This window comes from Lycium barbarum, chromosome 4 (genome assembly GCF_019175385.1).
Source record: "Lycium barbarum isolate Lr01 chromosome 4, ASM1917538v2, whole genome shotgun sequence".
NCBI lineage: Eukaryota > Viridiplantae > Streptophyta > Magnoliopsida > Solanales > Solanaceae > Lycium > Lycium barbarum.
Window position 1 is genome coordinate 108,687,040 of NC_083340.1, and position 72,089 is coordinate 108,759,128.

General features: G+C 38.1%; 3 protein-coding genes and 1 long non-coding RNA gene across 8 annotated transcripts in view; 2 read left to right on the top strand and 2 right to left on the bottom strand.

Annotated features, from left to right (window-relative positions):
- LOC132638502 (uncharacterized) overlaps window positions 1-4,478 on the top strand; it is a 13,495-nt gene extending 9,017 nt beyond the window's left edge. The window contains exons 3-4 of one of the 2 annotated variants that reach the window (XR_009581773.1): window positions 2,903-2,953; window positions 4,197-4,478. This is a non-coding gene — a long non-coding RNA (uncharacterized LOC132638502). The remainder of the gene's footprint in view (window positions 1-2,902; window positions 2,954-4,196) is intronic. The other variant, XR_009581774.1, reaches the window with a different exon arrangement.
- An 8,087-nt stretch (window positions 4,479-12,565) lies between these two features.
- On the bottom strand, window positions 12,566-16,781 carry LOC132636212 (phospholipase D alpha 1-like). Its single transcript, XM_060352945.1, has 5 exons — window positions 16,728-16,781; window positions 16,522-16,618; window positions 15,310-15,381; window positions 13,322-15,188; window positions 12,566-13,229 (listed from the first exon to the last, which is right to left on the bottom strand). Exons 2-5 carry the CDS (start codon window positions 16,609-16,611, stop codon window positions 12,796-12,798), a joined length of 2,463 nt encoding a protein of 820 aa, XP_060208928.1. The 5' UTR covers window positions 16,612-16,618; window positions 16,728-16,781; the 3' UTR covers window positions 12,566-12,795.
- A 20,987-nt stretch (window positions 16,782-37,768) lies between these two features.
- LOC132636214 (ethylene-responsive transcription factor SHINE 3-like) lies at window positions 37,769-39,291 on the top strand. Its single transcript, XM_060352950.1, has 2 exons — window positions 37,769-38,202; window positions 38,485-39,291. The coding sequence occupies exons 1-2, from the start codon at window positions 38,123-38,125 to the stop codon at window positions 39,020-39,022; spliced, it is 618 nt and encodes a 205-aa protein (XP_060208933.1). The 5' UTR covers window positions 37,769-38,122; the 3' UTR covers window positions 39,023-39,291.
- Window positions 39,292-40,286: 995 nt separating this feature from the next.
- Window positions 40,287-46,669, bottom strand: LOC132636213 (RNA-dependent RNA polymerase 6-like). 4 transcript variants are annotated; one of them, XM_060352948.1, is made up of 4 exons: window positions 46,486-46,669; window positions 46,274-46,323; window positions 42,540-45,323; window positions 40,287-41,511 (listed from the first exon to the last, which is right to left on the bottom strand). In XM_060352948.1, exons 3-4 carry the CDS (start codon window positions 45,258-45,260, stop codon window positions 40,636-40,638), a joined length of 3,597 nt encoding a protein of 1,198 aa, XP_060208931.1. In that variant the 5' UTR covers window positions 45,261-45,323; window positions 46,274-46,323; window positions 46,486-46,669; the 3' UTR covers window positions 40,287-40,635. The 4 variants fall into 4 exon arrangements, with proteins under 4 accessions (XP_060208931.1, XP_060208929.1, XP_060208930.1 ...); XM_060352946.1 differs by having other exon boundaries at window positions 46,274-46,339; XM_060352947.1 differs by lacking the exon at window positions 46,274-46,323.
- Between the last annotated feature and the right edge of the window lie 25,420 nt (window positions 46,670-72,089).

The window sequence follows — 72,089 nt, forward strand, 5'->3', positions numbered from 1 at the left end:
TTAAGGAGCATAATCTCATCAACATCAACAACATTAGATATTGTCCATATACATGAAAATTATCTCAACAACACAACCACAACATGCTCAAAACAGTCCATGAACTCAACAACTACAACACAACCCTTTATGGCCTTTTCTCCGTAACTATTTTCAATTTTAAGACTTGCTAAACCTTCAAATCAACTCAACAGAAGAGACAAGATGAAGGACATACCTTATACTTGAAGAACTTCAACTCACACAACTTGTTTCAAGACCAAGTTCATCACACCTCCAAGTATAAGCAAGAACAGTCACCTTTTATAAACTAGTTGTGGATTTGAAGCTTGATCTTCTCTTGTGATGGCTTGGAATGATTTGGAGTGTTTGAGAGAGCCTATAGGGTCTAGAAAGATCTAATTTTGGTGATCAATGAACCGAAGGTCGTGCCCCTTTTATTTATAATCAAGAAACAAGTCTCCACTGCCTTAATTCGACGGTTCGTCGTTGTACAACAACGGTTCTGTCATTTTTCAACGACTCATAACTTACACCGTACTTCTCCACATTGCAATCTGCCAGTTGCACTGGAAAGAAGATTCATTGAACTTTAATTTACATAGGTTATGCATTCCATAACTCCTCGTATTTTGAGAGATATACCTCTCTCAAGTTGACCTAAAATTTCCTGTCCAAAATTTTGCCAAAGTTTTTCCAAAATTTCAATAAACTTAATTTCTTCAATTCGCTTTATCTCGGAACCTTGATACACTTGCTTGGCACTTGTTAAAAGTATTACTTAACATTATAAGGGTTCCATGACCTCTCCAAGATTACGTTAGTTTACTTACGACGCTAGCAACACGAAAATTTTTGAGGTGTAACAAGAGAGAAGGAGCAATCAACATAAATTGGTAAATCGTGACAGCTCTAAGATGCAAGACTGAGGTCAAAAGGTCTCTTTTCAAAACCCTTATAGCAGGATGTGCGTCATATATAGATAAGTTTTTTTCCCCTCTCAAATAGTGCAGGAAAGGATCTCTCAATGGCTACAAAGAAGGTTAGGTACATCGCTGGCAAGTATTTTTTGGCTATATCTAACTCACTTTTGTACCATTAATGGTATACATACATGGGAGGATCAAGAGAACTTAAGAGCAAACAATTCTACACAGTTCGCAATGATTACTGATACATTCAAATTACCGTTCAGAGACCTGGTCTCTGTATCTCAGGTCAGTAATTCTTTCAGTACTCATAAATGTTTTTGGACTGCGAAAATTGCCAGATATGACATGTGTCTTTTCCTCTTCCAAGAAATCTCAAAAAAGCGTCCGTGCCAAATCGTCACTTGCTTCTTTGAACAAATCAGTTGATCCCTCTTACACCTAATGTAAAGTGCCACCTCTGCCTCCTTAAAAGACATTTCCCCTTATCTTTCTCTCTCTTCACTCTCCCAAAATCTTTGAAATTCAGGACTTCATTTATGTTACATCCGACATTTTCGCTTATTCGAAAAATTCAAGATAAATGGACTTGTGATGAATAAGGCCACAATTGGACATTTCTTGGTATGAATGTGTAGGTTATGAATACAATGGTGTGGAATTACGAAAGGAGGCCAAGGGAAAAATTGGAATTTTGGAAATTTGTCCCATGAATTTCAATAATTAGCCAACAATTTTGGGCTCAAAAATTAAGTGAAGTGAGGCCCAACTTTAAGGGGCCCAACCGGCCACAACTCACCCAAGCCCATGGATTAATTAAATTCCATGGGAAATTATTTTATATATGGATAAGTATAAAGAAGGTTCAAGATAAGTCAAGAAGACAAAACAAAAAGAAATCAAGAACAAAGAGAGAGAGAGAATTCGGGTGAAAGAAAGAAAAAGAAAGAAAAGAAGGAAAATATTATTGGAGCCAAATCTTGGTTCAAAAAATTCTTTTGTTGTGAGATTAGTACTAAGCTCAAAGCCCTCTACAAGTTGATATAAGTATTGTGGCAAGAAAGCAATTTTATCCTCCAAGTGAAGAACTTGAAGAAAGGTAAGGATTTCATGCTTTTGTTATGTTATAAAAGGTATATGTATGTTGTAGTATGTGTGAATGAATGAAAAATATGGAAATTTTGTGTGTTGGAACTAAGTAGGTGTTGGCCGTGGGTATGCATGTATATTGCATGGTTTGGTGACTTGAATTCATGTTAGAATCTAGTATGTTATGGTAAAAATTGTATTAGAAATGAAAGTGGGATGAATTAATGGAAGTTGGAGGATATTGCATGTTGGCCGTGTGGTGCTTATGTGAAAGTGGATGGGTTGAATTGATTTAATGCAATACTTGTGTTGTTATGACTTTGTGGAGTAGATGGAAGGATAATGGTTAAGCTAAAACGAAGAATTTGTTGGTTAAGTTGTTGTCGGAAAGTATGTCGCTTTAGCGTGATTTCTTGAAATTATGATTTATGATAATGAACTTGGAATATGAAAATGTGTTTATGAACTTGTATGTTGAAAGTTAGGAAAAGATTGGAAAAGTAGTGACTTAATGGAAAGTTTGAATGTTTGTGTATCTTATGAATATTATGTGAAAATGGTATGGATGCCTCCGGTGTATGTCGTAATGATTTTGATGGATAATGGATATGAAAATAATAAGTTTGGTTTGGAAATGCAAGTTTGAAACGAAAAATGTTTCGTTATGTCGAAAGATGGCTAATGATGCCTTAGTGTATGTTTAATGTCCATTGATGTTTTGATGTCATTCCTGGGTTGTTGTGTTGATGAATTGAGCCGAGCTAAGTCTCGGGGATGTCATATATACAGAGGAAATGCTGCCGAAATTTCGGTAGGCAAGTATGTGTTAAGTTGAATTATTGAAAAGTTTGAAACTAACAAATGGTAAACTTGACCATTTCTAGATTTTGGACGAAATTGAAGTTGACGCCAAGCGAGCGTAAGGCGCTATCGAGGTATGTGAAGCATTCCCCTATGTTCCTAGGCATGTTCTGGATGTGGTAGGCTCGGCCGGGAGCCTTAAGTACGACTGCGTTCCCCGGAATTCGAGACGGAAAACCGCTCCAATTCCTTCAATTCAATTGAAGCTATTTTCTTACAAATTGCCTTTAAAGTGAATTTTTGTACAAAACTTCCCCAAACGGAGTCGGAACACTTCCAAACGACTATGGATGACCTCATAAGGTCTATTAGCAATAATTTACCTATGTAGCCTCGAGTTGGTCCGAGGCGGGCCCACAAGGCCCGATATCTTCTGTAAAATTTTAAATATTTCCGTTTTGCCCGATTTTCTCTAAAAATCTTTGGACTACTATTTTGTGTATGATATAACCATTTTTGTGCGATTAATACGAAATGATTTTTGAACATCTGAGATTCTGATTTTGATAATAATCTGCCGTGCCTTCCCGACTAGGATGTAGGCTCGTACTATGCATACTATCTGGATACTATGATTTGACTCGCCATTTGGCACCCTTCAGGTTGATCGAGTCTGTATGTTGAGTCTGTATGTAAGTAGTTTCTCATTTATCGGTTCGTGTCTGTCTCAATGCATTCTTTCACTGCGACCCGGGCCAGGTTCTGTTATCGTGCATATTTCTCTGCATTGTTCACCGCGTCCCTCGGCGTACGGGCCGGGATCTGTATGTCTGTATGATATTATGATTTGTGTATGGGGATGGCGGCCAGGATGGCATATGATCTGATCTGATTCTGTCTGTCCACCGCGTCCCGTACTAAGAGGGCCGGGTTCTGTTACCGCGCCCCCAGACAGGGCCGGGATCTGTATGAATGTATGCGTGTGCTATCTATATTTATATAAGCACATGCCTCTGTATGATTCTGTATGACTCTGTACTACTCTGCATGCATACTTCTGTCCGACATACTTCTGTCTGTCCGTCTGAATTACGACTATGTCTGTATGTCCGTATGGATTCTGATTCTGCTCGTCTATCCGTATTGTGATTCCGTCTGTCTGTCCGAACCATAATTCGATTTATTTGTATGGAACACGATTCTGTATGTCTGTCTGGATCATGACTCTGTCCGTCAGTCTGATTTATGGTTCTGTCCGTTATATTTCTGTGACTCCGGTTCGGACTATTCTTATATCTGTTATGTTTCTGCTTTACATACTCGGTACATTTTTCGTACTGACCCCCGTTCTTCGGGGGCTGCGCTACATGCCCGCAGGTACAGAAGCACCAGGTGATACGCCGCCAGCGTAGGTTTCTGATTCAGCTGTTTTGAAGAGCTCCTTTGATCCGGAGCGTATATTTTTGGTATATATCTCCTGTCTTCTGTATACTCTGTATGTATGGATATTCTGGGTACGGCGGGGCCCTGTCCCGTCATATGACTCTGTATGTCTGTAGAGGCCTGTAGATAGATGTGTGGGTTACGGGTTTCGTCTGTATGTTAGCCTTATCGGCTTATCTGTATGTTTCTGTATGTTCAGATATATATATGTTTGCGCGCGTGCCGTAGTTGTATCGGCCTACTTTTGTAATTTCTGTTTCAAAAAAAAAAACGTATGATTCGGAATTCGGTCGGGTAGGTACGTATGGGTACCCAGTTAGGGTACCAGTCGCGGCCCACGGGGTTGGGTCGTGACAATTTATACATCTCTCTCATACAATATTCACCTAAACACTTCACATTTATGTCCTGTCACCAAGTGCTTATCAAACATCACCAATCCTCATCAAGCCTGAGCAAATGGAATCTGAATCATTACCCTCAAGGAACTCAACTTCCTCTGATCATGGCATAAATGAAACAACTTCAACCTTCCCTATACCCGTTCCTTCAAAACCTAGCAAGCGTAGAACGACTAGCAAATTTGCATCATTGTCGTCAATCTTTGGTCAAAAGGAAACATATGATCATACGAGTGGCAAAAATGGAAAATTAGTGAAAACAAAAGGGGGGAACTATGATGCAGGAAAGCAATGGGATGCGAAAAGGGAATTGAGGTCATTCGGTAGTGAGCTAACTGGATCCGATGACTCAAGCTATCGCCATACCGTAGAAATGCCGAGTGTTGAGGACTTTGAAGATAAAGAGGAGACACCCTTGACAAAGAAAATTCAAAAAAAGAAATGATGAGTAAAAATAAGCATTTGTTTGACCTAAAGTTGGAAGGTGATTTGAGTGCAAATGTGGGTCCTCAAAGCCAAGAAGAAAATAGAGGAGAGGAACCTAGTGCCCTATCATTACTCAAGAAAAGAAAGATGAGTAAAAGTGAGAGACCAAGTTCCTCCAAGAGGAGAAGTAGTGAAGTAGAAGGAAGAAAGAATAAAGAGAACCTACAAAAATAAAAGGTTCTCTTTGTAAGAATCTTTGATGTCAATCTGAAAGAGGAGCCTAGCATGAAAGATTTGATGGAAATCGTGGAGTTCCAGGAGTGGAGCCATCTCTTTACTCAACCAACACCATGTGTATATGAAGCAGAAGTGGTTGAATTCTATAAGAATTTGCTCTGTATAAGTGATAATGCTTTGGCCCTAGCAGTGAATCTGACAGAGTTTGTGCTCACTGAGTCGATACTTAGGAAAATCTTGGGAGTAAAGACAACAGAACAGAGAGCTGTACCAGATAAGAGATCCTCATAATTCAAGAAGGTGATTGTTAAAGTTGCAAGTTCAGCAACAAAAGCTAGTCTCTGTAAGAATGAGATTAAGCCTGAACGACAACTAACTTTTAAGTTTGTTAGCAAGTTACTTTTGCCAAGGATGGAGGGACGATCTACCGTCACGCTGGCAGACCTGGTTCTAATGGAAGCTCTTACATCTTTTGAACCAATCAACTTGCCGGCCATCATGATCGAGAGAATGAGTAAGGTGGCACGAATCGTGCAAGGAGGATCTGGTCTCCCGTATGGATTCTTCTTAACTAAGGTCCTTGCACACTTTAATGTAAGAAATGGTAGAGCCTCCTTGGGAACTAAGGACCATGTGTTCTCGCTGGCCACCTTGAAGGAGTGTGAGTTTGTGCCACAGGTTCCAGGTGCTGGAAGTCTATCCACCCTCTCAATTCTAATTGAAGCTCAAGAAGCGGCAAATGTAGAGATCAAACAACTCAAGGAGGAAAATGCCCTTCTAAAAGCCCAATTGGCTGAACGACTGAAAGAATCGGGTTCCGGTTGAGAAACAGAAGAAGAAATTGAGAAGCTACGGGTAGAGAGGGATCAGTTGAGAACTCAAGTTGATGCACTCAGAGATGAGATGATGAAGGCTCTCCAAGCCCATAGAAATTGACCTATACTTTCTCAGCCCCTTCAAGTCTCTACACTATCCAAAAAATCAATCCTATCCCCCACTCCTTTTGCATAAAATTGAAGTCACCTTTTCCTGAATTTTGGCAGATTTGCAGTTTAACTAACATTTGTGTATACTGAATTGATTACTATCTGCACTTGTGCTGATCTATCTATTGGCATGTTGTTGTGTTCCTGTGCATTATTGCTAGCTTGCCTCCTCTATCTTACTCATGATTATGTTGCCCATGTGGCTCTGAGTTAATATATATAAACTTCTTGTGAGGTCAAAACTGAAGAGTGGTCTCTTTTCACCCCACATGCTCTCACTATAAATACAACATGATGCAACATATTGAGTAGACTTGAAAACCTAATCAAAATCGAGCAAATCCTTACCTTCACAAGTTCTCTCAAGAACAAGTCACTTGCAAAGCTGAAGAACCCGATCTAGACACAGATTTATCTAAGTTCTTTATGTTGTTGTAAGTCTTTGTTCGTTTGTGCTTAAACTGTAAGCCTACTCTTCTTGTTTGAGAAGTTGATTGTCGGTGTTTCTGAAAATTCTCAAAGCGTACTTGTTGAAAGTGTGTTTTGGCAAGCTTTTGAGTGGTACACTTGGCTAGAGTTAGTCTAGATGCATTAGTGGTCCTTGGCTAGAGTTAGTTAAGTGGAGGTGCTTGCAATCGGAGTATTGCAAGTGTGAGGGACTACGAGGGTTAGTTCCTAGGTTGCAAAAACGTTATTGTAAGGGTGAGGGATTACGGAAGTTAATTCCTAGCTTACGATAGAGTTGTAACCTAAAGTTGCTCGGTGTCGCGGAGTTGAAATCCTACTGGGGTAGGTCGTGGTTTGTAATCCCTTGAGCAATGATTTTTTCACAGTAACATCCTGTGTCTTTTACATATTACATTGCAAGGGAACTGGTACACAACCAGGTCTCTCATTCATTATTTGGTGGACGCATAACCTGCAGCAAAACTTATAAGAACTAAACTCATATCATTAGGAACAAAATAGTAGTGACTCTACTTGGGAGAAATCCCGAGTGTGTCTCTGTTATAACCCATATTTCCATACATTGAGACGTTTTAAAATAAACGCGACAAGTTAAGACAAGATTATTTTAAGGCGCGAGGTAGAGACTTTTAATTCCCGATTTTGTTTCAATGCACAAGTTGCTTATAAATTTTATTGGTATAAAAATATTATTGGAGATTAGGGGTAAATTAACCATGATTAGATTATTAAGTGGGATTAAAAAAAAATTGATCACTTCATTAATTAAGCCTAAAGGGCCATGTGCGCCCCACCCGAATTTATAAAAAAAAAAAAAAAGGTACCAAAAATCTGAAAAGTAACAAAACATAGTGCAATGTGAGTCACAAAAGAAGGGTGTACGTGTAACACCCTTGGAAAGAATATATAGGGAATAGGGCATAGTGCAAATGACATCTTTTAAGTCATTTATTAAAAAAAAAAAAAAATCAGCTACCAAGAACTAGTAAACACATCCATGGCTGTGCACGGCCAGGTTGATGATTAAAAAAAAAAAAATCAGTTTGTTGCTAATAAAAATTCTAAGGAGAAGACAAGGAGAAGGAGGTGGAGAAGCAAGAATAAGCATAGGAATTTAAGACACAAATTGAAGCCAAGTATTCAAGGTAAGAATTGGTTATTTCTTTTACATTTAAAATGAGTTGGATGCATTGTGAATAGGTATAAAATGGTGCATGTTGGTATTGAATGTTGTTGTTGAAATTTAAAGTTAGCCGTGTGAAGGGCTTATGTGAAGTAATGTTTGAATTTCTTGTACATGTATTAAGGATGGTTTGAATGTTGTAGTGTGTTTGAAAGGAATGAAAATTTTGGAATTTTGTATATTTGGTATTGAAGCCGTGTAGGGGCTGATTTAGGAAAATTAGTGGACTGATTTAATTGATGCTTTAGTTGTTGATTGTTATGGACATTGTGGTGTATTGTTTGCATTGTAAACATGTGGGTTTGATGTGTAAAGGAAATGCTATGTGTGATGAAGGAAAGCAGTCCAATTCGTGGACTGTTTTGGATTTGAATGTGTAAATAAGTTTCATATGTTGATGTTGGAACTGTGGGCTGTTTTGGAAAAAAAAATATTGTGGATTGTTGGAAATATTATGTGAATTGTTTAGAATATTCGAATGTTGTTGGTATGGGTTTGGGTTAATAATCGAATGTACGAACGATATTGTGGTTTGAAAGTAAGCCATTGAGTTGAATAATTGGAAATTTGTCGAATGGTGTAAAAGAGAGCTACTAATGTTGTTTTGTCTTTCGGATTGATTATTAATGATACTAGGTTGGTTATTGTGGTTGTTGTTGTTGATTTTTGAGCGAGTTAAATTCTCGGGATGACCTATTTACAGGGGAAATGTTGCCGAATTTTCTGTAGAATTGAGAGTTAGTTTGGAATGAATAATTACTTAAGTGCCTATGGCTAACATTGGATATTCATGGGCATATTTGTAGACCTTGGGGAGCCCGAGTCGTAGATTTGGATTAGCGTTAGATTGGCTAGCTTGGAGTGCGTACAAGGTATGTAAAGCAACCTCCTTTCTTTTTGGCATGTCTTAGTTTTACAAAGGCTAGATTAGAGCCTTAAGGAAATTCCAAATCCGAAATCCGAGCATGTTATGATCCTTATATATTCCTTGGCACTCTTATGTATGATTTGATGAAATATGAACCATTATGCCTTTGAAATAATTGAATTCCAAACTTTGCATAAAAAGGTGTTTTAAAGAATTTCGAACTATAAACGTCATATCTTTCACGGCAAGGCTCGGATTACTTCCATATTTTTGTAGGAGCTTATATGGAATATGATGAGTATATTTTTCATAGGCGGGCCCGACTCGGGTCAATACCCGTCCGTGGGTCCCGCGACTTTCCTTTATGTCATTCGGACGACTTTTGAAAGAATTTGGTATGATTATCATTTCGAATTTCAAGTATGGTCATTTACTTATATTTGAGTCTATGATAATGATTTTATGCATATGGTTACTCATGACTCTGCTCGTGCGTTCTGTTATATCTTTCGCCGGCGGGCCGGTTCTGTTATCGTGCGCACTTTGATATACTCCGGAGTTATGCTGTGTTTATGGTTCACCGAGCTACTCGCAAAAGAGGGTCGGGTTCCACATATATTTGGTGTTATGCTGTGTATGGCGTTATGTTGTGATATGTGACGGGGATACGGAGATTTGAAACATTCTGGTGTTATGATGTGTTATGGCGCCATCGACGGGAGGGCGACCATATTCTTCTGTACCCTACGCATGACTTACATATTTTTTTTTAAAGTAAACAAATTTTGATATGTTGGATCTATACTTATGTTCTGTACTTCTACTTCGTTATGCCTCAGATTTGTTTTCTGTATTTTCTGCTTTGCATACTCAGTACATATTTCGTACTGACCCCCTTTCTTCGGGGGGCTGCGTTTCATGCCCGCAGGTACAGACGCGCAGTTTGGTGATCCACCTGTTTAGGACACCCCTTCTGCTATTTGGAGTGCTCCTCTCATTCCGGAGCTTATACTTTTGGTATATATTTGTTAGTACATTTGTATATATTCGTTCATGGGTACGGCAGGGCCCTGTCCCGTCATGTGATTCTGTTGGTCTGTTTAGAGGTCTGTGGACATGTTTGTGGGTTAGGGTCTTTCTGTATGGATGTATGTACATGTCGTTTGGGCGATCCCATACGCCGAGGCGGCCGGTCCGCATATGTTGTTTGGGCGATCCTATTCGCCGAGGCGGCCGGTCCGCATATGTTTATATATTGCTTGGTTAGCCCTGTGTGGATTTTGTTGGTATTTTCTGCGTGCAGGGTATATTGGATAGTCCGTAAACAAAGGAAACTCTGCCGAAATTTTTCTGGAAATTACCTAAATTTGAAATAAAGCCTTGTCGGCTTCTGCTATATACTTGAATGCGTTTGTTATAATTTGAGATAGCGTTTGATAGATGTGTTTGGGTGCCCAGATCGGGCACTAGTCACGGCCTACGGTGTTGGGTCGTGACAGTCTCGATCCGGAAATGAAGTGAATTGAACACTTATATGGATTTTTGAAATCAAAAACCCCCTTTCCTAAGGGGACATTTTGCCGAAATTTTGAATTTATGATAAGTGTGACATTTTGCGATAAAGTAAACATTTTAAGCAAATAATCACATTGATCACTCATTGAAGCTCGTAGGTCAACCGTATTCTACGGATCCTTAATACTAGGGTGCTTAAAACCTTTCCTAGGGGATCGCCAAAACCCTTACCTCGAACTCTGGTCTTAATTTTTTTTTTCTCTTGCTTAATAAACCCTTTTTACCCGATTTTCCTAATTTCCCTTTAATAAATTGGGTAGCGACTCTAGAAATACTAAAATTCATTTAGAGCACCAACAACCTCTTAGTAGCTTTTATGCACCCGCATAAAAGTGAACCGTAACAAGTTGCATATAGATCATAGTCCGTCCCTCAGGTTTGGGGCGTGACAAATGGTATCACGACTAGAGATATAAGATGGTCGTTGTCAAAAATAGTGATTCAAGTGAGCCAAGATTAATTTCTCTGGGAATTAGGGTGTAGGCGTTTAGCCATAAAAATCAAATATTTTTCATTTTGTTTGGAACTTTTGAAGTTGAAGTGGAAGATGGAGTTATGTTTGATTATACTATTTGCAAAGAATATTTGGTTGTTTGAATGTACTTTTCTTTAAAAAAAATGAATTTTCTTTTACCCTTAAATTTCTAAAAACTAGCAAAAGCACCCAACTTTATTAATTTACCTGAAATATCAAGTAAATCTTCTCTAAAAGAGCAATATCTCATAATGTATAATCACATAATTCATAAATTGGATCCCACATATTCTTTTTTAAGTGCAAAAAAATTGCTTCACTAATTCAAATGTCATGATCAATATATTTTTTACTCTTTTTTTTTAAATCTAATTAACAAATAAAAACTCAATTACAAAGACCCGACCCACAACTCCAACCGGTGTCACACTTGATCAAATTGAAATGAGTTGTTTTTATAAAAACAAAAACTTTAGGGTAAAATTTGAAAAAAGAAAAATTAAAAGTGAGATGGAAAAAAAAATGAAAACAGGTTTTGTGTAGGGGTGGCAATGGATAAAATTTACAGTTATCCGCCCGACCCACCCCATTTAAAACAGGTTGGATACCCAACTCATTTAAAGTGGGTCCAATATGAGTCGGCCCATTTTATCCACTTAAAATATGGGTAAACCTATGGGTTATCCACCAACTACGCTCCCCTCAAATTAATTGTATATTAGTACTTGGTACATCATAGAAAGTTCTGGGAATTTTTTAATTAGTTTTTTTTTAATAATTTTTTTTTGTATTTTCAGTTTTATTATTATTATTTTTTTTAATTTTCTACTTTTGAAAATTATTTGATTATTTACTTTTAAAACTTTAATTTTTATTTTTCTGAGAGTATAAGCTTATTTTGGCTTTTAGCTTGTGTTTTCACCTGACTATTCTTGAAACCATGGATAATATGGATAGCCATATTATCCGCCGGGTTACCCATTTTTTCATTCGTGTAAAATATGGGCGAGTCAGATAATTGATCCATTTTGGTTTAACCCATTTTCGACCGACCCCATATCCGACTCGACCAACCCTTTTGCCACCCCTAGTTTTGAGGTATTTCTCAAATTTCAAATACAACTTGAAGTTGTATTTGGAATTTTCATTGCCAAACACTGATTTTCAAATAAAGTGAAAAAAATTCCCAAAAAGAAAATGAATATTTTTCTTGGCCAAACGGCTCCTAAGAGTCTAAGACGAGGCAAAACAGTAGTGGAAGTGAAGGAAAATAATGGGTAGTACTTTGTTTGCTTGATTTGAGTGGAAATTGGAAAACAAGAAAGAAAAGCAAAATAATGTATTTCTTCTTGATCTAAATTCTTGGATTCTAGATAAAGATAATATCTCTGTTTTCTTAATTACGCATATCGAGCAAGAGAAAAAGCTTTATTTTTTCTACCTTTAGCTTCCAAGTGGAAATACGAAAAGGCTTGTTAAAGGGAATAATTGTCCTATTAATTTATCTTTCTCCACAAAAAAAAAAAAAAAAAAAAAAAAAAAAAATGAAGATGGTTTACCAGGACAATTATTCCATGCTTAAAAAATGAGTAAATTCTATTAATTCATTCCCCTTTGACCAATTGATGTTCTAAATGAGGTAAGAAGTTTAAAATTCACAAATCTCCAATATCAAATCATAAGATGTCAAATTCTTCATATGTATTATACTCCCCTTCTCCCCAATTCTAGTCCACACTGTCTTGGGACCAAACATGTGATTCTATTTTTCTAAAGTGTAATCTTGAGATAACATGAACCAAAGGTTTATACGTTGCTAAAATGCTAGCAACACATAAACCACCGTCATAACTTGAGTACTTGTAATTTTTGGTAAGTAGTTAATGTTGGTTGGTACCATGTTACAATTGTACATCATGTAGTGAGGATAGGTGGGAGATACTGTGATTTGGTGCCAAGAACAGCAGCCTTCGTGTCTGGGAAGAACTTGAATCCAGGAAGTGATGTAATCTGTCCAGTGTTTGAAATATTTACAGGGTAGCAAAGAAGGTGGCCTGGAAGATCAAGATCAAATGTATCACTAGAATAATGTTTCCAGCTTTCATCAGCCATGCCATTTACTTTCCTAACACATTCTAGACTCGAAGGATCGACGAAGGAGTCATCTGCATAGTTTAGATGCTCACACCATAAGGACATTCGAAAACCAGATATTTTCCCTCTAGCTGGTTGATTAGCTGCAAGGTGATATGGTTGGTACCCACCCATAGCAATCTCAGAATCTCTTGCACCATCCATTGACCTCTGATTGATGTTGGCAGATCCAATTATGATGTATTCATCATCAACTGTGCAAGAAAAAAAAGAAGCAAGCATTAGTTTGATCAAATTCCACTAATAGTAAATAGAGCTAAAACTGGTATATATATTATTCACTCACCAATCATCATTTTTGAATGAACGTAGATCATAAAGCGCCTGAACTCTTGAGCTCTTGCATAATCAGTATCAGGATCTGGTTTCTGTGGAGGTTTGTATTCTCCAGGCTTTTCGACTTCTCGGTTGCCAAGGCAGAAAAATGTCAAGTAATCTCTAGGATCGGCAGTAGTAATTCCCTTAGCCTTAAGGGCATTGCATATGTCTCTGTACATCATTTCCATTGTCCTTCTTTGCCAATCTAAAATTGCCTGAACCGAGTCACTTTCAGGTATACCTTCTGGCCACATTGGAAGAACAACATAGACCGTAAATCTCTCCCCTGCTTGAATCTTGCTCACAATCTTCAGTGAGAGCTCCTTTGGGATAAGATGCAAAGCTCCGATGTCCTCGAGCTTGATATCTTCTGCTGGCTTCCAACCATAGCAGCTTCCAACAAAGTATTGGTTTTCAATGTAAATGAAATCCTTAGCTCGACGAATGGCACTAATGTATGCGTCATGGATGCTTTGATCAATGACGTTATTCTTCCCAGTAACAAGGCCTACCTCAGCAGCTTCTTCTGGTTTTCCAGGGAAGTCAACTACAGCACCACCATCAATGGATCGAAATATTTGAACATTCCAGGTTTCTCTATCCCTCGATGCTGTAACTTCTGTTGGGTGAATAATGAATTTATCAAGCTCACTCATTGAATAGATAAATCTATTTCCAATCTGCTTCCTCCACCTTTGCTCAAAATTATACAGAACATCCCAGGCAACAGGCCCTTCTAGCCTGCAATGAATGTCATGCCAGGGCTCTCTTGGACCACCTTTCTCGATTGAAGCGCCTGGAAAGTTAGGCTGATGGAAATCTTGCTTATGGATAGTGTCCAATGTCCTGAATAACGAGTGTTCCCGAGTATCATATCGACCATCACAAAGATCAATACCACCAAGAAAGCTTACTATCATTCTTTTCTGTGACAGACCTCCTGGAATTTCAGTGTCTACCACAATAGTCTTTTGATGGTGAGTAAACATTGTACCAACCTGAAACCCCTGAATTACACTCTTTCCACTATCAGGGTTGCGTGGACACAAACAACAATGGACATCTGTGTTCTTAAAATAATCTGCAGTTTCTTGGTCGTGAGTTGACATTAGTCCTTCTCTTTTTAGCACCTCATCTGAAGTTCTATCATCCCAAACTAGCAAGAGAACATTAACTCCCTCACTTGCCTTCTTTTTCAGCAGCTCCCCAAGAGTAAGGTCTCCTCCTCTGTTTTGCCTCTTTGGGTTTCTTATCAAGGTAATTTTAGTACATACAGACCAGCCTGCTATATAAATTAAGTGATTTGCATTGGTGATGGCATCAAAAATGTCTTCCCAGCAACTCTGAGGTTCAAAAAGTCCTTGAGACTCGAGATAATTTGTGATATCATCATCTGAGATGTCTGCATCAGGGTAGAGTGTAACTTGACACCCTTGTCTCTCCTTGAAGAAGGTATAAGGGATTCCTCCAAATGCGGGGGAGCTAATTCCTCTAGACCAATTACTGTCTTGCTTTACACTAAAGAACTGCAACCTTACATGGATTTTTGAACGACCACTTATGGGATGCCCATCGTCATCCAATATTGGTACCCATCTGTCGACTACATATCTATTCAAGACTTCCTCAACAGGGAGATAAGCTCTTCCAATTAGTGTTGCACTAATAGGATTCTCATCTTTTACTGTAAAAATGATGTTAGAAATCTCATGTGCACAGTATAAACGAAATGTTTCATTCCAATGAGGGTTGGAAGGCTCATTTTCTACGATTCTGGTCCGCCCAACTCTAGCCTTATCTAAATCTATGGTTGAATAGAGTTTTGTAGCAGAAACCTGCATCATATTTAACACAGATTGTGAAAAGTTTAAAGCGGATAATGGACAGAACTGAAGCTGACAAGTCAATACAAGAGTAAAAACTGCAGCAAAAAACCAATTGTATTAAAAATAATACCTGTGGCGCGCAAAAGAACAATTTCTTGACATTGTTCAAAAGTCTTTTTGATGCTTTGTGAGGAGATGCAGTCTACAATTAAAGATATGGAGATTAGAAAAACGCTAGAGGCTATAAAGTGGTTCAAAAATCAAATAACAGAAATCAGCACATACATATGTACCACCAGTATATTGAGCAGTCATTTGTTCTAAGCCCCAAACTTAATTAGTTCATGCAACCTCCGCCTTAATCAGCATGCGCTAGGCTTCACAGTTCATTGGTTTTAGGTTTTAGTAATTTTTGTTTGTGTTCTGGGCACCTGCTGATATACTATTTTAAACCACAAGCTAAGTAGAGAACTATCAGAATTATTAGTTTCACTAGCGTATTAGTACCAACTTAATAACCCGTAGCTATATATTGCTTCTGCTCCGTGGGAAAATAAAGCAACAAGATCTTGTGTGACATAGCTATTTACTGTCATTTCCATAACTTGAACTGTTATACTATTGAATAAATATTAAGGCATATAGCCCTTCTGAGTAGACAAAATGTTATTCCACCACTGCAAAAAAGTGTTATCGACAATATCTCTCGTGAGTGTGGCATGCTGTATCTTTCTTATTTGCTACAATGAAAGCCCTAACCTCACCTAATGGTGATTCTTCTATGGATGCGACTATAAGCCCTTCCTTAGGTCCTGTAAGAGGTTTTAGCCTCGAAAACTTTTGGTACTTTGGAATAGACCACAAGCAGTTATACTCATAACCGTTATGCATCTAGCTCATGTGAAAGCATAGTAAAAGATTGAATGGGTTCATTAACATTGAATCATCGTTTAACAATTTTACTACAAATATGCCTCTTAGCCATGTGCAATGAGCAACGACTATTAGTACACGAATTAACTTGTCAATTTTTCTATTTCTTCCTCTCTTTTTCGCGTTGCATTAATGTCTAATTACAGAGGCGAATTTAGTATCTAGAGTTAGTGGGATCAGAATGATTATGATGGTATGAATAAATTTAAAGCTCTTTTTGTATATGTTTACATAGTTCAAGTAGAAAGCAATGAATTCAGTTAAACTCATAGAACCCGCCCTAGATATGCATATGACTAATCCTACTGCAGAGATATAAAACAGAAAATGCATTTACAGAACTTAGGAGAAGAAAAAGTTGTTCCTGATATAACGAAAGAGAGATGATGAAGTAGTGTGAGAATGTTACCGGGCCACAACAATCACCGCAACCACCCCTTATCCTATCAATTTCATATATGGTAGCATGAAGAGTCCCATGCAGCAAACGTGGTCCCATTTTTCACCTAAGCAATATTTCATAGGAGAAATAAAAATAAAGCAAGTGATCAAATTAGATCAAAAGAAAGCACACAAGTCTGCAAAATGAAGAAAGCAAAGATAAAGACAAAGAACCTCAAAAAGGTAGCTTTTGTCGTGAAGGGGATGAGAATTTGTCTGAAGAAAGCTATACAGTTAAAGACTTTATATAAAGAAGAAAAAAAGGTTTTACTAAAAAATCATGTAACACAGCTGAAGCAACCTCTTCAGGAGGAATCACCTATTCTGAAGAAAGAATTATCTTTTGCTTTGAATGTCTAAGCTACCATTATGGGGTTATCGCTGAAAACTTACAGACTATAGCATGAACATTCATGTTTGTAAAGCTTTGCATTTTCTTGGTTATCTGTCTCATGTATTGCGTGTCCATAGAGATTTTCTTGAGGGAATTGTTGCTAACACAACTTGAAAGAACAGAGAGCTAAAGGAGGTCAAAATGCTAACGCAAACCCAAAAAGCTAACGCTCTACGGGCTAAAACTTTATTAAATTGTTTACAACTCGGCCCAAACGACACTACGAAAAGCGATGCTTTGTTTTATTTTGGCAAGTTACACATTTGGCCAGTCGGCTAAAATAATTACATTCACTAGTTAAATATAAAAAAAAAATATACTACTATATATGTATAATATACATTAATATGTAAAAAATATACATTTGCTGACTATTATTTTGATGAGCGGCTATTTATATCAATTTCTCTTCTCTCTTTTTTCGTAGGTGGCTATTTATAATGTCAATTTCTCTTCTCTCTTTTTTCGTAGGCGGCTATTTATAATGTCAATTTCTCTTCTCTCTTTTTTCGTAGGCGGTTATTTATAATTAATGTCAATTTCGCTTCTCTCCTTTTTCGTAGGCTGAAGTATTTCTGACACATTATATATCGAGTTTAAGTTATATACACATGTAATTCTATTTAATAACATTGATAGGTATCCTAAAATAAACGGTAAATAACATGGTATGATTAAAGGGAAATTACATTGATGGTGTAAAAACTTTTTACACGTTAATGCATATAACTTAAATTCTTACAAAATCGAAGTTCGATGCACTAACGTGTAAAAAGTAATTACATCATCAAGCCAACTATAAGATAATTATAAGCATCTCTATTTATAAGTGTTGGTGAATATACCACAATTACAATAAATTACAGTTGAAAAATAAAATGAACAAAATGAAGAACAAAGTAAATAAATATTCTTCAGGCTGTGACACGGATATCTCGCTCTCTTTAAGGAGATTCAAACCCACTGCGGCATAATCTTTACCGGTCCAGCAGTAATGCTCTGACTTGTCCCTTCCAGGATACAACAGCCCGTCAACATCGTGTGACTCAAACAACTCCGGACTAGTTGAAGAGTCCAAAGCTCCACCATAAAACACCTTCCTTCAACATAAAAAAAAAAAAAAACTCTCTTTTATCTTTACTTTTTCAAGAACTCTCCAATATTTTTCCTCCACCACAAGGTTAGGATGACTAGCTATTCATAGTTAACAACATCATCCTTGAATTGAATAGGATAAGAGTGAGGTATTAAATAGATGTAAACATGGAGAATATGAGTGAATTATGAGTAGGAGGTTACAAAGAAAAATAAGACCACATTCATCCATAATTCATATGAGTAATGAGATAGTGGAAGGACAAAAGTAATTGCCATGTTATGGCACCAAAACATGTGAAAATCGTTACATCTTTATGGTCATTAAAAAGAGAATGGATACGGCACTTTAATATAATATTAAAATGCTCATTATCTCCATCAATGTCCCACTCATTTTAATATTATAATAAGAGAGTTATCACCAACTTAGTTGAAGGAAGACTATTATGCATAATGAAGGTATGCTCTACATTGAACCTCCACTTAGTAAAACAGTAATCTCTACTCTAGAGTCAGTAGTGTGCTCCGCATTGAACTATGATTGATTAAGGGAAATAAAGTATCACTGCTTATACATAATAATCAAGGTGTTGACATAAGCTTTAATAGTGAGCACATTACGGCCTTGTGCTATCCCGATTTTCATGAGTGCTTTTGAGAATAAGCCCAATTCTCATAGGAAGCGCGGCCTACCTCCACACTCACATAGGTGAAATCTGTCAAGGGTGCTTCTGTAACTTTAACACCATACTCATACGAGCTACAAAATTTCATTAAGAGTTTATAAACTCAACCTCCACAAATCGTTACAGAATAATGCACTCACACCATAGGAAGGGAATAAATAAAATAGTGCATTTTTTTCACAACAAGTCATCATATGATTTGTTTTTCCCATTGAACCTGGTTATAGGATCTCTAGTCCCCAGGTTGGGTTTCCTCATACATGACTTAAAAAAAATTGGGCTTTAATCCCATCCCCCTCGATGTGCTTCAGACCCTTTCTCTTGCAAAGGCCTTTGTCTATAAATCTGCAAGATTATAAGAAATTACACAATCAATGTTTATAGTATACCACTTTTCACAAATAATCTCACACTATTATATGTTCTCCTCATGGGTCTGAACTTATCGTTGTGATAACGATATTGAACTCTACCAGTAACAGTGGTGCTTTTACATAAGTTAATATTAGAGGAATTGGTTTCTCAAAATAAGATATTTGAAGTAATAAATTTTCCACCAATTCTCTTCTTCACTGGCTGATGTTAAAGTAATAAACTCAACCTTCATGGTAGAGTTACAATAATAATTTTTTATTTCCAACAAACAACACCAAATATTCTCATCTGCATCAAAAAAGCCTTTGAGTACAACATGATATTTTTTATATAACAAGCCACCAACTTTCTTACCAAGTAAATATAATGTTTTGCTTGTACATGCTAAGTACTTCTACTGCATACACAATATCAGGCCATGTGCAGTTAGTTACATATTTCATATTTAGGCTAGCATACTCATTTTTTTATTTATCACAATTTTTCACTTTGAATTGGAAATAAATAAACACTTAATCAAAAGGAGTTACAACACATGTACAATCCACAAAATTGTACTTCCACAATTTGCTCAACATAATGTGACTGATAAGAAAAGTTTTATCACATCTTTTTTATATTTTTCATTCCAAGAATTATATTTGCCTCATTCAAATTTCTTACGTCAAAATGGTTGCTACACATATTTTCAATTTAATTTAACAACACCAATGTTAGAGCCAAAGATCGACAGATGATCAAACATTGAGGAGAAAATACCATGTGAATTTTTCAAAATTATTACATGCACTTGCTACACTTTTAAAACATTCTCAAAGATGCAGAAATCACTTTTCATCATAAATATTTGTCTCATTTCTTTAACCCCCACTATTTTAAGAATTTAAATAACAATTTATACTCTTGAAAAGTAGTATCACTTTATTCATAAAAATATAGGTAAAAGGTTTTTTACCTTTCCTCCGCTTGAGTTGAGCCAAAAAAAAAAAAAATTACCCTTCCATCTCTTAAAGAGATCTAGCGACGTCAAAGCGGAATGATGTTGACATCTCCTATCTTGATATCCACGATTTTTCAAACTGTAACAAAGATGAATCTCCTTAAAATTGTTGGTGAATATACCACAAATTACAATAAATTACAGTTGAAAAAATAAAATGAACAAAATGAAGAACAAAGTAAATAAATATTCTTCAGGCCGAGACGCGGATAACTCGCTCTCTTTAAGGAGATTCAAGCCTACTGCGGCATAATCTTCACCGGTCAAATAGTAATGCTCTGACTTTTCCCCTCCAGGATACAACAGCCCGTCAACATCGTGTGACTCAAACAACTCCGGACTAGTTGAAGAGTCCAAAACTCCACCATAAAACACCTTCCTTCAACATAAACAAAATACTCTCTTTATCTTCACTTTTTCAAGAACTCTCCAATATTTTTCCTCCACCATAAAGTTAGGATGACTAACTATTTATAGTTATTAACATTATCCTTGAATTGATTAGGATAAGAGTGGGGTATTAAATAAATATGAAGAATATGAGTGAATTATGAGTAGGAGGTTACAAAGGAAAATAAGACCACATTCATTCATAATTAATATGAGTAATGAGATAGTGGAAGGACAAAAGTAATTGCCATGTTATGGCACCAAAACGTGTGAAAATGATTACATCTTTATGGTCATTAAAAAGATAATGAATATGGCACTTTAATATAATATTAAAATGCTCATTATCTCCATCAATAAGTATTGATTGATAACCTATTGATTGATAACCTGAAATAAAAGGTAACTAACCTGCTGTAACGAGTTAAAGTTACGGTAATAGTATAATTTAAATTGTAAAAGCATATAATGATATCACGCTCAAATCATTACAATTCGAATGGTAAGTATCATACATTTGAATTTCCCCGTCTTTTTAGTGACTAGTGTCCAATTGAGTTTTTCCTACTCAAAATGTTGTCTCTTTTGGAAAGGAGTTTAAATTTTGCATCGAAAAACTTTCTACACATTTAACCACAGTAACTTGTTTAAGTAATATTACCTTGTTTAATTCAGCTATAATTTATAGAAAAAGAATATCAACGGCAAATTGAATCCTACTGGGATTCTAACCCAAATTATTCCGTAATTAAATTATATTCTTTTCCAAAGTTAATTACGATTATGATGTTTAGCGTAGGTTTTCCTCAAGATCATCGCTCAAGTAATTCTTCAAAGTATCAAACATTATGAACCTTGTAAGAAATAATTTTTCAAGCTTCAAACGTTCTGGAACTTGGCTAGCTTCTTCTACTTAGCGGTTCGTCGTCATGCATTTTCGAATAAATTCTAGATTCTTTTCTGGTATCTGGAAATAGGTAAATATTGTTATCTTAAAGTGCCGCCATTCAATCCCAATGCTTTTGCTCTGCTTGCTGGGAAGGAATTTTACCTATTAAACTTTTACTACTGTTGAATGTATTTTACAATGGAAAGGGTTTGAATAAATATATCACTTTTGAATAAGTATGTAAAGTTTGTTATTAATTTTGTATTGCAAAAAAAACTTTGAACCAGTAACTTAGAATAATTGACAAACTGTTTAATAAATGGCAAATGAAACAGAACAGTAAACAGAGAAGATATATATATTTCAAATTGATTCAGAATCTGTTTCACAATGAAGTTTTTATGTTCTTCAAATCGCTTCACTGTTATGAACTTTAATAATCCAACAAATTTTTTATGTTCTTCAAGTTGGACTACAAAAATTCCAACGGAGTAGAAAACTAGAAGGTTTTAGTCTCCAAAACAGAATACAGATTAATATAAATATATAAACACTAATTTCCTTAAGATTGTTATTAATTCTGTATTGTAAAAAATACTTTGAACCAGTAACTTAGAATAATTCCTGAAACAGAAAACAGAATCTGTCCAGTTTCTGTAAAACTAGAGAAAACGAAATTAACAGAAACTGAAAAATAATAAGAACAGTATGTTAAATTATATGGAAAATCAAATCGAACCCACTGAATTCACAGTGTGTCCTTAAGGAAATTATTCTCTTCATGTACCCGAGGTATTGAAATCTTTCCTCCCAAGATAGAACGATTTACTCACCAAATTAGCGGTACAACGAATTCTGATGACTACGAACAACGAATTCTGATGACTACGAACCACTCGAAGGTAGTATATCACACGAGAGTTTTTAAGAAGTGCGGAGAAAGAAGAAGAAGAATATCAGAAAATTTCGTAAGTAAAAATTCTGAGGATCAACGAAAATATATAGCCATTGAAGCACTGTTTGGGAAAAGGTTTGCAGCCTTTCACAAAAATTTCGTTTAAAAAAGGAGGGAAATTTTAAAATAATCCGGGAAAGAAACGGGTCGCGGGTCAGACACGCGGATCCGGGTTAATTAAATAAATAATAATTAATTAAATAATCAAAATTAAAGGAAATTTGGCCCCAAAAGATTATCAATCAATCAGATCATTTGACCAAGACCAAATTCAAATTCAAATCTGAAGCCGAGCCGAGCGACGACGACGGCGCGAGGGGAGACCCTCTTCTTGACTCTTTAACAACAACAAGGAGTGTTTCTACTTTTAAGTAGGAGAACTTTTTTTTCCACCACCTATGAGGGAAAAATGCTTATTTCATAACGCAAAAGGGAATAACTCATTTTCCCTCCACTTCTTTTCCCTCTATTTCCCATTCAACCTATCAATTAAACCCAACAATCCCCCACATGAATTGGGAATGACTATAAGATAAAGGAATGCACGGACAAGTGTGTGATATACAAGTGAAGATTAGTTGCATCTGGATAAGTAGGTTTCCCTTTGAACGTTCCGTAGTGAACTTATATCGGATATACTCGATCACTCAGTAGATGTGATATCTTTGAACCGTCGAACTTTGTTATATACCTAGACAATATAAGTCACACAATTAACCCTCAACCGTCTATGGTTCTTACGGTTGTGTTCGTTTCAGCCATGAACACCGCCTGGTTTCGTGAATGCATAGAGAATGGGCCTTTACTAACATTCCCCTTGAAGCGGCTTATACTTTACACTCACATAGGTGATTTCTAAACGTGTAGTCCTATAGACACACTATCTGGTCATGTTCTGCCAGACTTAGACAATCATTAAAAAACTTTAATGTTTTATTAACTCATTAAAAATCCTTAAGGTTTTATCTTTGTTTCTGAACATTGTCTTCATCACGAGAATGAGTTGAGTTATTTGACAATGTTGAACCATCATTCATAACTTTGTTTGATCTCTTTGAACCTAGCTCTTGGGATCTCCAGTCTACTAGGTAGAGTTACCGCCATGATGACTTGTCCTAGGCCTTAACCTCATTCCCCTCGATGATCTTTCAACAACCTCTCTAGATAGGCCTTTTGTCAGCGGATCCGACACATTATCTCTTGACTTTACGTAGTTAATAGTGATAACACCACTAGAAAGTAGTTGTCTAACGGTATTGTGTCGCCGTCGAATGTGACGCGATTTTCCGTTATACATAATGCTCTCTGCCCTACCTATTGTCGCTTGGCTATCACAATGTATACAGATAGGTGCCAAAGGTTTGGGCCAAAATGGAATATCTTCTAAGAAATTTTGGAGCCATTCAGCTTCTTCACCAGCCTTGTCTAAAGCTATAAATTCAAATTCCATTATAGAGCGGGCGATGCATATCTGTTTTGATGATTTCCAAGACACTGCTCCTCCACCAATGATGAAAACATATCCACTCGTGGATTTAACTTCAGATGATCCGGTGATCCAGTTTGCATCACTATATCCCTCAATTACCGTGGGATATTTATTATAATGCAAAGCATAGTTTTGGGTGTGTTTCAAATACACCAAGACTCGTCTCATTGCCATCCAATGAGTTTGATTGGGATTACTCGTGAATTGACTCAGCTTGCTAATAGCACATGCTATATCTGGTCGTGTACAATTCATAATATACATCAACTTCCCAAAACTCATGCATAGTCTAATTGTGAGTCACTTTCACCTTCATTCTTTTGAAGTGCAAAACTTACATCAATTGGAGTCTTTGCAACATTGAAATTTAAATACTTGAACTTGTCAAGTACCCTTTCAATATAATGTGACTGTGATAATGCTAGACCTTGTGGAGTTCTATGGATCGTAATTCCTAAGATCAAATCAGCAACTCCTAAGTCTTTCATGTCAAATTTGCTAGCAAGCATACGCTTCGTAGCATTTACATCAGCAATATCTGTGCTCATTATCAACATGTCATCAACATATAAACAAACAATGACTTCATGATTTGAAGTATTTTTAATGTAAACACATTTGTCACACTCATTAATCTTAAATCCATTTGTCAACATTGTTTGGTCAAATTTCGCATGCCATTGTTTGGGTGTTTGTTTAAGTCCATAAAGTGACTTAACAAGTTTGCACACTTTCTTTTCTTTACCAGGAACCACAAAACCCTCAGGTTGTTCCATGTAAATTTCTTCCTCCAATTCTCCATTTAAGAAAGTTGTCTTGACATCCATTTGATGGATTTCAAGACTATGTACGGCCGCAAGTGCCACTAACACCCGAATAAATGTTATCCTTGTTACTGGCGAGTATGTGTCAAAGTAGTCCAGGCCTTCTTTTTGTCTATAACCTTTGACCACAAGTCGTGCCTTATATTTTTCAATAGTGCCATCAGCTTTCACTTTCCTTTTAAAGATCCATTTTGATCCTAAAGGTTTATTTCCAGGAGGAAGATCAACCAATTCCCATGTATGGTTGTTCAAAATTGATTCAATCTCACTATTGACTGCCTCTTTCCAAAATGTTGAATCAGAATAAGACATCGTTGCTTTAAATGTTTGAGGCTCATTTTCAAGCAAAAATGTCACAAAATCTGGTCCAAAAGAAGTAGATGTCCTTTGACGTTTTCTACGCCTTGGATCCTCTTCACTTGGTGTACTTTCCTTTGGTTCTTCCCGCGGTCGTTTGGATCTTTCACTTAACGACTCACATTCAGTTTTATACGGATAAATGTTTTCAAAGAATTCAGCATTATCTGATTCAATTACCATATTAACATGAATTTCGGGATTGTTCGATTTGTGAAACAAAAACCGACAAGCTTTGCTGTTTGTAGCATAGCCAATGAAAACACAATCCACAATTTTTGGTCCGATTTTTACCCTTTTGGGTAAAGGAACTTGGACCTTTGCTAAACACCCCCACACTTTGAAATATTTCAAGTTGGGTTTTCTTCCTTTCCATAGTTCATATGGAATAGATTGTGTTTTGCTATGGGGCACCCTGTTGAGTATTCGATTAGCTGTAAGGATAGCTTCCCCCACAAACTCTGCGGTAAACCGGAACTCATTAATAAAGCATTCATCATTTTCTTTAATGTTCGGTTTTTCCTTTTCACAATTCCATTTGATTTTGGTGTGTAGGAGGCAGTAGTTTGATGAATAATTCTATATTCTAAACATATCTCTGCAAAAGGAGATTCGTATTCTCCACCCTATCACTTCTAATCATTTTTATCTTTTTATTCAATTGATTTTCCACTTCTTTCCTGTATTGCTTAATTGCATCAATTGCTTCATCCTTACTATTAAGCAAATATACATAACAATATCGAGTGCAATCGTCAATAAAAGTTATAAAATACTTTTTTCCCACCGCGAGATGGTATTGACTTCATATCACATATGTCTGTGTGGATTAAGTCTAAAGGATTTGAACTCCTATCCATAGACTTATATGGATGTTTAACAAACTTAGATTCAACGCAAATTTCACATTTTGATTTATTACACTCAAATTTTGGCAATACTTCTAAATTAATCAATTTTTGCAAGGTTTTGTAATTGACATGTCCTAAACGAACATGCTATAAGTCATTTGACTCCAATAAATAAGAAGAAGCTGGAACTTTATTATATTGTCAACAACCATTACATTTAGTTTGAAAAGGCCCTCTGTGAGGTAGCCCTTTCCAACATACATTTCGTTTTTGCTAATAACTACTTTCTCAGATACATAAACACATTTGAACCCATTCTTAACAAGTAGGGAGGTAGAAACTAAATTCTTCCTAATAGTAGGAACATGAAGAGCGTTGTTGACTGTCACCACCTTGCTAGACGTCATCTTCAGGAATATCTTCCCATAACCCTCAATCTTGGTTGTTGCAGTATTTCCCATGGAAAGCTCTTCTTCGGGACCAGCAGTGGAGTAAGTAGCAAATTCTTCTTTGACAGCACAAACAGTCGAGTGGCTCCAGAGTCAATCTACCACTCCTTCGGATTTCCACCTAAGTTACATTCCGAGAGCATTGCGCACAGATCGCCAATGTCATAATTCTTCTCCACCATGTTGGCTTGTCCCTTTTTCGGGAGACGACAATCTGGGGCTTTGTGGCCAGCTTTCCCACCATTATAGCAGTTTCCCTTGAATTTTTTCTTGTTCTGCTCCTTACTCTTTCCAAAAGGTTTCTTCCTTTTCTTATTCTTTGGAGCAGCTTCTTCAACGATGTTCGCTCCCACAATCGTTGAATTTCCACGCAACTTCTTTTCAGCAACTTTATTATCTTCATCAATCTTCAAGCGAATCACAAGATCTTCCAGCGACATTTTCTTACACTTGTGTTTCAGATAGTTCTTGAAGTCTCTCCATGAAGGAGGCAACTTGTCAATCACAGCAGCCACTTGAAATGCCTCGTTGATCACCATACCTTCATCAATAAGGTCATGGATAAAGACTTGGAGTTCTTGAACTTGGGTTCCAACAGTTTTACTATCTGTCATCTTGTAGTCAAGAAACTTGACAACCACGAATTTTTTCAAGCATGCATCTTCAGTTTTATACTTGTTTTCGAGTGTAAGCCATGATTCTTTTGAAGTTTTGGCAGAACTGTAGACATTAAACAGATCATCATCTAATGCACTAAGGATGTATCCTTTGCACAAAAAATTTGCATGCTTCCAAGCCTCAGTAATCATAAAGCGCTTGTTTTCAGGCATTCCTTCTTCAGTAACAGGAGGATTTTCGTTTGTGAACTTCTGCATGCCTAGAGTGGTCAGCCAGAAGAACATTCTTTTCTGCCATTCTTTGAAGTTGATACCAAAAAACTTCCCCAGTTTCACTGCCGGTGCCATCGCGTGTGCAGCGTTTGGACGGCTTGACGACGCAACATTTGTCACCCCAACAGTCGCACCAACTGTCGCAGTTCCATTAGGAGCATTAACATCATTTTCTGTTTTCATTCTTCACTGTCAATAATTGACAAACTGTTTAATAAATGGCAAATGAAACAAAACAGTAAACAGAGAAGATACATATTTTTCAAATTGATTCAGAATCTGTTTCACGATGAAGTTTTTATGTTCTTCAAATCGCTTCACTGTTATGAACTTTAATAATCCAACGAAGTTTTTATTTTCTTCAAGTTGGACTACAAAAATTCCAACGGAGTAGAAAACTAGAAGGTTTTAGTCTCCAAAACAGAATACAGATTAATATAAATATATAAACACTAATTTCCTTAAGATTGTTATTAATTCTGTATTGTAAAAAAAAATACTTTGAACCAGTAACTTAGAATAATTCCTGAAACAGAAAACAGAATATGTCCAGTTTTTGTAAAATTGGAGAAAACGAAATTAACAGAAACTGAAAAATAATATGAACAGTATGTTAAATTATATGGAAAATCAAATCGAGCCCACTGAATTCACAGTGTGTCCTTAAGGAAATTATTCCCCTCAATCTACCCGAGGTATTGGAATCTTTCCTCCCAGGATAGAACGATTTACTCACCAAAATAGCGGTACAACGAATTCTGATGACTACGAACCACTCGAAGGTAGTATATCACACGAGAGTTTTTAAGAAGTGCGGAGAAAGAAGAAGAAGAATATCAAAAAATTTCGTAAGTAAAAATTCTAAGGATCAACGAAAATATATAACCATTGAAGCACTGTTTGGGAAAAGGTTTGCAACTTTTCAGAAAAGGTTTGCAACCTTTCACAAAAATTCGTTTAAAAAAAAGGAGGGAAATTTTAAAATAATCCGGGAAAGAAACGGGTCGCGGGTCAGACACGCGGATCCAGGTTACTAACGGGTCAAGATCTGGACGTTTTAATTAATTAATTAATTAAATAAATAATAATTAATTTCTTGTTGCTAAAGGGTCAAGAAGAGGGTCTCCCCTCGCGCCGTCGTCGTAGCTATCAGATCATTTGACCAAATCCAAATCCAAATCCGAGCCGAGAAATGTCGTCATCGACGCTTTTTATATAATGCAAAATTATTCAATTAAAAAAAAACCTAAGGTGCAGCGAATGGAGAAGACCTTGAAGATCAAGTACGACAAGAACTTTCCCTTTGTGGAACTGCATTGTGGGGGTCGAGGTATAATGGGTATTGATTAGAAGAAGAGAAAGGGAAATGAAGTTTTTGAAGTGGCATGGAAGAAAAGGAGGATTAGTGTGAAGAGGAAAAGGAGGGTTAGAAGCGGAGATGTTTGTTTCTTTTTTGGATTAGTGTTGGGTCTAATTAAGGTTTCAGTTTCCATGGATTCAATACAACTCTCAATTTTTGGATCGACACCGCCGACGGAGATCCCATTTGAGATTCGGAGTTGGAGTCTTTGGTCCCAAATGGTGTTTTCAGATACATGTTTTTATAAAAAGCGCCGACGATCAACGACGACGAAGACGGAGGGTGATCAACAACTACCATTGATGGAGCTTGCCTCAATTTTCAGATATTTTAATGTGGCCGATTTCCCCTCTTTTGCAATCAGTTTCGCTACAGCACCCGTTGCTCTAGTTAATTGTCCAGTCTTTCCAAGTGTGATTTCTATATTATGTATAGCCGTGCCTAAGGGCATATTGGTTGAAGTAGATTCTTCTTTTGATCAATCAAAACCCCTTCCCAAACTGTACAAGCTTCTTCCAAAGCATACGAATTTCTGGATGTAGATGATGATATCTATACAGATAGATCTTATATATATCGTAGAATGAAGTACCACATGGGTGGATATATATATGAATTCAAATCTGCTGAATCACTCATGTTATGATCTTCTACATCCTGGGTCTTCCCGTTTCGTCATCTGGCTTATGTTCTTCATGTAGCATTCAGACCGAATGACTCTATGAAATTACATCGATACTTTCACATATTATGGGTAACGTAGGAGACATCTCTAATTTTCTCCCGGGGAATCTTTAGAATTCCCACTGCTTAACTTTCAATTCGCCTCTGACCATCAAATGAAATGTGAATAACCCGTCCTCCTCTCTTTGAAAGAAGGGGCGCTTATGGGTTATGGGTCTTTTAGCCAGGTTATAGATTAAATTTTAATTAATTAGGAGATAGTTAAAAAAAAGTCAATAGAAAGATGACACGACACATGTATTTCGTTAAAATGAAGGGTATATTTAGGTCCAAAGTATAACAGAAGGGGTATATTTGGCTCCAAAATTTCACGAAGGATATATTTGGCCTTTTTCCAATAGTACAGGGGTATATTTGGCCCTTTTTCGTATTTTATAAGGTATGAATTTTATATGCGTACAAACCTAATTAACTTTTCAGTTATAATTGACGGGTTCATAACTGAAGAGTTTGTTCTGAAAGGTTACATTTGAAGAGTTATGTCTCTTCCGAAGAGGTGTCTCACTATTATATATTGGTTGTGATCCCTAAGTCTGTTACCGATTCTTTTTCTCTCTGCTCCATTAAGAGAAGTATCATAAAGAACGTAATAAGACTTAGAAGATCACGACTTCCTAATATTGATTCTTATAATGATGGACCAAGGTAAGTGCTCTTACTATTCTTCAAAATTTATGTTGCTGTCTAACGATTTACTTGCGATCTTGTGTGAGGTGTATAAAGTTTCTAACAATTCAAACAAGAGTTAACACTACGTACTAAAAGACATGTTTTTTGAGAGAAAACAATAAGGTGGCCGACGTATGACAGACATCATTGGAAAGTCGATCAATTCATTTATTTTTGAAAGTCCAAAGGAAAGTCCGTCAGTTATTTTCGCACAATTAACACTTAGTTAATTTCGCACAAAATTACGTGGAAACTATAATATTTTTTGAAAGAAAATCAACGGACGTCCAACTGCTAATTTCACCCAAATTGCATGAAAAAAAAAATTAAAATAAAAAACCGAGGGGAATCCATCAGTTTTTTTTTTTTAAAACCAAAACCGATCGACAGACATCTGGCAGTTAGTTTCATTCAAAAATACAGTAGAAGATTATAGATAAAACAAGCAGGAGCCTTATATTAGTGAGCACAAGTGGTCGAGTGGTAAAATTTTTGAAGTCATACCGACTTGGATTCGTTTCACAGTTAGTGCATTTCTTTTCATAATTTATAAAAATCTAGGGACTATTGAGTCAGCTTTTGTTCAATTTTTTCCCCCAGTTGTAAAACAAAATACCGACTTTTAAAAAAAAAATTAATTAACCAACGAACGCTATCGATGAATTCTGAGAGAGTTCATTGGTTGTTTTTGTTCCGAGATATCTTCTGACAGAAAATATATATCCCTCCATTTTGTGTCGATATTCCCTTTTTACTGACGGACCTCCATCAGTTTTGTCCTTCAGGAAAGGACATCTTTTTAGTAGTGTATTTTGTTTAAGTTGATTTTTCTTTCTATTTAATTTAAAACATGACTTTTCCTTCTAAAACGATAGATAAATTTTTTACTCTTCTTCCTAAGTTCTATGTGAACGAATCGTAAGAAGAACATGTTAGGTGTGGAATTGGCCAAACAAGTCAATTCTTTTGTTCACATAGTCGTGATGTAAGCGCTTACCTCATAATAATTGTGATGTAAGTGCTTACCTCATCATAAGAAATTCATTCCTATAAATAGGTAGCTTATGGTTCATTTGTAAGATATCATCAAGATCATTTGCTAAACACATCCCAAAGAGAGAGAGAAATCTAAGAGAAATACTCTTAGTGAAAGGCCTAAGTAAGAGAAGGTCTTTGAGAGAATTTTCTGTGGTAAAATTCTTGAGTGTAATTGGGATTGGGGTTGTGAGGTTGAGTGTTGTAAACACTTGTAATATTTCTTCTTTAATAAGATCTGCAGCAGCAACGTGGACGTAGCTCTCACATTGAGGGTGAACCACTATAAATCTGTGTGTGCTATTTATTCTTCGCTTACATCACAGCGTAAGTAGGTTCTGTCTAAGGAGGTTGGTATTTAAGTGGTCCAGCTGTGACCCTCCAATCTTTCCTGGGAACCTGCTTACAAAGGTCGGATTTGGGATTCAAATCCTAACAACTGGTATCAGAGCAACAGGTTGTGTTGTGATTTAGAAACGATGGGAGGCGAAGATGGTACGACGCACGGCATCGGTAAATTCGATGGTACAGATTTTGCGTTCTGGAGAATGCAAATTGAAGATTATTTATATGGCAGAAAGCTTCATGAACCTCTGAGTCCGAAACCAGAGGAGATGAAGCAAGCAGATTGGAATCTCCTCGACAGACAAGTTCTGGGAGTCATTCGGCTGACGCTGTCGAAGAACGTTGCTCACAACGTGGCAAAGGAGAAGACCACCGCAGATATGATGAAGGTATTGTCTGACATGTATGAGAAACCTTCGGCAAATAATAAGGTATTTCTCATGAAGAAACTATTTCATCTAACGATGATGGAAAATGCTCATGTTGCTGCACACGTAAATGAATTCAATACCATTGTAAATCAATTGTCATCGGTAAAAATTGATTTCGATGATGAAGTGCAAGCTCTAATTTTGTTGGCATCCCTACCAAATAGCTGGGAGCCAATGAGAGCAGCGGTTAGTAATTCTGTCGGTAGTGACAAACTAAAGTTCAACGATGTTAGGGATCGTATCCTTGCTGAGGAAGTGCGCAGGACAGATTCTGGAGAGGCATCGACGAGTTCTGCTTTTAATGTTGAAAACAGAAGTAGAAATTATGACAGAAACTACAACCGAAATAGGGGCAGATCGAAGTCAAGGAATGGCAGGGGTCAATCCAGACCAGGACGAACATTTGAGTGTTGGAACTGTGGAAAACCAGGTCACTTCAAGAAGAACTGCAGGGCGCCAAAGAAGGAGGACAACAAGGGGGCTGGAATCAACGCTGCTACGGAAGACATTGGCGATGCGTTGTTGCTATCGGTTGACAGCCCGATAGACTCTTGGGTGCTTGACTCAGGAGCGTCCTTTCATACCACCCCACATCATGATATAATGACAAACTACGTGGCTGGGAATCTCGGCAAAGTTTATTTAGCCGATGGAGAGCCGCTAGATGTTGTTGGCACGGGAGACATTAATTTGAAGATGTCAAATGGATCCTCGTGGAAGATTACAAAAGTTAGACATGTTCCAAAGCTGATGCGAAACCTGATCTCAGTAGGTCAGCTTGATGATGAGGGATATGATCTCAATTTTGGTAATGGGTCTTGGAAGGTGGCGAAAGGTGCTATGGTAGTTGGCCGAGGAAAGAAGATTGGCACTCTCTACATGACGACTAGCTGTCGTGATACTGTTGCTGTGGTTGACAACACAAAGAAGACAGATTTGTGGCATTGTCGGCTGGGGCATATCAGCCAGAAGGGGATGAAGCTGTTGGTGACAAATGGCTTAATTCCGGAGCTGAAGACGGTGGACCTTCATACGTGTGAGAGCTGCATTCTCGGAAAACAAAAGCGAGTAAGCTTCTCAAGTGCAGGCAGAGAGTTGAAGGTCGAAAAGCTGGAATTGGTGCACACAGACGTGTGGGGACCTACCACTGTACCCTCCCTTGGAGGATCACACTACTACGTGACCTTCATTGATGATTCAACCAGGAAGGTATGGGTTTATTTTATGAAAAATAAATCCGATGTGTTTAGTGTATTCAAAAGATGGAAAGCCATGGTCGAGAATGAAACAAACCTCAAGTTGAAGTGTTTGAGGTCCGACAACGGCGGAGAATACACTGATGGTGATTTCAAACGGTATTGTGCCGATAATGGGATCAAGATGATGAAGACTATTCCTGGAACGCCGCAACAGAATGGAGTAGCCGAAAGAATGAACCGAACGTTGAACGAGCGTGCTCGGAGTATGAGAATACACTCTGGACTGCCCAAGACATTCTGGGCAGATGCAGTCAATACCGCGGCCTTCTTAATTAACCGAGGACCGTCAGTTCCCTTGGATTTCAGAATTCCAGAAGAAGTCTGGAGTGGCAAGAAGGTAAATCTTTCATTTCTGAAAGTGTTCGGTTGCTTATCATATGTTCATAATGATGATACGGCTAGAAGCAAGCTTGATCCAAAATCAAAGAAGTGTTACTTCATTGGCTATGGTGACACCGAGCTTGGGTACCGATTTTGGGATGAACAAAATCGGAAGATCATCCGAAGCAGGAATGTTGTCTTTAACGAAGAGGTACTGTACAAAGACAAGCTGCAAAAGAATTCAGAATGTCAGGACAAGGAATCGGAAATAGTCGATTTGAGGGACTTTCCGGCACCTGAGCCGCAGCCAGGTACAACCGAGGCAGAGGAACAAAAAATCCGAGAAGGTGCTGATGAAAGTGCTGATTCTGAAACAAATGAACAGACGCCAATCACAGAGCTGCGTAGATCATCCAGGATCAGGAAGCCGCTTCACAGGTACTCTCCATCCCTCAACTACATTCTACTCACTGATAGAGGGGAGCCGGAATGTTATGAAGAAGCAATGCAAGTCGATGAATCGACTAAGTGGGAGCTGGCAATGAAGGATGAAATGGATTCACTATCGGCAAATCATACATGGGAATTATCCGAGTTGCCAAAGGATAAAAAGGCATTGCAAAACAAATGGGTTTATCGGATAAAGGAAGAACCCAATGGAAGCAAGCGTTATAAAGCAAGGCTGGTTGCAAAGGGATTTCAACAGAAAGAAGGCATTGACTATACGGAGATCTTCTCTCCCGTAGTCAAGATGGTGACTATCAGAACTGTTCTTGGGCTGGTAGCAAAGGAAAATCTACATCTGCAACAGATGGACGTGAAAACTGCATTTCTTCACGGTGATCTAGACGAGGAAATCTACATGCGACAGCCGGAGGGATTCAAAATCAAAGGAAAGGAGAATCTGGTGTGCAAACTTCAAAAGAGTCTGTACGGACTAAAACAGGCTCCAAGACAGTGGTATTTAAAGTTTGACAGCTTTATGAAGAAAGCTGATTTTTCAAGGTGCGAGGCAGATCACTGCTGTTACTTCAAAAAATTTGAAGACTCGTACATGATACTGCTACTCTATGTCGACGACATGCTAATCGTAGGAGCAAACCTACAGGAGATTGATCGGTTGAAAAAAGGGTTATCGGACGAGTTTGCAATGAAGGATTTGGGAGCTGCAAAGCAAATCCTTGGGATGAGAATCGACCGAAGCAAGGAGGGCATCAAACTCTCACAAGAAGAATATGTGAGGAAAGTTATCAAAAGGTTTAACATGCATGATGCCAAGCCAGTCAGCACTCCCTTGGCTGGACACTTTCGGTTGTCAAAGGATCAGTCGCCGACAACCGAGGATGAGAAGAAGCAGATGGACAAGATACCTTATGCATCTGCAATCGGTAGTCTTATGTATGCAATGATATGTACAAGGCCAGACATTGCACATGCAGTGGGAGTTGTCAGCCGATTTATGAGCAATCCGGGAAAGCAACACTGGGAGGCTGTGAAGTGGATATTCAGATATCTGAAAGGCAGCTCGAGTTCAGCTCTGTATTTCCGAAAATCAAAAACAGGATTGCAAGGGTATGTTGATGCTGACAACGGTGGTGATATTGATAGCAGAAAGAGCACATCCGGGTATGTTTACACCTTCGGAGGTACTGCAATCTCTTGGGTTTCCAAGTTGCAAAAGATAGTAGCTCTCTCTAGTTGTGAGGCTGAGTACGTTGCTGTGACGGAGGCCACAAAGGAAATGATGTGGCTACAATCTTTTATGCGGGAATTGGATCAGGACCACGAGGGAAGTGTGCTATATTGTGATAGCCAAAGCGCCATTCATTTGGCAAAGAACCCGGTTTACCATGCTCGAACGAAGCACATACAACTCCGGTACCATTTCATTAGATCAGCTTTGGAAGATGGAGTGCTAGTGCTTGAGAAGATCGCAGGGAGTCAGAATCCAGCAGACATGCTGACAAAGGCAGTGACGATAGACAAACTGAAGCTATGCTCAACTTCAGTTGGCCTGCACGAAGTATGAAAGTAGGAAAGAGCTGCTGCATCGATCAAAGTGTGAAGACAAATTAAAATTAGTCTTCAAGTGGGAGATTTGTTAGGTGTGGAATTGGCCAAACAAGTCAATTCTTTTGTTCACATAGTCGTGATGTAAGCGCTTACCTCATAATAGTTGTGATGTAAGCGCTTACCTCATCATAAGAAATTCATTCCTATAAATAGGTAGCTTATGGTTCATTTGTAAGATATCATCAAGATCATTTGCTAAACACATCCCAAAGAGAGAGAGAAATCTAAGAGAAATACTCTTAGTGAAAGGCCTAAGTAAGAGAAGGTCTTTGAGAGAATTTTCTGTGGTAAAATTCTTGAGTGTAATTGGGATTGGGGTTGTGAGGTTGAGTGTTGTAAACACTTGTAATATTTCTTCTTTAATAAGATCTGCAGCAGCAACGTGGACGTAGCTCTCACATTGAGGGTGAACCACTATAAATCTGTGTGTGCTATTTATTCTTCGCTTACATCACGGCGTAAGTAGGTTCTGTCTAAGGAGGTTGGTATTTAAGTGGTCCAGCTGTGACCCTCCAATCTTTCCTGAGAACCTGCTTACAAAGGTCGGATTTGGGATTCAAATCCTAACAGAACAAAGGAACGAGATTTGTAACTCAAATACGACTTTAGAAGGTGAATTTATATTGTATAATTCATGTTTATGATATATGATTACACAACAGATTAGTGAAACAAATAAAATGAATTTTAAGGGAACTGTGTGTTCTTAATTGTATTTTGGTTCACGTATAAAATGCCACCGTCGCCCAACTCCCCAACCCATTATCTTCATCGTATAGGAGGAGCAATAAATTAAGTTTGTTTTTTTTTTGTTCTGGCACATTTGGCTTTTTCTTTTGGGTGCATGCAAATACTCATCTGTTTGACTTATTAGGGTGTACGAGAATCATTTGGCGGTGCTTATGGGGTTACCACTAGCAGGAACCCATTTAATCTAATCCATTAATTTTTTATTGGTTACCTATATGTAATGAAGTGCGGGAAGGGAAGAACCGAAGAATTCAGTTGAGTTTTGAACTTTAATGACTAGTGAAGACCAGAGGCGGAACTACAAGGGTGCAACTGAACCTTTCATTGGAAAATTCAGAAAATTACACTGTGTATGTAAAGTTAATTTGTTTAGTTATGTATAAAATATTAAGTTTTGGATCCCCTTAATGCAATATCAATTTCAGCTCAGCGGCCATAGGACATAATATTTAGCCATTATTGTTGCTTCGAGTCTCGCTATAGATATTTTCTTAACTTCTTGAATCTAGCTCGGCCCCTAGTGAAGAGATTGAGTATGAATAACCTTACTTTTGACGGGAACGACTTACATTATAAACAGAAAAATTACGTACAAGTGATCATACCATTGTTTATGATCGAGATGGAAATTTCCAAAATAACAAGTGTGGGTTCAATCCTTATGGTCTCCATTTGCCTTCCCCGACCCCCACTGTAATTGCAAAATTAAAACAAGAAAAAGAGATAAGGTCACTACATAGTGGTGGATATTATTTCCTGTGCGAACAATGGTAGTATTTGTACTTATCTCTGGCAAGACGAGCAATGTAAGATTATCAGCTCTCATGTCATATAATTATCCCATGGAATTAGCTTTATAAGATGGAGTAATAATAAACTAATAACAGAGCTTAGGGGACACTATCTTCTTCTTTCGTTCACACTACTTCCGTTGAATGTTTTCTTGTCTTGTTTATCTTTAATTTGATAATTCCCAGAAAGCATGAAAATTTGACCATATTGTGACAAATATCAAAGTCAGGATTCTTTACCACCAATATCCCTTTTCCTTCCTACTTTATTTCACCATATCCCCCAACCAAATATAGTTAGGAGTTTAAAATATTCCTTAGTAATGTCAAAAATGGAAAGCTGCATCCATACTAGAGGGAAGTATTAGGTTTTCTAAAAAAGATGATTGTGAGTATTAATTGGTGGTTAAAGTTAGAAGTTAAGTAGAGTTTGAAAAGATGGAGAATTGAGAAGAAAAGAAGAAGCCCGTTTCTCTTTTTTCCAAATAAAGCCAGACTCAATGGTTAGCAAAAACTTTGTCCTATGTATTACTTTCACATTTACTCCCATGCAGTTATGAAGACTAAAAGCTTCAGTCAGTAGATGAGCAGGTGAACTCTTTTATTGCACTCTCCAACTCCCTCCACTCTCCCTAACCCCACCCCACCCCCTCAATCATCTATACATACTATTATAACTACACGTTAATCCCAAGAAAGTTAGAGTCCGCTATTATGAATCATCACAGTCTGGGTCACTTCATTTAAGCCTATCTCGATCTAATAAAATTATATATTGTAAGAATTTGTCATAAATTGACTAGTGCTACGCTAACTGTCAACTTACTGCAACTTTCCTCCTTTATTCAGATTGAGACCGACAATGTGAGCAAACTCATATAGTCGGAGTTATCGATATTATTTGGACCAAAAAGTGAACCATAATGTACAGTGTACTATGTAGACATACCTACCTTCTCTATAAATTCTATCACCAAACTCTTCCTCCTCCTCTACCGACACCATCCCTCTGTGTGATGGCTTTAATTCTTCTCATCTAACTCACATTTCATCATTCATTTCTGTCTCCCTTTACCAGAACTTCTGCAACTTCTTTTTTTAGATTTTTTTCTTCTTATATTAATAATCTGTGGCAAAGAACAACATGGTACAATCAAAGAAGTTCAAAGGTGTCAGACAACGCCAGTGGGGCTCTTGGGTTTCTGAAATTCGCCATCCTCTTCTGTAAGTTCTTCTCCCCCTCACCCCCCTAACCCACCCCACTGACAAAACAACAAGTACATTGAAAATGTACATATATCATCAGAACTCCTACTTATTAATTTTCCAACATTCTTTTGCTTTGAGTATATTGTTTTTTCCAGTATATGAAAATGCTGCTACAGTCTTTCTTTGCTAGTGCTATAAAAATGTCAACTCTGGTCTCTATCTTAAAATTTTTGTACACTTTAATGTTTCTTGAATTTCCAATTCTTTATGTACATGATAAGAGACTTCAGTTTATAGGAAGAAAAGGATATGGCTAGGAACATATGAGACAGCAGAGGAAGCAGCAAGAGCCTATGATGAAGCAGCTATCTTGATGAATGGTCAAGTTGCAAAAACAAACTTCCCGATTGTGAAGGAGAATAATGTTAATGAGAAGAAATTCCCCTTATCTTCTTCATCAACACTGTCCACTGTGCTCAATGCAAAGCTGAGGAAATGTTGCAAGGATCCAGCACCTTCCATAACCTGTCTGAGGCTCGATAACGACAACTCTCATATTGGAGTGTGGCAAAAGAGATCAGGGAAACAATCAGGTTCTAACTGGATAACAAAAATTGAGCTTGGGAAGAAGGAGGAGCCTCATCAGAGTATGAATTCTTGGTCTTCTGGTTCTTCATCCTCTTCATCTTCTTCTGGGATTTCTGAACTTGGCACTAGTAAGCCATTGGATGAAGAAAACAGAGTTGCTATGCAAATGGTTGAAGAGCTACTTAATTGGAATTCTCCATTTACCCCTATTAGTGATCCCCCTCCCTCTTTTTCCAACTCTATATGATATAGGAAATGTGGAATGTTTTACATAGTTAATTAGGTATCCTTAGACCAGCTACACAATCTTCTCCCACCCCAAACCCCCTTAAATTTCTTTTGAAGGTGTCTTTCCTAAATACCATAATCTCCAATAATAAAGCCTAAAAGGGAAGGGAGTCTTGAATTATTAATCGCTCCTTAAGTGATTGGATGTAACTCAAGTTTCTGGTCAGATATATGTATATAAAGATCAACAATACTGCCATAAAGTGGTTGATTTCTTAATTAAGCTCATTTAAGCCTCTTAACACAAAATAGATTGTATGAATTGTTCCAAAATCCTTCTGATATTTCTTGCAGACTTGATATTTCCCTCTATCAGGAAATAAAAAAGGACAATTCCCTTTCTACTTCATTTTTGGAAGTACTTTCCTCGTCTATGCATAAGAAAGATGAGCTCAATTTTGTAGGGGCTAGGGTACCTCTCATCTTAAATCATATTTCCAACAATTTGAAAAAGTTCAATAACTCAATGGAAGGGAAAGAATACTGGAAAATGTTCTGTTAGATGGGAAATAAGTGCATTAAATGTAGCCCAGATAGAACATGTGTGGTTTAAGACTTGGTCGACCAAACCAGCTGGACTCCACCGGGGCAGTTCTTGACCCCATAAATTGCATTTGTACAAACAGTGTTGTTGTATTTCATGTGGCTTGGGAAGAAAATGAGCTTTCATGATTTCCTGGACAAACAGAACAAGGTTGAAAACTGAAGGGCCATTTCTGTTTGGTTGACAAAAAGCCATGTGGCCTGAAATGATTTGCACTTCCTTAAAACCCCTTACAGATCATCATGATCAGACAGACACTAGAAATAAGCACAGAACTGAGTGGTTGAATCTCAAATTAATGTTAGGTTAAAGAAAAGGCAAAAATTGAATAAGCAAAGAAATTGTTAGAGAGTAGTTGTAAATATTCTGTAATTAACGATATAGCTTAGTGAATATCATGCACATCAGTTAGAATCCATTAAAAATCAACTAAGGAGATTGAGTTATGTTAAAAAAAAAAAAAAAAATTAGGGAGAGTTAACCTATTTAATGATATACCCTTATGACTGTGAGAACAGAATTGGTTAAGGTTAGCTTTGGCACCATGTGGAAAAATCTGAACGTCCAACTAGAATCTCAGAGCAATCAGTGGAGCAGTTCAAATTAGAAGCTCCCCTGAATGATTTTCACACCTGAACATGGCCACGTGGGATAGTATATTAACTTCACAGCAATAAAGTATCCTCCATGTTTAGTGTTTTAATATGATTAAACATAACAAGTCCTTTCTTCTGCCCAGGAATAATAGGAGCAAAATGGTTTCACAAGCTCACAAAGACAATTCTGAAAAGTGAACATTCATAAAAACCAAGAATATATGAAAACTATTCCAACAAAACTTGGGCAACAAGCAAATCACTAGTATCAGGAGGCAAACTCATGGATGGCATTTTATCTAAAAACGGATCAACATACGGAAACAATCCAATAGGAGGATTTAGGAGGACATCGAACCAGGTATTGATAATGGCAGAGTGGCCTTACAGCCAAATAGTTGCCGATATTTAGCGGCATGAAAGCTGTGGTTGTCATATCTTGTCAACTAGATACCTTCCAAGGGAATTGATAGGCTTGGTTAAGTCTGAATACTGCATTCCCCTGTGTCTAATTTTAATTCGAGCAAGGTAATCTGCTGCAATCCATGCAAAACTTAACATAACAGTATTCGGAACAGCATCTAGCGTTTGCAACTCCAGTGATCTAGTCACCCAATCAGGATGGTAGGTGACCCGATACCATGCGGATGCCTTTCTTTCATACATATCGTTCTTCTCATCATCGCGAAGCATATCAAAATCAGGCTCTATATGCTCGAAAACATTCCTGAACTCTTTCCTCAGCGTATTGTATGCATGCTTCAGCCTCTCTTTTAATTCCCCTTGCTTCTTAGCACTGTACTTTGGCATGGACCATATATGTCCAGTAACCACCTCTTCCTCCCCGTTAACTTTGTATTGTCCTAAAAGTCCAATCAGCTGACCATCATAAGAACATTTGCGGTTCCATGCATCATCTATGAAAGCTTCGTATCCTGGGATTTCAAGATTAGTGTCATATGGGATGTCTTTAGGGACAAACTCAAGTCCAGCAGATTCTCCATCCTCTCTATCAAATACATCTTTCACTCGCCTATATAATCCGCCCAAAATTTTCTTCGACTTGTATGATTGAAATTCCTCTTTCCCCATGAAGTCGGGATACAGTTTTGGTTTGAGGTCAAATGGCATGGTGACAAGTTTTCCAGTTTTGGGGAAATCAACAGCTAGAGCAGCAAGTTCAGCCAATTTAAGGCACTTCTCATCCAAAGCTCCAGATTCACTGAGGTCAGCATGAACCACATGTGCATTGCAGATTTCTCCTAGACTCTCTTGGACCATGTTCTTTGAGAAAAATTCTATTATGTCCTGTAAATAAAGAAAATGATAGTTAAAAACTGAAAAAAATACCTGAAAAATGAAATACAAAAAAAATACTAGGCAATCAGTTGAATGATCCAACCAATAACCAGTGTCAAAAAGTAGACTTAAAACCCTAATCAAGTGCAAACTCAGTTAAATATACCCAGATAGCACAAATGGTCACAAATATTTTAAGCCATGAAGAGCACAACATCTATTATAAGTGTCTTTAGCTTTTTCTTTTTATTCTATTGCGTATGCCTACAGAAAAAGAGTCTCCCTCTTCTATTACAACTAAATCCATTATGGATAAACCATACAACTTAAATATGATCGACTGTGAAGGAGAATACATAATCAGAGAAGTGTCAACTTGGAGCGCATAATACAAGGAAAGTAAGCAACAAATATATCTTACTAATGCAACAAAACTCAAAACAGCTGTTAAAAATAAATATTAGCTACAGAACAAGTAATGCTAGCTTTTCAAGAAGGCTTATAATTGATTTAGGGTGGCCAAATCAGCCCATAAAATCATAACACGCTCAACCCGTTTAGGTTTGGGCATGTTAGACCTGCATATTTTTATTAACTCAGCCCATTTAAAAACTGTGCAGCCCAGATTGACCCATGAGAAACTTTGTCAAAATATTTTTAAAAAGACATTCTTTTATTTGATATGTTATATATAGTCATAATATAAGGAAAAAGGTTTTATTAGGTACTCGAACAAATTATACGAAAACAAATAAAGAATTTGTAACTTGTTCAGAATTGGGCGGGTTGGGTTATGACCTGTTTTTAACCAATTTCAGCCCAACCCGTTTCGGCGGGTCAATGACCCGCCATTTATTAACTCATCCCATTTTGACATGCCCAAATTCAGCCCAACCGGCCCATTTGACACCTCTAAATTATTTCATCAGAATCCTAACCAAGTGAATATTACGCTGTAAAACAAACTTATACAGATCTGTAAAAGCTAACCAAATATAGGAAGATATGAAGAAATATCATTATAATTGGATAGTTACCGTATGATTAACTTGACGACCCAACTCTTTAACTTCTGCAGGTGCATAGTCCATCGGTATCCAGCTTTTCTTACTGGGTGGGATGAGATTTTCATCCCAAGTCACAAAGTAGAGGTCACCATCAAGGTCACTCCCTGATGCTTCATTTGAATGTGGCCTATCTCCCTTCTGAGGGAAGACCAGACAATCATAGAGATGGTGTAAACCAGGAATATCTATAGCCTCCAGAATCCTCACATCCCCGGGGTGAAGACACGGGTTCTTTGCGATTACAACAAGGCCCTTTATTACTTGAAGATTTTTCTTAATATCAGAAAACTTCGGACCATGCTTAACAAAACAATTCTCTAAAGAAGGGCTTGACACTTGAATAAAGCATTGGCCTTGCTCAAGTTCACCTAATTCATCCAAACAGCCCATCAACCACCTTCCTGAAGGAACAAACATCCTTGCCTTATTCCTGAGATCGCCAAGTTGAGCAGCTCTAATGCTAGCCAACATCCCTCTTAAATGAGGCTCACTTTGAGGTTTAAACCCTGCACTCAACATTATAGCCGCTGTATTTCCTGCCTCAGCACATGAAGCTGTAATGACATCAAAAGCCACATCCGAATCCTCAAGTATTTTATCAAACCTTGATAACATTTCTTCTTGCATTTGCCAAAATATTTCATCTTTAACGTCCAAGGACGAGAGCAGGGTTATTATTTGCCTGTTCAGAAAACCAGGTTGTAACCTCGTCCAAGAGCAGATTTCAAGGGTAGTGTGATTTGAGTCAAATTTCCTCATACTTTGCCTCAGAGAAAGGCGGATACCATCATTCTTAGCCGGCCAACATGTGATAACACCTTTATAACCAGCATATCTTATCTGATAAGCACAAGGAGGATTGACACTTAAATGCAACTTTTCTGCAACTTCTATAGCTAGATCTGCTGAAATCATGCCAATTCCATCAGAGAAAACATACCCATTTCTTTTTACATCTGGAAGCTCGAAGTTAACCTCATTTGGAAGGACTTCCACTGTTGCATAGGTTGATGAAAAGCACTGTCCCATCCTAGCAGCACATTTTGCAATATTCCTGTTACTGAACTTCCCCATCCAATTTATGATGCCGGGCACCCTAATATTAGGGGCTTCTGCAAAAAACCAGGCAGAACGATCTCTCAGCTGGTTAGCTGAGAATGCCAAAAAGGAGTATTTTCGACCACACAGATAAAATCCTTTACTCAGAATACTTTTCACCCTGTGGAATATTGCAGTTCTCTGGGGATTAGAATGTGAAGTAATTTTTCTCACAATGGTAGCAGCATAGTACGTTAGAACATTCCTATTCAAGTTCCGCATGCCCTCATCCATGAAAGTAACTCGCAAAAATCGATCTGAAACGTGTTTATAGTTCCTGAGGACTCTATTGGATAGCTCCACAGTCGGCGGAAGACAGTATGCTTTGGTTGGGGTAATAACCAACCTCCTAACCTCTACAACATCATCCAGCTCTACAGTTCTCTCGAGAAGGTTAGGATTATTCAACAGCCATCTCTGGATGCGTGCTAACTTCTGAATAGCATCATTCACAGGCCTTTTGTAAGAAAACATGTTCTTCAATGCAGCTAAATTAACCCCCTCCTGATGCCTTGTAAGCAAAGAAAAGAACTCATTAGTCATCTGATGCTGATTAACTATGCCTTTGTGCAAAACCGCATTCACTAGAAACAAGACCTTAAAGCTCAGACCTTCATGGTTTTGGAAGCAGAAGAAAGGTTCTGACATGGGCACCCCAAAATCAGGCTCATCTCTCACCCGTAGCCTCTGCCAGTTACACGGTTCTACCACGGGCACCCTACTTTCACTGAAATATTTCATGGACTTCTTAAAGCTAGGACCATTGCGAGGTCGAATTGAAATACGGTAGGTATTATACCTACCAATGGCTCCACTACATGTGATGTCTGTGGTTCGAATCCATTGATCATCATCGTCTAGTAAGTCAAATGCAACTGATTCTTCAATATCATCATCAGCAGTTCTATAGAAAACCAACGGAGATGAAGCCAGCTGCACCAATATTATCAGAGATGCAAAGTCTTTACCTTCCTTTATCTCATTGATTTCTCTCAGCAAAAACTCAATCTTGAAATTGCATTTTATCACAGCATGTCTTGCTTCACCCTTGAAAGAGAAAACAGTATTCTTTGTGAAAAGTATTTTGCATGTGCCATTGAATGGGTCCACAAGAAAGTTAACACCAGTAGGAGATCCCCTCCAACCAACCACAAAGTCATCATTACTAACCAGTGTTCCAATTTCTACACCAACATCCGAAAACTTAAAGGGCATGGTAGTTCTTCTCCTCTCATTCAAACGGAAGGGATTCTCAGGACCCAAACTAACCTTCAAAGGTTTCTCTTCTAATAAGAGCTCATTACGCCCAGCAGCAGCAAGAGCATTCTTTGCAGACTGTGAAGATGCAAAATGAATGAATGCATGAGGTTCCACTTTTTCGTAATGGTTCATTCTTTGCACCCTCTCTGCATCAATGTCATAATTTGGATACGATTCAGGAGGAGTGGATGAAGTCTTTAGTCTACACCTCCACACTTGTCCAACTTGTTCTTCCAGATATTCCGAAAGCTTTTTCGCATTGACATCATCGTTGAACCCGCCAACACTGATTTGAGTCACTATGAGATCCTTTTCAGAACCCTCTGATCCCATCTTTTTCTTTAAAGAATCACAAGCACATTCGGACTCGCTTATTCACAAAACCTCCAAGTTCACCTGTTACATGAAACAATATTTGTCAATAAAAAGAAACAACATAACAAAACTTATAGACAATGTAAGAGGCAACAAAATATTTAACTATTTATAAGCATCAGGTTGCTAACAAAATCCATCTATGAGCTGGAAATCATAGTTCAGAATCATACCAACGAAATGTTGATTATTCATTTAAACCACATGGATAACCTTCTGAAAAATCCTTAAGCATTTCTACCTTCTAAGCGCAGAAAAAATGTTACTTAATAATAAACTAACCAATCAAGAACGAAAACATGAAATATATGAGCACTGCATTTTAGTAATCAGATGGTGATGAGACAGAGATCAAGGATCAGAGGACAAAATGAGCTAATAACTCCACTTCTTTACCAATTGAGAATCCGAAAAAAAAAAAAAAAAAGACATCTGTAGATCAGTATTCTGTACTATCTTTAGGTATTAGTCATGCTTTTTTCCATGACTCCTTTTCTACATCTGTTTATCAGATATGTTTGAATTTCATTGGAAAAGATCTAAAAACTAACCTTTCAATACCGTTTATATGGCTCAGTGAAATTGAGACACTCAGCTAGTAATAGCACATAAACAACCTCAGAATAGAACTCTTAACCTAAATTTGATTTTCTCTGAAGATGAAAACCTATATACAACACACAACTTTATGTGCCATAGCATTCCATAACATGAAGTGAAGCAAGTACAAAAAAATATACTATACATTTTGAAAAAGAAACATCTTTCGTGTCCTATTAAGTAATTATGCCTAATTCGTTTCCCGAAATCTCACCCTTTTTTCGCTTGATTAAGGACAAATGACCAATTGATGAATTGATGCAAATTTGGACCAAACATTAAAAAAGACACAAACTAGTATAAGAATTAAAAGAAACCTAATCGAGGAAAATACATAACCCACTTTCTGTAACTAAAGAAAAAGAGAAAACCTTAAATAATGCAGCCATAAGTGAAGCGAATGACCAATTTGGACCAAAACCTGAAAAAGATACAAACTAGTACTAGTATAAGAATTAAAGAAACCTAAAATAGATAACAAGAGAAACCCACTTTGTGTAACTAAAGGAAAAGAGAAAACAATGCAGGAATTATGGATAGATACAAATTTGGAAAAGATACAAAGTTTAAGAAACCCACTAACCTTTCTGATGAAGAAGAAGGAAGACACAAATGCAGAGCAAAAGGGTATTACTTGTTGAAGAAGCTTACATACACAGACAATGGGGGGCCTAGTTAAGGGTTCACGCGGGAAGGATGCACTTGCTTCATTATTTGCAGGACAAAGGTCGACTCACTGATTGGACTACTCATTTTTCTATATTTGCATTTGCCTAATACATTTTCCTGTTTTTTGTTTCTTTAGTAAGTTATGCTTTAAAGTGGTCCCTCCTGTATTCGTATTCCTACTATTAAATAAATATAATTTCTTACCCCAGCTTGAATATTAAAATTAAATGGAATCATTCTTGTATAACTACTCATTCCGTCCCAAAAAAATTTTCTTACTTTTTTTATTATTTTATCCCAAAAATATTGATACATTTCTTTTATGAAATTTCAAGGCCAAACAATAATTTTTGAAAAAAGTGAAAAAAAATCGAAAAAAAGTGAATAATTCTTATGGCCAACGGGTCCTTAAACTTCATGCTAAGTCAAATTAAGAGAATCTTTTTTTTTAAGAGAATCATTTTGGGACGGAGGGAATAGTACTTTCTCCATCCCCGTGTCTATTAACAAATCAATAAATATAACATGTAGCTTACTAAATTACTCCTATTTATTAGATGTCTCTTAAGAATTCAGCACTATTAAGAAAAAGTAGTTCTTTCATATAAGGGTATATTTGGAAACAATTAATAACTTTATTCTTGAAGAGTCAAGAACCTAAATGACCCACAAAAAGTCTAAAGTAACCAAAGTACCTGTCACGTCCCAAATCGAGGAACGTGCGGGTACCTACCCTTTCTCAACCTGGTAGGCGAACCCGTCCCTTAATCAACAATACAAACAACAATTAAATAATCCAGCCAACATAAATATCTAACAAGTCTAAAATAGATAAGTAAACAAGTGTGGAAATATTACATCAATCCCAAAATCTGATCTAGGCCGTACAAGAGCCACTACATAACTAAAAGTCTGAATACATAGTCTCAAAATGAAACACTGTCTCAAAAGTAGTGAATAAGGCAAGTAAAATAAAAGGAGTCATCCGGGCTGCGGATCTGGCCATGTGCTCAACCTAGATGCTCGTAAGCAATGCCTCGAAAGTCAGTCTCGACGGGAAGAAGTCGATCCAGCCACGTACTCTGCACTCATAAAAGAATGCAGCAAGGTAGAATCAGTACAACGACACGTACTGAGTAGGCATCATAGGCCGACAACAGTTAGGTAACATATATATAAGTAAGAAACTGAAAGATAGACATACTCACAAGTCAAAACAAGTACAATCAACAATGTCCAAGAACAGAATCACAATCGCTAAATATCAGGTCCAAATGTCACCATAAGTATAGACTATCGAGTCCAAATGTCTTCAACAGTTTAGATCACCAAGTCCGAATATCACCACAAATAGAAGTACCAAGTCCAAATCCAACATTACAAATCTGTAAATAAGAATGCAATGCAATGATACATACACGCTCCAAATGGAATACCTCCACGCCTGCTAGTCATGACTCATGGGGACCCGCGAAGTCTATGTACCTGCTGTGGCGCACAGCTCGATCCCATATTTGTTGAGGAACATGCGACCTGGTCTAATATATGTTGCGAAATGTGCAACCCGATCTAATATATGTGTAGCGACACGCAACCCGATCCCAATGTACAAGTATGAATGCATGCATGATATCAATGACGACAAGAGTATATCAATGCCTTATCGTGCCACACATGGACACCTATCACAAGAATCTATCAATATCAATGGTGCCATACATGAACACATATCACGAGGAACTATCAATATCAAGTCTATTATCACAAACGGGGCAACAAGCCAATAGATCACAACAAGACAACAAGCCACAATCAAACAACAGTACCAAGCTAAGTAATCCATCCCAACTTCATACCCGAAGGCGTACCATGCTTTCTCCAACAATCACTAACTCTAGTAACCTACATGATAGCTGAGCACGAACAATGACCAATCAAACCTTTGCCTTGCCCTTTCGTTACGCCTCCAAATACTCAAAGTCTAATCATATTCGAATTCTATATTAGAAATCATTAAGAACAACAACCATGTTGCTATACTTATCATTTGGGTAAAATTCAGCTATGGAGAAAGGGGCCTACAAAGGTAAAGCGGTCATTTCAAAAGTGAAATATGTAATTCCATGTTCTAGGAGCTCAATCCTACTAAACAATTGCTAAAATAACTCAAGAATAGGTTAATTTCGAGATTCAAGTGAAAACCCCCAATTTGGATATGAACCCTAATTTTTCAATTTTCAAATTAATCAACACAAATGGAAGATTCAAGCATATTAGCTATCAAATCATCAGATTCTATGATTAGATTAGTCAAACCCATCAACAATTTCCATTTAGAAAGATTAGAACTCATTTCAAGAAGTTATCACCAAAACCCATTTTCTGTCTTTGATTCTAATGGATTTCTAGCATGGATTCAAGCTTAGGAAGATTAAATCAATGAATGCTAGGTTAGGAGACTTACCAAAATGAAGATTCAACAAAGAGCACCTCAATTTGCTCTAAATATGCTTAGAAAGTGATGAATGTTATTAAAGGGGTCTAAGGGTTTTATCCTACCCTTTAAAGATTCTGAAATCCCGTAATCCCGCTACAGCGGTCACGAGTCCGCTACAGCGGGCTCGCGCTAGCGAGACCACGCTCGCTGCAGCCTTCCGCTGTAGCGCCCCAACCCAAACATCTCTTACCCGCTATAGCGGCCAAGACCCCGTTATAGCGGTTCCGCTATGGTGGGCCTGGTGCAGCTACAGCGGACACCAGACACCAGAAAAAGCTGGTTTTTTTCACAAGTTCAACCCCAAAATCCGACAATCACTCGAGACCTCATAGATACAAACCAACCATGCATACACATATAAAAATACGCTACGGACTCACTCGTGGTCTCGGAATTTCCAACAGAGGTCTATTTGACCGGGTCAACACCCAAAGGCCAAAGTCCAACTTTCCAACCAATAGCCCAAAACGCTCTCAAGTGCCTTGGGAATCGAACAGAACACCCTGCCAAGTCAGAAACGACCATCCGGACCTCTCGGAATCGACGAATTCCCCAAGAAGGTCTGTTGCCCAATAGTCAACTATTGGTCACACACTTTTCACTTTCAAACTCTATATCACACAAGTTATAACACAAACCTCGCCCGATCATCTCGGAAACTGTACCACCTACCTCGCAGGTCCAAATCATACTTATAGGGCTCGAGGAAGGGTTAACGGGGGTAAAAAGGTCCAAAATGCTATAACGACCAAACGAGTCGTTACATCAGATACCAATTAAACCATCGCTTGTCCTCGAGTGACAAGGAAGGAAACTGGGGAAGTACCTAAGTCGGTAAACAACTGGGGATAGCTGGCACGCATATCTGACTCGGTCTCCGATGTGGCTTCCTCAACAGGACGATGCTTCCATTGAACCTTAACAGAAGCTATCTCCTTAGACCTCAACTTTCTAACCTGCCTATCCAAGATCGTCATAGGCTCCTCCTCATAGGACAAATTCTCATAAAGCAACACAGAATCCCAACGAACAATATAAATCCCGTATGAATAATACCTCTTCAGCATGGAAACATGGAAAATTAGATAAACACCTGACAGGGCCGGTGACAAAAGCCAACTCATAAGCAACATCACCAATTCGACAGAGACTCTCAAAGGGCCAATGAACCTCGGGCTCAACTTGCCCCTCTTCCCAAAACGCATCACACCCTTCATGGGTGAAATCTTCAGACGAACCTGCTCGCCCACCGTAAACTCTAAATCCCGAACCTTTCGGTCCGCATACATTTTTTGCCTACTCTGAGCTGCCAGAAGCTTTTCCTTGATAAGCTTCGCCTTGTCCAAGGACTCTAAGAAAATCAGTACCCCAAGGGCGAACCTCTAAAGCATCAAAGCACCTAATAGGAGAATGAAACCTCCTACCATATAAAGCCTCGAATGACGCCATATCAATACTCGAATGATAGCTATTGTTGTACCTTAACTCTGACAAGGGTAGGAACTGGTCCCAATGACCACCAAAGTCAATAACACGTGCTCTTAACATATGCTCGAGCACCTGCATAGTCCGCTCGAACTGACCATCAATCTGGGGATGAAAAGCTATACTCAGGTCCAACTGAGTACCCAACTCTGCCTGCAATGACCTCCAGAAGTTGGAAGTAAACTGGGGACCTCGATCTAAGATGATGTAAATAGGAACCCCGAGCAATCCACAAACTCACAGATGTAAATCCTAGCCAACTTCTGTTCATTATAAGTAACCTGAACATGGATGAAATGAGCAGACTTAGTCAACCAATCAACAATAACCCAAACTGAGACAAACTTGCCCAGGGTCTTCAGAAGACCCACAACGAAATCCATGGCAATCCTCTCCTACTTCTATTCGGGAATGGTCATCCTCTGAAGTACACCACCAGGTTACTAGTGCTTATACTTGACTTGCTGCAAATTCCCACACTTAGCAACAGAATCTGCAATATCTCTCTTCATCTGACCCCACCAGTAGTGCTGCCTCAAATCACGTTACATCTTCGTCGCCCCTGGATGAATAGAATACCTGGAGTTATGAGCCTTCTCCAAATACCAATCGAATCAGACCACCCACACGAGGGACGCACATGCGTCCCTTGATCCTCAGAATCCCCTCACTATCAAGCATGGCCTCCTTGGCCTCACTTCTCAAAACCATATCACAAATTTTACATAACTGAGCATCTTCAAACTACTGGGCCCTAATCTTCTCCAAGAGGGATGAACTTACCTCAACACATGTTAAAACTTTGCCCGGATCTGAAACATCAAGACGCACAAAGCTATTAGCCAGAGTCTGAACCCCTATGGCTAAAGGAAGATCAGAAGCAACCAATCGAGCTAGACTGCTCATACTCACTGCTTTACGACTCAAGGCATCGGCTACCATGTTAGCTTTACCCGGATGGTAATGTATAATGATATCATAATCCTTCAGAAGCTCTATCCACCTACGTTGCCTATAGTTGAGATCCTTCTGACTGAACACGTTTGGTGTGATTGGTAAATGCCTCACAATGGACCCCATATAGATAACGCCTCCAAATCTTCAAAGCGAAGACAACCACTGCCAACTCCAAATCGTGAGTAGGGTAGTTCTTCTCATGGATCTTCAACTGATGGGAAGCATATGCAATGACCTTGCGCTCCTGCATCAACATAGCGCCCAAGCCAACACGGGATGCATCACAATAAACGGAGAAATCCTTACCCTTCCTGGGTAATGCTAATATCAGAGCGGTGGTCAATAGAGTCTGGAGCTTTTGAAAGCCCTCTTCACAAGCATCGGACCACTGAAAGGGAACCTCCTTCTGAGTCAATCTGATCAAGTGAGAAGTAATAGAAGAAAACCCCTTCACGAATCTACAGTAGTAACTGGCCAAACCCACGAAGCTACTAATCTCGATCACGGTAGTGGGCTTTGCCCAATCTTTAACAACCTCGATCTTCTTGGGATCATGATCCCGTCTTTTGACACGACGTGGTCCAAGAATGCCACAGAATCAAAGCACAATTCGCACTTTAAAAACTTGGCATAAAGCTCTTTCTCTCTCAACAAACCAAGGACACTCCTCAAATGACGCTTATGCTCCTCTCTACTCTTGGAATAAACCAAGATATCATCAATAAACATTATGACGAACAAGTCTAAATATGGCTTGAAAATGCCATTCATCAAGTCCATGAAAGTTGATGGGGGCGTTCGTAAGCCTAAATGACATCACAAGAAACTCGTAATGACCATAACGAGTCTTTAAAGCCGTCTTTGGAATATCCTCGGCCTGAATCTTCAGCTGATGGTAGCCTGGCCTCAAATCAATCTTCGAAAATACCAAAGCACCCTGAAGCTGGTCGAATAAGTCATCAATACGAGGAGTCGGATACTTATTACGAATGGTGACCTTGTTCAACTGACGGTAATCTATGCACATCCTCATCGTACAGTCTTTCTTCTTCACATACAAAATGGGAACGGCCCAAGGGGAGACGTTTGGTCTAATGAACCCTTTGCTCAGAAGATCCTGTAACTGCTCTTTGAACTCTCTCTACTCAGCAGGTGCCATCTTATAAGGAGGAATAGAAATAGGGTGCGTGCCCGACTCTAAGTTGATACAGAAATCAATATCACGGTCGGGTGGCATACCCGACAAATCAGAAGGAAATACCTCTGCGAACTCACTCACAATAGGCACAAACTTAAGGGGCGGAGAAGCAACTTTAGTATCACGAACATGGGCCAAATAGGCCACACACCACTTGCCTACTAACTTCTTCATGCAGAGATAAGAGATGATCTTCTTTAGAGTAGGACTCAGAGTACCCCTCCAACTAAGTCTAGGAATCTCAGGCATAGCTAAAGTGACTATCTTAGCATGACAGTCCAAGATCGTTTGATACGGTGATAACTAAGTCATACCCAGGATAATATCAAAATCTACTATATCCAAAATCATCAAGTCTACCCACGTGTCGTTCCCTATAAAAGTAACTAAACAAGACCGATAGACTCGATCGACCAAAACGGAAATCTCTAACCGAAATAGACACATGAATAGCCATATCAAGACGATCACTAGTCATATCCCAACCAATAGAATGATAATTAGACACATAAGAGAAAGTCGACTAGGGATCAAACAAGACTGTAGCCGGCCGATGACGAGCAAAAATAGTACCCGAGATCACAGCATCAGAAGCCTCAGCCTCAGACCTACCCGAAAAAGCATAGCAATGTGCCCCACCATGACCACTCTGGCCAGACTGCGCTCCTCCTCGAGAGACCTGGGAACCACCACTACCTGATTGGTGTCCACCTCTGGACGAATGAGAACCACCACGTCCTAAATGAGCGTCACCTCTCACTGAAGAACCAACCCAGCTACTAGATAGTGTAGGGGTCCTCGGGGTCTGAAATCGAAAACCCTGCTGGGACCCACTCGGTCTAGGTCTGGTGCAGTCTCTCATCAGGTGACCGTGATCGCCACATACATATAAGACCTGGGAACTGGAAGCGAATACATATAAGATGATGAACTAGAGGGACCACCTCGGTCAGCTGGTCGGGAGTAAGATCTGCCATGAGACTGTCCGGCCCCATAACCATTGGGTCTATAAGGACCACCAGAAGATGCCTGCAATGCGGACTAAACCAGGCGGCTGGGGGCTGACTGATTAGGCTTGGAAGACTGTCCTCCGCCCCTATAACTGGAACCACTAAAATCGTCATGCTAATATGGCCTCTTCTCGCTAGATTCCTCCCAAAGAACGAGCCTTGGTAGACTCAACACTCACGGCATGCTTAACGATTTCCTTGAAAGAAGAACCCATGGCCACAAGCTGGAGACAAACAATATGGAGTAGAAGCACAAGTCCACCAACAAATCTACGACCTCTCTCCGCCCCAGTGGGAATCAACTGGGTTGCATACCTAGCCAAAAATAAAAATTAGGCCTCATACTTGACATCCCTCTGTGCTGCAAATGAGAGAACTCATCTATACACGGCACGTACTTCTCAAGAAAGCTTGATGGAACTGGGTCTAGGTGAGTGGAGGTGCATCAATAGGCTTGCCCTCAATATAATATCTCCACCAAGTCTACACATCGCTGCGAAACTGAAATGACACATAATCCACGCCATGAGACTCCACAATGCCCATCTTATAAAGCCTCTCATAACTTTCCACTATGAACTCGTAAGCATCCTCGCTGCGTGTGCCAAAGAATCTAGGCGCCTCATCTTCAGAAACTTGCCGACGATGTCCTAATCGCCAACTGTCAGGGTCTGAGCTGCTACTGGTCTGAGAGCACCCTTAAGGGCAGGGATACCATCTATACGTGGGTCTATGGCAACAGCAGGCTGTATCCCCATAGTCTGGCCCTACTCGGGATTCTGTGCCCCCGCTCTAGTCTGGGAACCACCACCAGGTGTAGTGACACCGCCTATGGCATGCTTCCCATCGAGATGTAGAAGTATCCTGGCCATGACATCTTGGAAGACTGTGTCTGACATCCCCTCAGGGTAGGTCTGGGCTGGCCCCACACCTCCCCCGACTGCCTATGCCTTCTTGGGTTGCTGCTCCGGCTGCTGTGCTGGCAAAGGCTCTGGAGATACTGATTGTGCTCATCTCTGTCCAGCTGCAGGGGCCCTGCCCCTAGTCGATGCAGCTCTACGACCTCTAGCCTGGCCACAGCTTCTGGCCTGTCCTCATCCCCTAGTGGCTGCCCTAGTAGCGGGCTCGGGCACCTCATCCCTTGCAATGGTGGTTCGTGTCCTCACTATCTGTGAGAGAATAAAAATGAATCAGATACCAATTTGAAAATTCCAGATACCAATTTGAATAAAGTAGCACGACAAAATGAAAGAATGTGAAGTTTCCTAAATGTCCTATAGCCTCTCACAGATAAGTAAGGAGCTCATCGCACCGATCCGCATACTCTACTAGACATGCTCTTGTACTTATAGACCGACTAACCTAGGGCTCTATTACCAGCTTGTCACGTCCTAAATCGGGAAACGTGTGGGCACCTACCCTTTTTGCACCTGGTAGGCGAACCCATCCCTTAATCAACAATACCAACAACAACAAAATAACCCAACCAACATAAATATCTAACAAGTCTTAAATATATAAGTACTAGACGGCGTATGCACGGGCCCAACATTTTGGATTATAGTGTATCTATGTGTATGTAGTTGTGTTTGGATAGTAATAATATATATATATATATACTATGCTCAAAATACGTTTAATATAACATTTTAGTTTGTGCTCCGTATCTAAAACTTTATTATATTAGTGTTTGCTATGAATACAAAGTCGGCAAAAATTTATTAATACTTTTTAAAAGAGAAGACTTGTTTAAAAAGTAACTATTTTTCTCTTTTTGAGATAAAATAATAATGATATTTAAGCATCAGTTGATACTTTAAATTTTAATTCGGTTAATTTAAAGGTGTAAAATACTTATTATTTTTTATCAAATTTTGATTTGGATAATTCTAATTCAAATTATTAAATTAATTTTACATGTTTAAAACGTAATAAAGTAGAAATTTGATTTTCAATTTAACCGAAGAAATACTATTTTTTGGTTCTGGTAAATATTCTCGATTTAGCTCATTTTACTTGTCATGTTGTCTTTTGCATGATTTTTTAAGAAAACGTCAATTAATTCATTTGATATTATTTTTTCTTTTACGACATTAATCTCTTTTCACATTTATTAAAGTAAGAATAAAAATGAAAAAGTACTTAAAATCTATCTTATTTTAAAATATAAATATTTTAAGTATATTTATTTTAGTAAACGTAACAAATAAATGACATGGCTGAATAGCAAATACAACAGTTCAATATCTAGATTAGATCTCAGGCTAATATAAAAAAATTTTTGTATAGTTTGGCTACTTAACGTTTTGAAGAAAAGCAATATATGAGGTCCATATTTTTTGTTGTACAATAATTTTATTTGGTCCCACTAATGGGTTGATACGCATGTGGCAATGAATCTATCATTATTGACTTAATGCGATACTTTAGAAATTACACGAATATTATTTGATTTTTTAATATGAGATGCACGTTTTTTTGACATTATTTATTTTTTTAATATGGGGTCCACTTTTTTTTTTGGATATTGCTTTATTTTGTTAATATGGGTGGAGATGATGGGGTTTTTTTTTTAATTGCTTGGTGTTTAGTATGGGGCCCACCTTTTTTTTTTTTGTGGAACGGACGACGATCCATGTATAGAAACTGACATTTCTATATAGTAGTAAAATAAGTGCGGAAATATTACATCAATCCCAAAATTTGGTCTAGGTCGTACAAAAGCCACTATATAACTAAAAGTCTGAATACATAGTTTCAAAATGAAATACTGTCTCAGAAGTAGAGAATAAGACAGGTAAAATATGAGGAGTCATCCGGGCTGCGGATCTAGCCATGTGCTCACCCTAGATATTCGTCACAATGCCTCAGAAGTCAGTCTTGAGGGGAGGAAGTCAATCCAGCCACGTACTCTGCACTCATAAAAGAATGCAGCAAAGTAGAACTAGTACAACGACATGTACTGAGTAGGCATGATAGGCCAACAGCAGTTAGCTAACATATATATAAGTAAGAGACTGAAAGATAGACATGCTTACAACAAGTACAATCAACAATGTCCAAGAACGGAATCACAATCGCTAAATATCAAGTCCAAATGTCTTCACAAGTATAGATTCCCAAGTCTGAATATTAGCATAAATACAAGTACCAAGTCCAAATCCAATAGTACAAATCTATAAATAAGAATGCAATGCAATGATACATACACGCTCTACATGGGATATCTCCACACCTGCTAGTCATGACCTATAGGGGACCCGCGAAGTCCATGTACATGATGTGGCGCACAGCCCGATCCCATATCTGTAACGTGCAACCCGATCTAATATATGATGCAGAATGTGCAACCCGGTCCAATAAATGTGTTGCAGCACACAACTTGATCCTAATGTACAAGTATGAATGGACACATGATATCAATGACGATAAGAGTATATCAATGCCAAATTGTGTCACATATGGACACCTATCACAAGAATTTATCAATATCAACGGTACCACACATGGACACATATCACGAGGAACTATCAATATCAAGTCTAGTATCACAAACGGGACGACAAGCCAATAGATCATAACAAGACAACAAGCCACAATCAAACATCAGTACCAACCTAAGTAATCCATCCCAACTTCATACTCGAAGGTGTAACGTGCTTTCTCCAACAATCACTAACTCTACATATGCCTCGCTAATCGAAATCTAACCATAAGATAGACCGTAACCTACCTGGTAGCCGAGTAGGAGCCACGAATAATCAAACCTTTGCCTTGCCTTTTCGTTGCGCCTCCAAATACTCAAAGTCTAATAATATTCGAATTCTATATTAGAAATCATGAAGAACAGCACCCATGTTGCTATACTTATCATTTGGGTCAAATTCAGCTATGGAGAAAGGGGCCCACAAAAGTAAAACGATCATTTCGAAAGTGAAATATGAAATTCCATGTTCTATGAGCTCAATCCTGCTAAACAATTGCCAAAATAACTCAAGAATAGGCTAATTTTGAGATTCAAGTGAAAAACCCAATTTGGGTATAAATCCTAATTTTTCAATCTTCAAATTAATCAACACAAATGGAAGATTCAAGCCTATTAGCTATGAAATCATCAGATTCTTTGATTAGATTAGTCAAGTCCATCAAGAATTTCCATTTAGAAAGATTATAACTCATTTCAAGAAGTTATCATCAAAACCCATTTTCTCTCTTTGATTCTAATGGATTTCTAACATGGATTCAAGCTTAGGAAGATTAAATCAATGAATACTAGGTTAGGAGACTGAGCAAAATGAAGATTCAACCAAGACCTCCTCAATTTTCCCCAAATATTCTTAGAAAGTAATGAATGAAATTATAGGGGTTTAAGGATTTTATCCTACCCTTTAATGATTCTGAAATCTCATAATCCTGCTGCAGCGGTCATGAGTCATATTACATCTCGTACTTTTGTATGTTGGATTTGTCATAAGTTAATCGACACAAGTTCAAGGACAAGATTATTTTTGAGGTTATAAGTATTTATGCTATGTTTAACAAGTGATAAGTAAGTGTCGTGAAAGTTGGAGGTTAAGCGAATTGGAGAGTATAAGTTTCATCGATGTAATACCGAATTTGAGGCTATGGCTTGAACCGCTCGACGTGTGTAAGTAGACCCAAGCCCCAGAGAATTTTTGTCATATTCAAGTATGCAAATACAAAGCTCGTCGTATAAGAAAATGAAGTCCTGAAATGAGTTCAGATTTAAAAGTGTGATGATGGTGATCGGAAATAATATATGTGTGTCCCAAAAGAGGTTACGGACTAGTGTTATATCACATGGCCATGATACTGTGTATATGAAGTGTATTAGAAATGATTACTATTTAAGTGAATTGAGATCAAGAAATTCATGGGACGTTACCTGAAGCATAAATACGAAAGCAGACCGACAAAGGGTTAGCAATTTATGAGGAGCCTAGTTATGGCAAAACCAGAGGCCACAAGTAAATCATCAAAATTTTCAGAAGCATAGTGAACCCCAACATATGAAATTCAGTTTCCCAAATAAGATCATATTTCTCGGGAAATGTTCAGATAGGAGTTGTATTAGATGAGTGTACAGAAGTAGAAGAGTGTTATACCCCGTATTTGATACGCTAAGTTTCACCATAAGATAGCCGATGTGAAGGTAGTAAGTGGGGTTGTTGTCAAGGTTATAATAAAATTCTACATAATTATCCCACATTTGCGGGAGTTTAAGTTGTGTATAGCAAGTATCGGAAGATTGGAGGCGAAATAAACCAGAAAAATCTGAGTTCTGCAGCAGAGTAATTCGACGGTCAAGTTGACGGACCGTCGACCTTCCAGTCCAAAAACTCTAATAGATTCTGAGGCTCTCGTAAGTCGATAGTGGTGAGTCGACGGACCGTCGAACCGCAGGCGGTGGAAATTCTCTCTTTTCTATATATTAAAAGGGCCACGACCTTGGTCATTATTTTTCACCCAAAATCAGAACCCTATAAACTTTTCAAGTCCTCTCTACACTCTCCACTCATACATACATTTCCTAAGCCAAATCAAGTGGAATTTAAGCTTTAAAAACCCTAAGCTAACTTATAGATTATGGTAATCATTGCTTTTAGTTGAGTTTATGGTGATTTGGGGTTGGCACAAAGTTGGGAGAGTTAAGGTTCTTCAGGATTAAGGTATGTTCTCTCTTTATTTCCTTATATTTAATTGATTTGGAGATTCATAAGTCATAAAAGTGAAGGAAATTGTGGTAGGAAAGGTTATGGGGCATTGTGTTGTAATTTTTTGTTGTGAATGAAATTTGGAAGGAAGATTTGGATGGTTATAGGTGTAAATTGTATATAATTTCTTAAATATGGAGTTGTTAGTGTTGTTATTATTGTTGAGAGTTGATTTGGAATTTAGTGGAAGTAGATGGAATAGGGGAAGTGTTGCCCAAATTCTGTTAGCCCATTAGTTACCTTAGTTTGAACTTATCAGTGTATCCAAGACTTAACCTTGGTATAAATCCTCTTGAATGTAGATTTGCGAGCTTAGGAGGAGAACATTAAGTAGCTAAAGAGAAGTAAAAGTATGTTAAGGCTAACCCTTTCTTTCTAAAGGCATGATTCCCTTACTGTGAACCCATACATGATATCCATAATGTTCTATTTCCTAGAAATGCTAGAAATCCATAATTCTCAAGGTTCCTATGATTTTGTTAATAAGTGTTCTCTAAGATGATGATGATAATGATGATGATTATGATTCCATTTCTAGAGATACCAAAGCTTAAGCTTCTTAATGTTCTCATGTTATTATTGAGCATGTTTCATGATTATTGATTTTATTCATTATTGTTGACCTTACCTTATGATAATTGTCCTTTCAAGGTGAGATATAGCGATTATAATAATTCCATAATGATGATCGGAGGTTACCGACCTTACGTCACTCCGATATACTTATAGCTTTCATTTGGGCTCTCATGTATGCTTTATATATATGTATGTATTTTATCACACCGCGCCATACTATAGTCGGCCAGGCAGGCACGTAGATGTGTACACCACTGCAGTGGGCAGATTATGATGTTACCTCGGACGCCGAGATGCCACGGATGCGGGATGATATGATATATGGACCGGGCTGCACGTTCTGCAACAATATATATATATATATATATATATATATATATATATATATATATATATATATATATAGCCGAGGGTCTTTCGGAAACAGTCGTCCTACCTTGGTAGGAGTAAGGTTTGCGTACACTCTACCCTCCCCAGACCCCACGATGTGGGATTTCACTGGGTTGTTGTTGTTGTTGTTGTATATATATATATATATATATATATATATATATATATATATATTTTAAAAGCTAAGCATGCATGACATCCGCCTTAAGAGGTATCCCGATGTACAGGTTATCTCTCTTATTTCATGTTACTTTCTATATCTTTATTATGTTGATATTCATGCTGTACAAACTCAGTACATTATTCGTACTGACATCCTTTGCTTGTGGACGCTGCGTTCATGCCCGCAGGTAGGCAGGGAGACGGATCAGACCTTAGGAGCTTCGTCAGCGACTTCTCAGGAGCGCTCCATTTGCTTCGGAGCTGCAGTCTAGTGGTATTATTCTTTTTGGTACATATTTGGGCATGGCAGGGTCCTGTCCCATCTTTATGATTTCATGCATTCCATGTAGAGGCTCGTAGACAGATGTATATAGTTAGATGTCCTATAACTTTATCGGTTCATATTGTTGTATATCATTTTTGGTAACCTTGTTGGCTTGTACATAGGGTGTGGTTGGTGATGTTATACATATGTGTTTTATCTTTGAGCCTATGCTCTTAAGATTATGACATTTATGAGTTAGCCATGTGATCCACCTAGGTATGAATATGAGAAGTATATTAAGTGGTGCTCGGTAGGTCAGCTCCGGTACCCGTCATGGCCCTCTGGTTGGGTCGTGACAAAGAGAATGCCACTGGGCCTATACAATAGGCAAACAATTAGAATTTGAGTTCAAAAGTAACCCTATGAGCACAAGAGCGCAAACGTAATAAATTAAGGATAATTATAGGTGAATAGAACCATCGAGAATTCCATTAGGTATACGACATAATGGGTTGTTGTTTTCCACAAGTCAAAGGGTCTCTCCTAAGTACTACAATAAGACTAGTCGATGAAGTAAGAGAGAAGGCTTCGATTAAGTATAGCGACTTGAACCCAATGTTATAGAAAAGGTGATCTTTAGCGAAAGTCTCATTAGAATATTGTATGTATTCCACAAGGGAGTGGCACCTATTGTGGCTAATGAATGGAGAAGCAGAATTAAGAGTGATATTCGAGATCATATGATTTACAAGAAGTCCCAGGGTGTGTGGGCACTAAGATAAGTCAAGTATCCAAGTTGTAAGTGACAGAACGAACCGAAAAGCTTTAAGGTAGCTAATGTCGTGAGCCACATATTGAAATACAGCTTAGGCTTACTTAAAAACTGGAAAGAAGAGCAAGCTCGAGAGTTACACCAGTTAAGCAAATTAGAAGTCCGATTATTAGACCTAGCTGATTACAGAAATCGTGACCCAGAGTATTGCAGAATCACTCTCAATAGCAGAAGTACAGAAATACAGTATAGTGGCCCTATCCCATAACAGCTCTAAGATAAATCCCAGTTAGAAGGGCGTCATCCTTGGAGATAACAAAAGACAGAGTGAGGATATCGAGGCTAAGTATGTGTCCCTACTGTGTTGGGACTTCGTAATAACCCAATAGCGATAGATCATTATTCTTATCATTCGATTAAGAAGCGTAGATGACAATAGAATTGTAATCTAGAGTACTGCAATAAATATATGAGATGGTTTAAGAGGAGTGACAACATGTGATCAATAGTCTGGAGATGATAGAGGGACATAGACTATAACTTGGATGAACGAACCTCCAGATCACCTCTGTCCAGTTCAAAAGCGTCCGTTAGGACAAGCTATGCTAAGTAAAAATGGGCGAATTTTCACAAAAGTATGACAAAATAGAAGATTAGAACACGAATGGGCTAAGATGGCAAGTTAAGCTTAATTTTTCACGAGAATGAGATAGAATATGAGATTGAAGAGTTGAACCCCATCCTAATTCATTCGCTCCTTCAGCGAAGCAAAACTATATGTATATGGTTATACGAGGCGCGCCAGGAGGTTAAATATGAATGTTACAAGTACTAAAGCCAAAAATCAATGACTAAGCTTCAGAAATGTAAAGCGAGAATTATAAGAGCCAGAGTGGGGATTGTACCTTTTCCCGTGATGTGAGCTACACTACGATAAAGGAATACAGAATGAAGCCTTCAATTCTTATATAGTTGGACCTTCAAATGATTTTAAGCCTAGTGAATCAAGTTTTCATAAGTATGCAATCGTGTCCCTATAGGATCGCTAATATGAGGCATTTCGTTCCAGGTGGTTACGCAGAGCCCTACGGGTCTTCCCAGTATGGAATGAGAAAATAATTAAGCTACAAGTTTCGATCTATACGAAAGGCACTGGCTTTTATTCTTTCTTTCGGTTTCTTGGACAATGGACGAAAGCCCGATCCAGCAATATCGCGTGAGTAAAGAAGAGCAATGCCGCTTGTAAAGCTCTTTCGTCGAGTGTGCGATCTTGACAGGACTCTAAGAAGAAGTCCGCTTCCATAATAGACTTTGAAACCTCTCCTTCCCTTTCGATGTCCGATCCCGGATACCATGACTTGCCTTCAAACGGGCTTCACCTTCAAAGGAGAGTAATCGATCTGCGGATAGCAAGGCCAATGAAGATCAAATTTACCAGGGTCTAAGTCGTGTCTTGTCCTTGAGTCCTCTCTATGCCTCTCATGTCCTTCTTTCCTTCTCTTAGGACTCACTAGCACACACTTTGTTGCTTTCGTGCTTGATGGCTTCTAATGAACCAATGATAGGGATCCTTCCCTTATAGCTCTGTTCAATCCGTCTTTGTTAAGTAAACAACCTATATGTTTTAAGTGCATCAGTGAACAAGCCCTTTAGAGAAAAAGTATTATAAGGAATAGCTACGCGTTCGCTAGAATCTTAGAGAAGAAAATCTCCTAAAGTACGAACATACATAAAGTCATATACGTTAATATTGTCTACAAAATATACTCACTCTATCCATAAATTATGGAACTTAAAGGGCGTAAAGATGCACACAACTTACGAGTTATACAAAGGACAAGTTAGATGACTTACGAGCTAGATTTACCTTAAAAGTTAGGGTTCGATATTCTATTTAGAAATTTCGAAAGTGCATTAGAAACTTTCCTCAGATTATCCTAGCGGACGCAATTTAAATTATAGGTGACTCATCTAACGAGACAGACCCAGTAACTATTTTTAGATCAACAAATCAAGTGTGATTACCGTAACAGTACTATGGAAGTGTAAGGATACCACAGGATTGTGGTTCAGTCATATACTCTTCACTCAAACAATAACACATTATACTAGCCTCGTCTTATGACTAGATGATACTCGAGTTCAGAAGTTACAACACAAGCCAGTAGATCTTGAGTTTGGTTTTAGTTTAGTTTACAGAGGAGACTCTGGCGAAATTTTCACAATCCTCTAAAAGTTAACATTCGAGGACGAATGTTTCAAAAGGTGGGAAGGATGTTACATCCCGTACTTTTGTACGTTGGATTTGTCGTAAGTTAATCGACATAAGTTCAGGGACAAGATTATTTTTGAGTTATAAGTATTTATGTTATGTTTAACAAGTGATAAGTAAGTGTCGTGAAGGTTGGAGGTTAAGCGAATTGGAGAGTATAAGTTTCATCGATTAATATCGGATTTGGGGCTATGGCTTGAACCGCTCGAAGTGTGTAAGTAGACCCAAGCCTCGGAGAATTTTGTCATATTCAAGTATGCAAATACAGAGCTCTTCGTATAAGAAAATGAAGTCCCGAAATGAGTTCAAACTTAAAAATGTGACGACGGTGATCGAAAATAATATTATGTGTGTCCTAAAAAAGGTTACGGACTCGTATTATATCATATGACCATGATACTGAGTATATAAAGTGTATTAGAAATGATTACTATTTAAGTGAATTGAGATCAAGAAATTAATTATGTGTGTAAGTGGTTAAATTGAGAATTTTAGCAGGTAAAAAGAGAATTAATTGTTAGACATATGGAATATGCTCCATATGGAATCATCCACGTGTCTCTATAACAAGAAAGGGACCTAGTGACTATTCAATATAGATAAGAATGTGGGATTATAGTAAAAAGAGGTACATGTTTGAGTGGTGGACCCCACGTCCAAACTAGGAAGACATAAGGATATGGTTACACTTTCATATTTCGATTTTTTCCACATCTAGCATATGTATTTGCAACAACTTCACTTAAAATTAGTCATTTTTTACTTAAGAAAATCTAGAAAACAACTATTTCACAATATCAATGACGTTTTAGTTCTTGGACTATACAGTTGGTTCTTAAAAAGATTAAGCAGCAACGTTGTAATGTTTGGATGAGAGGAAGGTGATCAGAAACATTCTTGTTATGTCAAAGAGACAAGTATAATTCCTCTCACGACACAATGCAATGGGTTTTGCTCTCTGCTTCGATCTCGTTGTTCCGTTTTTGCCGTGTTATTGAATCCGGGCTTTCTTCAAAGTGAAGTAAGGTAAAAGAGGAATAGTTCTTGTCATATAAGGTAATAATTTTCCTCTCCTAAATATATTTAAGTTCATCCAGGTCATAGCTAAATTATGAGACGAGAAATACGGAGTTAATAACGGGAAATCGTATTTTGATGTTGTTGTTGTTGTATCAACTGTTTGGTAATTTTCTAACTTGGATTGTGGCTGGAAATTGTTGGAGTTATATATATATATATAACTTGATGTATTTGGAAGAAGAAAGTGTATAAAGTATCGTATACGAAGCGTATATTGGGCTATTTTGATGTATATCTTTGGAAGTTGATGATTTGAGCTTGAAAAGACTTATATGAGGTGGTAGTTGTTGTTGTTGTTGGTTTCTAGTGATGTTGTGGTGATTAAGGAATAGGGGAAATGTTGTCCGTTTCATTTTAGAATCGATTTATCATTTCATATACGCGATATACTAGCGTCGTCTAAGTTTATATATGTATTCCTTTGTTATAGGATTGGCATACTAGTTACAACAAGTTCATTGTTAGATCGTATTGGCGACTCGAGGTGTAACGATCCTTCCGGTCGTTAGGGGAAATTAGGACTCCGTTGGGAATTCCGAGGTCGCGGGTGGATTCGTGCGGCGTTTTTTTGTATGTGTGCATGTTTTGTGTTGCGTTGTTTAGGCCTTGTATGAAATGTGGGGTGATAGGGGGAAAAACTGGTCAAAAGTCGAGCTCACTACTCAAAATGGACCGCTGCAGCAGTGGGTGTACCGCTATAGCGGCGGCTTGACGGCTTCCAGCGGCCATCCATGTCCTTGGTGGTCGCTGTGGCGGATGGTGGACCGCCATGGTGGTACCGCTATAGCGGTGGTAAGACCGCCATAGCAATTTCTTTATAGCGGTCACTTGACCGCTATAGTGGGACCGCTGCAACGGCGTGACGATCACTATAGCGGCCGACGTAAAACAATAACCCGAATTTTATATACTCAGTTTTATTTTCTCTTCTCACAAAACACCAACAAGCACCTAGAGAGAATGTTCAAGCTAGGACAAGATAACCTTGAGAGGTAAGTTCCATTGCTTTTCATTCTATCATTCCCTTCCCCTTCATTATGGTAATCATCTTCATGGGTCTTTAATAGTGAAAGTAAATTAGAAACCCTAGAATGTCAATTAACCTTCTAAACTTGATGGGTTGGGGGTTATTATTGCTTATTTATCATTTAAATGGATTGATTAGTTGCTATTTGTCATAAATTGAACATTTAGAATAGTAAACTAAGTGATTTGAGACTTAGGGTTCTATAAAAATGGTGTCTTTGCCATAGAAAATTGTTTGTAATGGGAATGTTTGATAGAATGTTGTATAAATGGATGGTAAATGAATACTAGAGGCCTTGATAGGTTGTTTATCACCTAGAAAATCATCCACCCTCAGAATGGGGAAAGGGAAGGGTATTCTTGCTTTGGTGTTTGTAAATTGAGCAATGTGACTCATTGAGCCTTCTATTTTTAGAGCGTGAACGTATTGAGGCTTTGAGGAAAGGAAAGGTTGTAGCAGAGTAACCTGCGTGTTCCGGCTCTACTTTGACGTAGGTTACGGTTTACTTAAGTTAAACTTTAGTTAGTTGATTGTATGTTTAGTGATCTCCTTAGGAGAAAGCATGTCTAGTTTTCATGCATGGTATTATGTGGTTAATTCCTATGTGAATGTGATTGATTGATTGTGTAGGCCCCGTGCCATTATTCCATTGTGATTAAATTTACAGTTGATGTGTTGTGATGAGAAGCTAATATAATCTTCTCAAGGGTATTGTGACATGAAATGATAAGTTGATTCTTGATATTGGAAAGGTAAGAAACATTGTTCTGTTAGAGGTATGGAAAGGCACTCATGTGACCTAGATTATGGGCTCGTGGTCCGAGGATCATTCCGAAAACGAGAGGTACTGTGATATGTCCCGCGACCGAGGGTCGTTCCGGGGCGGAGGTTTGTGCTCGGGTCCGAGAGGTATTCCGGAACGAGTGGTACATGGACACCATGGGTCCCCTGTAGGTCATGGCTACTGAGCTAAGACATCAGCTAGCATGTATGTACAGGGAGTGAGGTTATTGTGGTAAACTTATTTCCGTTGTGACTTACGTGATTGTGATGCTTAACATCTTGGTGATTTGATTGTGATTGTTCTTGGTTGACTTGCTGTGATTTATTAATATTCATGACTGTTGACTGGCTTGTTTTATTCTATCGATTTTACGAAATATGCATGATACTAATCTTAGTCGGCCTATGATATCTACCGGTACATAGTGTTTGTACTAATACTACCTTGCTGCATTCTTTGAGTGCATATTTTGATCCGGAGACCGTTGCTCGTCCTCACATTTAGCGTGGAGGATAATTGTTGATAAATTTTAGGGTGAGCTTCTTCCCATGCCAGGCCGCCTGAAAATCTTCTTGCTATGATGTCTTTTCGTACTCTGGACATTATGGATTACTAAATTGTTAGACTTCAGATTCTTAGACATGTTTTTAGCTTAGAGTCCTATACGATGTCTTTCGAATTTTGGGGATTGTAATAGTTAGAACTTCCGCACTTATTTCAGCATTTATGGCATGATTTACATTGTTCTTTTGTTGTTAAATGAGTAATAATTGTTTAGCTTGGTTAATGTAAGACCGGATTGAATGGTAGGTGTCTTGTATGTTGGTTCGCCCACTAGGATTTAGATGGGTGCTAGTCATGGCAGGTTGGGTCGTGACACGAGGTATGTAATGGCTATCGTTTCTTTTTTTTTTTGGCATGAACCCATAATCAGTAAGAGTCAAACAAGCGTATACGAGAAGAGTGATTCGTAGAGTTTCTATATCTCTGTTATCCCATCTTACTTGTGTTGAAATAATCCCTCATCGAGAGTCTATATTCAGTTAGAGTATATCATCTCTAGTTGAGAAACCGAGAGTATATCATGCAAAGCAGTTATAGCATCATTGCCTACATTTGCCTTAGGGGCTATGCATTCATCATCATATACGTTTGCCCTTGGGGCTATACAGAGATATAGTTGCCTTCGGGGCTATACAGAGATACAATTTGCTTTTCGGGCTATTTACATTTGCCTTCGGGGCTATGCACGACCTTCGGGTCACTCACGTTGCCTTTGGGCTATACACTTACACACCGGACCCCACATGAGGCCGGACAATTTATTTTCAGTATTGCATACATGACATGAGACAAAGACAGTTAGATATGTTCCAGATTATCGACTCTCAGTTTACATTTAGTATATCATGTATGTCAGTTCAGTTTCAGTTATGTATTGCCTTACATACTCGATACATTGTTTCGTACTGACGTCTCTTTTACCGGGGGCGCTGCATTCATGCCCGCAGAAAGTTAGACAGACTGATCGACCTCTCCACTAGACAGGACCTAGTATCAGCTGATTGGTGAGCTCCCTTTGTTTTGAGTCGCCAGGTCTTTTGGAGTCTTAGTTTTGTGATTACAAACCTAATGGGTAGATCGAGGCCCTGTCCTGACCATGGTACAACTATGCTTTCTTTAGAGGCTTGTAGAAGAGCCTTGTATATAGTGTGCCAATGTGATAGCCTTGTCGGCCTTGTATATCTCTATTTGGGCACTGTTGGTTTTGTATGATCATAGCAGCCTCGTCAGCTTGCTCAGCTTGTTGGTGTTGTCTGCGTGCAGGTAGGCCCTGTTGGCCTAAGTTGAGGGTTACCCCTTCAGAGTTACGGATTCAGAGTGGTTCGCTCGGGCCTTGTGTGGAACCGGGTGCCGGCCACGCCTTTCCAGATTTGGGGTGTGATGAGTCCGCTTCAGCGGGCTTGCGCTAGCGAGACCACGCTTGCTGCAACGCTTCCGCTATGGAGGGCCTGGTGCTGCTACAGTCGACAACAGACACCAGAAAAATATGATTTTTTTCACAAGTTCAACCTCGAAATTCAACAATCACTTGAGACCTCACAGATACAAACCAACCATGCATATACACATAAAAACACGCTACGGACTCACTTGTGGTCTTGGAATTTCCAACGGAGGTGTATTTGACCGGGTCAACGCCCAAAGGTCAAAGTCCAACTTTCCAACCAATAACCCAAAACACTCCCAAGTGCCTTGGGAACCGAACCGAACACCCTACCAAGTCACAAACGACCATTCGGACCTTTCGGAATCGACGGATTGCCGAAAAAGGTCCGTTACCCAAAAGTCAACTATTGGTCAAATGCTTTTTCACTTTCAAACTCTATATCACACAAGTCATCATAAACCTCGCCCGATCATCTCAGGAACCGTAAACACCCATCCCCGCAGGTCCAAATCATACTCATAGGGCTCGGGGAAGGGTCAACGGGGGTAAAAAGGTCCAAACGCTATAACGACCAAACGAGTCATTACAGTACCCTAATAAAAAAAGAGCTACAAAAATACCTTTAACACACTAATTAACTGCATCATATAAAAGTGACTTAACGACCCGCGTTAAAAACCATCACCCGAGGTTTTTTTTTTTTTTTTTTTTTACATAACGCACTTATTTTGTGCACTTTGTTAAACAATTTTTTGAAGTTTCCAATGCCACTTCTTATATTCTGCTTTGCTTTTTCTTTTTTATTCTTTTAATCTTTACATGTCGCTTTAAGCATAAAATATGCAAGCATGAGTGTAGCAAATTATGGATAGATGCAAATTTGGAAAAGATGCAAAGTTGCTTCTTGTCTTTCTTTCTGATCAAGAAGAAGAAAGACACAAATACAAGAAATGCAGAGTTACTTCTCGAAGAAGCTTACATACATACAGGAAAGTCCAATGGGGCCTAGTTAAGGGCTTGCGCGGAAGGATGCACTTTCTTAATTATTTGCAGGTCAAACCCATCGACAGACACCTGTGGTCGTTCATTTCTTTCACTTGAGCACCTAAAGTAACCCTTGTTCCATTTAGACACTTCAGGTCGGTCATTCCTATTCCACTTAGACATTTTTTGCACCGTTATCGGAGCAAAACCAACACCAAAGGGGGCGCCACCTCCTTGCACATCCAACCAGCCCAAAAGCCCTAATTTTAAATGGTCAAAACTCCACGAATTTACAAATTAGTGAATTTACAATTAAAATGAGTTGACACAATTTAATTGAGTTGACACAATTTAAATGAGCTGGCACAATTTAATTGGCCAGTTAATCCACGTAGGAGACGACTGGTGTTGGTTTTGCTCCGATAACGGTGCAAAAAGTGTCTAAGTGGAATAGGAATGGCCCACCTGAAGTGTCTAAATGGAACAAGGGCTACTTTGGGTGCTCAAGTGAAAGAAGTGGTCGACCACAGGTGTTTGTCGATGGGTTTGGCGTTATTTGCAGGACCAAGGTAGTCGACTGATTGGCCTATTCATTTTTCAATATTTTCATTTGCCTAATACATTTTCCTTTTTTTTTTTTTTGTTTCTTTAATAAGTTATGCTTTAAAGTGGTCCCTCCTGTATTCGTACTATTAAACAAAAAAATATAATTTCTTACCCCAACTTGAATATTAAAATTAAATGGAATCATTCTTGTATAAGTACTCATTCCGTCCCAAAAAAATTGTCTTATTTTGTAGGCGTTTGGACATGCGATTTCATCTCATGAGATGAAATCAGCGTTTGGACATGCGATTTCATCTCTGATTTCATCTCATGAGATGGAATCCCAAATCATCCAAAAAGGCATGATTTGGGATTTGAAATCATGATTTCAAAAAATATAAATGTAAAATTTGACCCATACGTTTATATTTTGTAAAAAAAGACTCATAAGTTGGTAGATATATTTATTAATCATGTTTATCAACCATTTGTATTAAATATTAATCTGCAAGTTGGTAAAATATATTTACCAATCATGTTTACCATGTGGGAGGATTATATTAAAGAATAGTTACATTATTATTCATGTTAAATTTTCCTTTTTATTGAACTAAAGTTTGATCAATTGATGTTGTATTTTTTAGAAAGGTTTTCTAGTAGCTTATTAATTTTATTATGAGCTATGATTTACTCATCTGGTAAGATTGTATAAGAATTGAAAAAAATTTAATGGTCTTCACAACTTGTGGGGTTTTTATGTTTATAAAAAAAACTGCAACTTAAGAAATCCAAATTGCATGTCCAAACATGATTTCATCACGTGATTTCATCTCATGAGATGAAATCATGTCCAAACGGCTCCAAATTTGTCTCAAAAAAATTGACACGTTTCTTAATTTAGAAAAAATTTAAATTTATGAGATGATTCACAGTCTTACAAATATCTAACACTTATTTTTTACCACACATTTCAAAAGTCTTCCTTTATTTCTTAAATTTTGTGTCAAGTCAAACTAAGACAATCTTTTAGTAGTACCTTCTCCGTCCCAAAATAAGTGTTGATTTAGCTCATTTTATGTCTATTAATATATAGTTCACTAAATTATCTTATTTATTAGATGTCTTTTCTTAACACTACAAGAGAACATGGAATTAGCTATGGCATTTATCGGTAATCCCTAGCTAATTCGTCGCTAAATAGTTCCTCGCTAATTAGATTTTTTTATAATTCGTCGCTACTCCGTAGCTAAATGATATTAGCATGGGATTTTGCTGTTTAGCTACGAAATTTTGTCCGTCGCTAATTTCATGTTTTCTTGTAGTGTAAGCACTATTAAGAAAAAGTAGTTCAACTTTATTCTTAAAGAGTCTGGAACCTAAATGACCCACAAAAAGTCTAAAGTAACCAAAGTACCCCAATAAAAAAAAGGAAAATTTACTTGTTATAGCTACTTTTACTACCTATTTAATGTTAATAACTACCTTTTAATAAAATTAATAATAATAGATAATTAATTTTCTAAATTACCCATGCTAGATACAACAGTAACTTGCACTTATCAGTTCTCAAATACACCGTAAAAAAAGGTAAACACTATCCCAACTTCCCATTTTTGAAACTCACGTAATATACATTAGTTTCTCTCTCCCTTTCCATTAATTTTAGCCGTTATTTTCTCTCCAGAATCTATCAATTACCTTCAAGCACGATTCCACTACAATTTATTGCGCCGAGATTCGTGGGTGGCTGTGTATTTGTGTAAGTTTTCATTATTTTGTGTATTTTGGTCAATTTAATTCAATATTTTTGACATTTTTCAAAAATTT

Bases quoted from the DNA above. Each gene is read 5' to 3' on its own strand.
- LOC132636214 (XM_060352950.1), top strand. From the start codon at position 38,123: ATGGTACAATCAAAGAAGTTCAAAGGTGTCAGACAACGCCAGTGGGGC. The intron at 38,203-38,484 runs GTAAGTTCTTCT...TTCAGTTTATAG, and splicing joins GAAATTCGCCATCCTCTTCT to GAAGAAAAGGATATGGCTAG.
- LOC132636212 (XM_060352945.1), bottom strand. From the start codon at position 16,611: ATGGGACCACGTTTGCTGCATGGGACTCTTCATGCTACCATATATGAA. The intron at 15,382-16,521 runs GTAACATTCTCA...CTTTAATTGTAG, and splicing joins GCGGTGATTGTTGTGGCCCG to ACTGCATCTCCTCACAAAGC. The intron at 13,230-13,321 runs GTGAGTGAATAA...TTTCTTGCACAG, and splicing joins TCATTCAAAAATGATGATTG to TTGATGATGAATACATCATA.
- LOC132636213 (XM_060352947.1), bottom strand. From the start codon at position 45,260: ATGGGATCAGAGGGTTCTGAAAAGGATCTCATAGTGACTCAAATCAGT. The intron at 41,512-42,539 runs GTAACTATCCAA...CTTTATTTACAG, and splicing joins GTCGTCAAGTTAATCATACG to GACATAATAGAATTTTTCTC.